General features: G+C 41.7%; 1 protein-coding gene across 1 annotated transcript; it reads left to right on the top strand.

Annotated features, from left to right (window-relative positions):
• The first annotated feature begins 47,205 nt into the window (after nucleotides 1-47,205).
• On the top strand, nucleotides 47,206-47,490 carry si:ch73-256g18.2 (small integral membrane protein 36). The gene has a single exon (XM_068058732.1). It carries the CDS (start codon nucleotides 47,206-47,208, stop codon nucleotides 47,485-47,487), a length of 282 nt encoding a protein of 93 aa, XP_067914833.1. The 3' UTR covers nucleotides 47,488-47,490.
• Nucleotides 47,491-72,089: the final 24,599 nt, after the last annotated feature.

The following is a 72,089-nucleotide window of genomic DNA, read 5'->3' as shown; positions in this document are numbered from 1 at the left end:
GGCCGCGCTGGGGACCGGAGCGATCCCCCACCTCGAGGGTGCAGTTAAAATCCCCCCCGAGGATGATGCACTCGCCGCTATCGATGGAGCTCAAGAGAGCGGACACTTCTTCAAAGAAGCGCGCTTGCAACGCGCCGGGCCTGGGCGCGTACACGTTCACAAAGTGGAGCGGCACGCTACCCAGGCGAACGGCGAGGTGGAGCAAGCGGCCCGGCACTAGCTCCTTGACCCCCAAGATCTCCGGCTGAAAAGTCGGGGCCAACAAGATAGCCACCCCACTAGAAATAGGGGTGAGGTGACTCATGTAGACCCCACCCTGCCACTCCAGGAGCCAGGTGGCTTCGTCTCCCGGAACGGTGTGGGTTTCCTGCAGAAAGCTCACCGCGTATCTCCCTTCCCTAAGGACTGAGAGATTGTGAAATCTGCGGTGAGCCCCTCTGCTGCCGTTGATGTTGAGGCTGGCTATGGTTATCTTCATGTCAAAGGTACGTAAAACCCGTCACCAACAGCTCACTGTGAGGATAGAGTGGAAGTGCACCTGGCCCTCCACTCCCCCAGCAACCCATTGAGGAACACATTAAAACGGCGCCTCTCAACCAATTTCACGTCCGCGCGCTTGCCCGCTATCTTAAGGGCGGCACGGACGGACTGGATGATCAGCGCCAGATTCGACCAACGGTCGAGGGCCAGCTGAACTTTATTGCGGCAACCTCTGCAAGCCGCGAGGAAATCCCGGAGTTCCGCCGTGGGGATGAGAGGAGATTCGGTGGGAGGCACGAGGGACTCCACCACCTCACTGGCGATGGAATCAAGATCATCCTCCGTGCCCCGCACCGAATCCCCATCCTCCTCCGGGTCGTCACCGCCAGCGGCCGACACATCCACCACACACTGTGGGGCGGACGTCCCGGCCGCGCCAGCTGGTCCCGCCTCCGTCACGATCCCACCCCCAGGATCGATGGCGGAGGAGTCCTCTCTGGGTTCTATTGTGAAACTGGAGCCTGTAGGCACCAGCGGTTCAGGACCCCCCTCCACCTCCATCCCCAGGCCAATGACTGGTCCAGGGGAGACAGAAGTTCCGGACTCCGGGAAACCAGCCGGAGCCGAGACTGGAGGCGGCGAGAGGAGGCCATCTCCCGCTCCGCCAGCACCCACTGGCCCAGCAGATGGGGCAGCATTCTCAGTTATAACTGGGTGGGGTGTCTCCTGGTTGGTGGTGGACTCCGGCTGGGAGGCCCGACCCTCTGGGGCCTCGCCCTCCCCTTCATTCAGGACACCCGACCCAGTAGCAGTGGCGGAATGGGCGGTTTCCCCAGGCTCCCCCACCACAAGCAGGGCCCCACTTACTCCTTCAGGAGGGGCCCCACGTACCGGGGCCATCCCCTCCCCTCCATCCTGAGGAATAGGGAGCACCTGCCCGGACTTTGCAGCCTTGGTGGTGGCGGTAGGGGGCACCTGAGGACCAGAAACAGGAGGCAGCTCCCCTCCAATAGATGGGCCCTGCACCTCAGGGCCCTGTGTTATTTCTGTGGAGGGGTGCCTTCTCCTCTTTTTCGCACTTGGGCGCGGAGACTCAGAGACCTCCATGTCATCAGAGGCCTCCGCCTCCGCACCCTTTTTTCCTTTTTTAGTCACCCTGGGCCTGAGCCCAGCCCTGGGACAGGTGGATTCCATGGGAATGGGCTTTGGGCTGAGCTCAGGCTCGGGTTGAGTCGAAGTGTCCAGGGGACGCGCCTCACGATGTTTCTTTTTTCCCCGCGTCTTCCTTTCGCTCGGACGGACGCTCCCCTCCCCGCCAGAGGCTGTGAAAACCACAGCCTCCGGAACCGACTGAGCGGTGTCTGTTGGATGTGCGGGGGGAGTGGGAGGAGGTGCTGTGGAACCACTCTGGGCCGCCGAGGTGGAGCTGGCGGCCGGGAGGTTGGGGCAGTTCTTCCGAACATGCCCCACCCCCTTGCAGACGTGGCACCGCGCCCCGTCCGAGGTCCAAAAGACGCGGTAGGCCGTCCCCTGGAACTCCACATTAAATTGGCCCTCCGTGTCCTCCTCCCGCGCCAGCTGCATAAATAACTGGCGGCGGAAGGAGTAGACATGTTGGAGGCTGTGCTCCCGAAGACCAAGCCGGACTGGGGTGATCCCCGACCTCACCTCCCCCAGATGGTGCAGGTGGGGGAGGAGGAGCTCACTGAGAATGAAGGGTGGGGCGTTGGACAACATTATCCGATGCGCAGTGGCCCCCAGAGGGTCCACTGGCAGGAAGGTCCCCCCCACAGTGAGCCCTTTACTCAGGGCCAGGGACACCGCCCGCTCGGTCTTCAAAAAGAACACAGCCTTCCCATACATCTTTGAGGCCGCAACAATGGCCGAGGGGCCGACAACCACGGCCATTGCCTTAACGCAGGCCTCAATAGACATGTTGGGGTGGGGATAGCTCTTCACCCCATGGCTGCATGTCAATAATTTAAAGGGTGACGGGGCCACGTGGGCAGCCACAGAAGCTGCAGCTGCGTAGGTAGTAGAGGGCCCCGCCACCGGTGATGAAGGGCTTGCCATGGGTCCAAGAGCTAAACCCACCCCAAATTGTGGACTTGCACACTAAATAACAGATTCACAGAAAAATTTGAAAAGACAAACAAACAAACAACAGGTTAGTGGAGAGGCTGAGGTAAGAGAGGAGAGGCAAAGGCAGGCTGGAAGGGATGATTTGCTTTCTGGAGGTGGTGCTCACAGTACACTTAAAACAAACAGTCTTTGAAGTTGGTCTTCCGGTCTTCTGGTTGGGGGAGTCGTCTTCACCTGGGTCAGCTGAAGCCGCCCAGGCACTATCTATCCCCTTCCGTCTGTTTAGCTGGGCAGCTTCAGCTGACCCAGGCTTGGCAATTGGGGTGGGGAGGGAGCTTTCCTGTGTGCTTGTGCAGCAGCACAGATTCCTGTTGAATTGGCAGCCCCACCCCTTGTTGTTCCAGCCACTTGTTCCTCCCCCAACAGTCCAAAGTAAATTACTGGTGTTCAGCACCCACCTCCAGACAAAGCCTTGTTTCCAACAAAAAAAGAAAGTCACTTTCTTCTCTTTTAAAGGTGATTGTTGTTGGAGTTTTCCTCTGCTTGTTTGTAGAAGCTCTCCCTTGCTCAGTGCAGCTCCTCTCTCCACCTCTGCAACCTCCAACTGCCACCAGCACTGTCAGCTGCACCTCGTTGATGCACTCAGGCTCCCAAATCAGTGGGCAGCCAATCCCAGTGCTGTACCTGTCCTGGGAGTGTTTGATGGGGACAGTGTAGAGGGAGCTTTACTCTGTATCTAACCCAGTGTTGTACCTGTCCTGGGAGTGTTTGATGGGGACAGTGTAGAGGGAGCTTTACTCTGTATCTAACCCCGTGTTGTACCTGTCCTGGGAGTATTTGATGGGGACAGTGTCGAGGGAGCTTTACTCTGCATCCAACCCAGTGCTATACCTGTCCTACGTGTTCATTCAGCTCAAATTGTTCAAATATGCTCTTTCCTGATAACTCCACAGTTTAACTTCTCTTCCTGAATTTAGCTTTCTAATTTTCTGTTTGTGCTTCCAAATTAGATTGCCTGTTTCGCCTTTATAAAATGACTCAAATCAACCCTCCATTTTCCGTCCCCTTTATAAGCTATTGTTATTGTGATTATCACTTCTGTTTGCCAATACTTGACAAGCATCACCCTGGAGATATAACGGATTTCCAGAATAATGGGAACAGATGACAAACCTTTGGGAAATAAAGGATTATCTCATTGACGTGAAACTAAAATGGCAGAGATTAAATTTAGCATTTCCGCTGAGTTAGAAGCAAATGGATTTTTCTACTGTTATTTTAGACAGTTTGGAGATAAGACTCCAGGCAGCTGGCCAACAACCTCCGTGCTTTTATTGTCAGCCTTGATAAACTCAGTTGTAAAGTCTCATACAGTTCTAGACAACTGACAATAATCTTCAACACCCTGCAGTGGTCATTAATAGTACATGTAGAAGTCCTGCAACTATCACATCTGTCACACCTCTAAGTACTATGTTTGAAAGTGTCACATATCCAATATCTGATTGGTTCAAATATCATATTCATAAAGCAGTAACAGATCGCACGTAAACTCTCAATAATGGGCGACACTTAAAAAATGTACAGAGAAAAGCAGATATTTCCTGCTGCTTTTCCTATCCTTGATCATTTGCTCTCTCCCTGGAGAAACTAGTGATTTACAATCAATCACCTATGTGGGAGTAAACAGAAGTTTATCAACCATAATCAGCCTTTACATAGAATTTAGATCACAGAAATCGGCCATTCAGGCCAATATATACATTCCACATGAGCCTCCTTCCACATGACTTCATCTCAGCCTAGCAGTATAGCCTATTCTTTTCTCCCTCGTGTACTTGTTTAACTTCCCGTTAAGTGCATCTATGCTTTTCGCTTCAACTACCCCACATGGTAGCAAGTTCCACATTCTCATTGGCCAGGACCCGGAACTCACTGCCAAAAGGCTGGTGGGAGCAGAGATAATCAATGATTTCAAAAGGGAATTGCATGGGCAATTAGAGGAAATAAACTTGAAGGGCTGTGGGGATAGAGTGAGGGGATGGGACTGATTAATTGCTCTATGGAGAGACAGCATTGACTTGATTTGCTGAATGACCTCCTTCTGTGCTGCAAATGAATCTATAACTCAATGACTCACCACTCTCTCAGAAAAGAAGTTTATCCTGAATGTTTTCTTGGATTTATTAATAACTATCTTATATTTATGACCCTTAACTCCAGACTGTTCATGAGTGGAAACATCTCTATATCTACCCTATCAAACCCTTTGTCATTTTTAAAGACCTCTATTAGGTTATCCCTTAGCCGGTCTTTCCTGATAATTATAACTTCTCAGTTCTACAACTTTTTCCAGTGACTCTATATCCTTTTTTGTAATATGAAGACCTGAATTACGCACAATACTCCAAGTGCCTTCCAACCAAGGTTCTTTACAAGTTTAGCATGACCTGTCTGCTTTTCTGTTCTATTCCTCTCGAAATGAGCCCAATGCTTTGTTTGCATTTTTTATTTTCTTGTTAAGCTATGTTGCTTTGTTTGATAATGCTCCTGTCAATTGCCTTGGCATGTTTTACTACATTAAATACTATATAAATGCACATTACTGTTGTCCTTGATACTTTTAATAATTTGTGAATCTGTACCCTGAGATCTTTGTTCTGTCACCCCATTCAGACTCTTATTTTCCAAGAGGTAGGAGGCTCTGCTTACTGCTTATCAAAATGTACCATCTCACTAACCTACATCAACACCTATATTTATATCGTGCCTTGAACACAATAAAATGTCCAAAGACACTTCACCAGAGTGCCATACAGCAAAATTAAACACTGAGCCACATAAGGTGATATTAGGTCAGGTGACCAAAAGTTTGCTCAAAGAGGTAGGTTTTAAGGAGTGTCTTAAAGGAAGAAAGAGAAGCGGAGAGTCGAAGAGCTTTAGTTAGGGAGAGAATGTCAGAGCTTCGGGCCCAGACAGTTGAAAGTACGGCCATCGACAGTGGAGCAAATAAAATCAGGGTGCGCGAGAGACAGGAATTGGAGGAGCTCAGATATCTCAGTGGGTGTGAAGATGGAGGCGATTACAGAGTCAGAGAGGGGTGAGGCCATGGAAGGATTTGAAAATAAGGTTGAGAATTTTATAATCCAGGCATTGCTTGACTGGGAGCTGATGTAGGTCAGTGAGCACAGGGTTACAGGTGAACTGAACTTGGTAGGAGTTAGGACATGGGCAGCAGAGTTTTGTATGACCTCAAGTTTACAGAGGATAGAATATGGGAGGCCAACCAGGAGAGTGTTGGAATCATCAAGTCAAGAGAACAAATGTATGGATGAGGGTTTCAGCAGCAGATAAGCTGAGGCAGGGGCGAAGTCAGGCAATGTTGATGGCAGATTCTTCACAGGCGAAGATCACGGGAAGCCTTGTCTCTGCGCTAGTTGGCATGTTTGCTGATGACAGAAGAGGCCAATTCTTGATCTTCAGGCTCTTGAGCAGTTGGGACACAAGAATCCCTGGTTTGGAGGGACTCTGGTAGAAGCAGATTCCTTCCATTGTCTGTGCCTTTCTTCAACAGCCTCACGTCTGATTGTTTCGAACTTGTAGTCTGCTTTCCTGGTTGTTGTGCGCCAGCTGTCTCTGTTGGCAGCATCTTGCTCCACGCCCGTTGATCAATGTCAGTCAGAGAGAGCTGTCTTTTCAGCTGGTCTTTGAAGTGTTTGTGAGGTGCACCTTGATCTCACTTACCAGAGTATAGTTCACCATAAAGCACTGCTTTTGGCACACTGGAATTCTCCATGCGCGACACATGTCCTGATGAGCACAATTCAATGCTGGGCAGATTGGTTCTGTTGAAGACTTTATTGTTTGTGATGTAGTCCTCCCATCTGATGTTCATGATAGATCGAAGACAGCTTTGATGGAAACGCTCCAACCGTTGCATTTGTTTTCTGTGCAGAACCCATGATTCTGATCATACAAGAAGGTGGTGATAACAACTGCTCTGTATACTTGAGGTTTGGTAGAGATACTTTGAGAGGCGGCCAAAGTTGCTGTTGGCCTTAGACAGTCGATTGTCCATGTCCTTGTTGATAGTGACATCATTTGAGATAATGCTACCTGGATGGGTAAAGTGTTCCACTGCATTGAGGTTCCTACTGTCAATGCTCATCTGCAGTGGATTGTAATTTCCTTGCGGCCATGGTTGGTTTCTTTAGGCTAATAGTAAGACCAAAGGCATTTGCAACCTCAGAGAAACAGTTTACAAGGAGCTGCGTTACCTCCTCGTGTGTGCCAGAAGGGTGCAATCATCAGCAAACAGAAGCTTCACAATAAGCTCTTCTGTGCCAGTAGTCGTCGCAGGTTGAAGAGACTGCCATCTGTTAGGAAGCAGATGTATATCCCCTCTGTAAAGCCTGACTTTGCCTCTTGAAGCATCCGACTGAAGAAAATAGAGAAAGGGGTCAGTGCCAGAACACACCCTTGCTTAACACCATTGGAGATAGGGAAGATGTCTGAGAGGGCTCCATTCTGCTTGACCTGACCTTTCTGTCCTTCGTGCAGTTGACGGAGAATAATGAGGAACCTTGGAGGGCACCCCAATCTAAATGTTAGAGGTAGAAATAGGCGGTCTTAGTGATGATATGGACATGGGCAGGTACTTTCCCATGAGGGGAAAAGGTAGGACAACCAAAGCCAGAGCTCCCTGGATGACAAAAGAGATAGAGAGTTAGATGAAGCAGAAAAAGGAAAAATGAACTCGATGGGTTGAATGGCCTCCTTCTGTGCCATAAATTACTCTTTGTAAATTACTCTATGTGACAGATGTCAGGTTTATAATACAAGTGAGAACCAAGCTTAATACAGAAAGTTCAGAGCAGGTGAAAGAAGAAATAAGAGCAGCAAAGAGAGAGTATAAGAAGATACTGGCAGCTAAAATAGAAGGAAATCTAAAAGTCTTTTATTGGCATATAAATAGTAAAAGCGTGATAAAAGGGGGAGTAGGGACAATTAGGGACCAAAAAGGGGATTTACACATGGAGGCAGAGGGCAAAGGTGAGCTATTAAATGAATACTTTGCTTCTGTCTTTACCAAGGAAGACGATGCTGCCAAAGTCATAGTGAAACAGGAGGGAGTTGAGACACTGGATGGGCTAAAAATTGAAAAAGAGGAGTTATTAGAAAGGCTGGCTGTACTTAAAGTTGATAAGTCACCAGGACCGGATGGGATACATCCGAGGATACTGAGGGAAGTAAGGGTGGAAATTGAGGAGGCACTGGCTATAATCTTCCAATCCGATACAGGGGTGTGGCCAGAGGACTGGAGAATTGTAAATGTTACACCCCTGTTCAAAAAAGGGTGTAAAGATAAGCCCAAAAACTACAGGCCAGTCAGTTTAACCTCAGTAGTGGGAAACAATAATTTGGGACAAGATTAACGGTCACTTGGACAAGTGTGGATTAATTAAGGAAAGCAGCATGGATTTGTTCAGAGCAAATCGTGTTTAACTAACATGACTGAGTTTTTTGATGAGGTAACAGAGAGGGTTGATGAGGACAATGCTGTTGATGTGGTGTACATGGACTTCCAAAAGGCATTTGATACAGTGTCACACAACAGACTTGTCGGCAGAGTTAAAGCCCATGGAATAAAAAGGACAGTAGCAACATGGATACGAAGCTGGCTGAGTTACAGGACTGGAGGAAGGTATACAGTGGGGTTCCCCAGGAGTCGGTACGAGGACCACTGGTTTTCTTGGTCTATATTAATAACTTAGACTTGAGTGTGCAGGACACAATTTCAAAATTTTCAAATGACATAAAACTTGGAAGTATTGTGAACTGTGAGGAGGATAGTGAGAGACTTCAAGAGGACATAGACAGGCTGGTGGAATGGATGGACACGTGGCAGATGAAACTTAATGCAGAGAAATGTGCAGTGATACATTTTGGTAGGAAGAACAAGGAGAGGCAATATAAAATAAAGGGCGTAATTCTAAAGTGGGTGAAGGAGCAGAGGGACCTGGGGGTATATGTACACAAACTGTTGAAGGTGGGAAGTTGAGAAAGTGGTTAATAAGGCTTACTGAATCATGGGTTTTATAAATAGAGGCACAGAGTACAAAAGCAAGGAAGTTATGGTGAACCTTTAAAACACTGGTTCAGCCTCAACTGGAGTATTGTGTCCAATTCTGAGCAACACACTTCAGGAAAAATGCGGAGGCATTAGAGAGGGTGCAGAAAAGATTCACGAGAATGGTTCCAGGGATGAGGAACTTCAGTTACATGGATAGATTGGAGAAGCTGGGACTGTTCTCCTTAGAGAAGAGAAGGTTGAGTGGTGATTTGATGGAAGTGTTGAAAAACATGAGGGATCCGGATAGGGTAGACAGGGAGAAACTGTTCCCATCGGCGAAAGGGTCAAGAACCAGAGGTCACCAATTTAAGGAGATTGGCAAAAGGTCATCATGAGGAAAATCTTTTTCACACAGCGAGTGGTTCGGATCTCGAATACACTGTCTGAGAGTGTGGTGGAGGCAGGTTCAATCGAGGCCTTCAAAAGAGAATTTGCTAATTATCCAAAGGGAAAAAATTTGCAGGGCTAATGGGAAAAGGAGGGGGAGTGGGATTAGTGAGTTGCTCTTACAGAGAGACAGCATGGACACGATGGGCCGAATGCCCTCCTTCTGTGCTGTAAACATTCCATGATTCTATGGCCAGAATTTTATGCAGTCTTTGGGGATGGGCTTGGATTCGGAGGTGGGAAGGGTAGCAAAATGGCATGAGAAGGCATCACCAGCATATACCAGTGGTAGGCGGGGTGCGCCCTCAGATGCGTGGGGAGACTGCCAGTAAACCCTGATGGCATCTGAGTGGGCTCCGGGGAGGGGACCCTCCTTTTTGGGTACTCTTTGGCCCACGAAGGGGCCCCAGGGAGCAATGGCGCAGCCCGCCCTCATCGATTTGCCCCCTACCCCCTTGCTGGGGCCTGCCTGACTAGCCCCAATTCTTCCAGAACAAACTGACCTGGTTATAAAGGCACATGTTCACCAGTGCACCCATGTCCTCCAGGTGCAGCCCCAGCAGTGGCCGCCACTCCAGGTGGTGTTGCTGATTGCTGCCAGGAGCTGCCGGCCCTCTGATTGGTGCAAGGAGCTGCCGGCCCTCTGATTGGTGCAAGGAGCTGCCGGCCCTCTGATTGGTGCAAGGAGCTGCCGGCAGTCAATTAATTGTCTGTCGTCCATAAAATGCGGCCCTGGGTCCCATCACCCACTGAATCGATGTCGCACCCCAGACCCCTGCTGGCTCTGAAAATTCCAAGCCTATGATTCTAAATATGACATCAAAGTTGCAGATAGTCTGGTTTAGTCTCAGACAGATTCCAGGGAAAGGTATGGAGTGGGTAGCTTGGGAACAGAGTTTGGTGAGGGACTGAAGACAATGGCTTCAGTCTATTGAAAATCATTTACCATTCAATGTCCATTGTGCATGTTTATTACTGTCTTCTTGTGTTTTATCACAATCTTTCTCGGAATCAACAGTGCCCCAATTTAGTGTCATCCATAATATCGATCTCAAAATGTGCAAACTTACAGAACCTCTCCACATAAAGAACCACATTTCTCGGCCTTTAAAGTGACAGGCAAGATGAAAGACAGCAACACCTTATTAGGAAGCAGCTGCCATTGAAGCTGTCAGCGCATTCTCTCAGTTATTTAAGCCAGTCGTTCACTTCCTTAAGAATATATCTTATAAAGGCATTTATAATGCCATGAAAAATCAACTCATAACAAACTAAGAATAAAACATCCATATGTATTATACGAAACACGCCATGTGTTACTGGGTATAATACTCCTGTTTATAATACATTGTGTTATATTGTATAATAAGGGTGGCGCAGTGGTTAGCACCACAGCCTCACAGCTCCAGGGACCCGGGTTCAGTTCTGGGTACTGCCTGTGCGGAGTTTGCAAGTTCTCCCTGTGACCATGTCGGTTTCCGCCGGGTGCTCCGGTTTCCTCCCACAGCCAGAGACTTGCAGGTTGATAGGTAAATTGGCCATGGTAAATTGCTCCTAGTGTAGGTAGGTGGTAGGAGAATTGAGGGAAGGTGGGGATGTGGTAGGGAATATGGGATTAATGTAGGATTAGTATAAATGGGTGGTTGAAGGTCAGCACAGACTCGGTGGGCTGAAGGGCCTGTTTCAGTGCTGTATGACTCTATGCTGTTACTGGGTGTAACACTCCTGTATATATGATATAACAGAAAGCACACTACAGGTTATTGGCTGTGACACAGCGGGTAACATTCTCACCTCTGAGTCATAAGGTTGTGGATTCAAGCCCCACTCTAAAGATGTGAACACAAAGCTTGAGACTAATACCCCAGTGCATTACTGAGGGAGTGCTGCACTGGCAGAGGAACCCTCTTTTGGATGAGACTCTCAGGTTGATATAAAAAAATCCCATGGCATTATTTTGAAGAGCATGGGAGTTCATCCCAGTGTCCCAGCCAATGTTTATCCCTCAATCAACATCATGAAAACAGATTATTGCTGTTTGTGGGATCTTTCTGTGCACAAATTGGCTACCATATTCCCTACATTACAACAGTGACTACACTTCAAAAGTACTTCATTGGCTGTAAAGTGCTTTGGGACATCCGGAGGTTGTGAAGGATGCTGCATAAATGCAAGGCTTTCTTTTTTCTTTCTTATGCTGGTATAACCCTCCTGGATAAGATAGCGTTACTGTGTTACTGGGTGTAACACTGTACATAATATATTATAACACATCGTACGTTACTAAGCATAACACTCTCTGTTGTTGTTGGCATCCATCCATCTATGAAAGATGATGGACATGCAGCAAACAATCCATTTAGGTGGGGTGTCCTCTCTTGATGCACCTTTGCCGATGGCTTTGAAGGTCAATCCTCGAGAGGCAGGTTCTGCCACAAGTGCCACATGTGAAGCTGCCAGGTTATATTTTGAGTTGTTGCTTTCGGCGTTGGCACCTTTTGCCAAGCTGCTGTAGTCCCTGGTCATGGTAGTGATGCATGATAGCCCACAAGAAGTGTCACCATTTCCCTCTTTTACCAGCTAGTAATTCCCTGGTCGGTGTGCTAGTTGATGTTTAGGACGTTCATGTCACATTTGTAAGTATCCTTGAAGTGGAGCTTTGTGGCCCCACTGGTCGTCTGGCCCCGGCCACCTCACCATACAGAAGGTCTGGGTATGTGACCCTCTTCCATCCTGCGGACATGTCTGATCCACCGAAGCCGCCTCTGTTTGATTAATACCAACACACATGAGAGCTCTGCCTTTGAGAGGACTGCTACATTGGTGATTTTGTCCTGCCAGGATATACACATAATGCATCACAGACAACGAAGATGGAAATTATTGAGCTTCTTTTCCTGATAGCTGTAAGTCACCCATGTTTCACATTCATACAGAAAGATGCTGAGAATACAGGCCTCATAAACCATCAGCTTGGTCCTCAGCTTCATGTTATTCCATGTGTGTTTCACGAGTCAGCCAAAGTTGGTAGCTTCTTTCCCTATGCGTGAATCGAGCTCTGCTTCGAGGGACAGATTGTCTGTCACCATAGACACAAGGTAGCCGAATTTGCTGACCATTTCCAATGGAGTGTTATTTAGTGTGATCAGGGGTGGAGATGCAACATCTTCTCCCATGACCATGATTTTCTTGATGCTTGGGAGAACAAATTATGGGCACGGGAGAGAAAGTCCATGAGTCTTTGCAGCTGAGTTCATCATTACTGTAGAGGCATTCTCTGATCAGGACATATACTATATAATAACACAGTGCAACACTGTATACAATATAATAACACAGTGTAACACTGTATACTATATAACACAGTGTAGCACTGTATACTATATAATAACAGTGTAACCCTATATACTATATGATAACACAGTGTAACACTGTATACAATATGATAACACAGTGTAACACTGTATACAATATAATAACAGTGTAACACTGTATACTATATAATAACACAGTGTAACACTGTATACTATATAATAACAGTGTAACCCTATATACTATATAATAACAGTGTAACACTGTATACTATATAATAACACAGTGTAACACTACATACTATATAATAACAGTGTAACACTGTATACAATATAATAACACAGTGTAACACTGTAGACAATATAATAACAGTGTAACCCTATATACTATATAATAACACAGTGTAACACTGTATACTATATAATAACAGTGTAACACTGTATACTATATAATAACACAGTGTAACACTGTATACTATATAATAACAGTGTAACACTGTATACTATATAATAACACAGTGTAACACTATATACTATATAATAACACAGTGTAACACTACATACTATATAATAACAGTGTAACACTGTATACAATATAACACAGTGTAACACTGTATACAATATAATAACAGTGTAACACTGTATACAATATAATAACACAGTGTAACACTGTATACTATATAATAACAGTGTAACCCTATATACTAAATAATAACACAGTGTAACACTGTATACTATATAATAACAGTGTAACACTACATACTATATAATAACAGTGTAACACTGTATACTATATAATAACAGTGTAACCCTATATACTATGTAATAACAGTGCAACACTGTATACTATATTATAACCCAATGTAACACTGTATACAATATAATAACACAGTGTAACACTGTATACTATATAATAACAGTGTAACACTATATACTATATAATGATACAGTGTAACACTGTATACTATATTATAACACAGTGTAACACTGTATACAATATAATAACACAGTGTAACACTGTATACTATATAATAACAGTGTAACACTATATACTTTTTAATAACACAATGTAACACCATATACTATATTCTTTTGGGCCTCCTTATCTCGAGAGACAATGGATACGCGCCTGGAGGTGGTCAGTGGTTTGTGAAGCAGCGCCTGGAGTGGCTATAAAGGCCAATTCTGGAGTGACAGGCTCTTCCACAGGTGCTGCAGAGAAATTTGTTTGTTGGGGCTGTTGCACAGTTGGCTCTCCCCTTGCGCCTCTGTCTTTTTTCCTGCCAACTACTAAGTCTCTTCGACTCGCCACAATTTAGCCCTGTCTTTATGGCTGCCCGCCAGCTCTGGCGAATGCTGGCAACTGACTCCCACGACTTGTGATCAATGTCACACGATTTCATGTCACGTTTGCAGACGTCTTTATAACGGAGACATGGACGGCCGGTGGGTCTGATACCAGTGGCGAGCTCGCTGTACAATGTGTCTTTGGGGATCCTGCCATCTTCCATGCGGCTCACATGGCCAAGCCATCTCAAGCGCCGCTGACTCAGTAGTGTGTATAAGCTGGGGATGTTGGCCGCTTCAAGGACTTCTGTGTTGGAGATATAGTCCTGCCACCTGATGCCAAGTATTCTCCGAAGGCAGCGAAGATGGAATGAATTGAGACGTCGCTCTTGGCTGGCATACGTTGTCTACGTATATATATACTATATAATAACACAGTAACACTGTATACTATATTATAACACAGTGTAACACTGGATACAACATAACACAGTGCAACACTGTATACTATATTATAACAGTGTAACACTGTATACAATATAATAACACAGTTTAACACTGTATACAATATAATAACACAGTGTAACACTGTATACTATATAACAGTGTAACACTATATACCATATAATAACACACTAACACTGTATACTATATAATAACAGTGTAACACTATATACTATATAATAACACCGTGTAACACTGTATACTATATAATAACAGTGTAACACTGTATACTATAAAATGACACACTGTAACACTGTATACTATATTATAACAGTGTAACACTGTATACAATATAATAACAGTGTAACACTGTATACAATATAATAAGACAGTGTAACACAATATACTATATAATAACACACTGTAACACTGTATACATTATAATAACAGTGTAACACTGTATACTATATAATAACAGTGTAACACTGTATACAATATAATAACACAGTGCAACACTGTATACTATATAATAACAGTGTAACACAATATACTATATGATAACACAGTGTAACACAATATACTATATAATAACACACTAACACTGTATACAATATAATAGCACCGTGTAACACTGTATACTATATAATAACACAGTGTAACACTGTATACTATATAATAACAGTGTAACCCTATATACTATATAATAACAGTGTAACACTGTATACTATATAATAACACAGTGTAACACTACATACTATATAATAACAGTGTAACACTGTATACTATATTATAACACAGTGTAACACTGTATACAATATAATAACACAGTGTAACACTGTAGACAATATAATAACAGTGTAACCCTATATACTATATAATAACACAGTGTAACACTGTATACTATATAATAACAGTGTAACACTGTATACTATATAATAACACAGTGTAACACTGTATACTATATAATAACAGTGTAACACTGTATACTATATAATAACACAGTGGAACACTACATACTATATAATAACAGTGTAACACTGTATACAATATAACACAGTGTAACACTGTATACAATATAATAACAGTGTAACACTGTATACAATATAATAACACAGTGTAACACTGTATACTATATAATAACAGTGTAACCCTATATACTATATAATAACACAGTGTAACACTGTATACTATATAATAACAGTGTAACACTACATACTATATAATAACAGTGTAACACTGTATACTATATAATAACAGTGTAACCCTATATACTATGTAATAACAGTGTAACACTGTATACTATATTATAACCCAGTGTAACACTGTATACAATATAATAACACAGTGTAACACTGTATACTATATAATAACAGTGTAACACTATATACTATATAATGATACAGTGTAACACTGTATACTATATTATAACACAGTGTAACACTGTATACAATATAATAACACAGTGTAACACTGTATACTATATAATAACAGTGTAACACTATATACTTTTTAATAACACAATGTAACACTATATACTATATAATAACACAGTAACACTGTATACTATATTATAACACAGTGTAACACTGGATACAACATAACACAGTGCAACACTGTATACTATATTATAACAGTGTAACACTGTATACAATATAATAACACAGTTTAACACTGTATACAATATAATAACAGAGTGTAACACTGTATACTATATAACAGTGTAACACTATATACCATATAATAACACACTAACACTGTATACTATATTATAACAGTGTAACACTATATACTATATAATAACACAGTGTAACACTGTATACTATATAATAACAGTGTAACACTGTATACTATAAAATGACACACTGTAACACTGTATACTATATTATAACAGTGTAACACTGTATACAATATAATAACAGTGTAACACTGTATACAATATAATAAGACAGTGTAACACAATATACTATATAATAACACACTGTAACACTGTATACATTATAATAACACAGTGTAACACTGTATACTATATAATAACAGTGTAACACTGTATACAATATAATAACACATTGCAACACTGTATACTATATAATAACAGTGTAACACAATATACTATATGATAACACAGTGTAACACAATATACTATATAATAACACACTGTAACACTGTATACAATATAATAGCACCGTGTAACACTGTATACTATATAATAACACCGTGTAACACTGTATACTATATAATAACACAGTGTAACACTGTATACTATATAATAACAGTGTAACACTGTATACTATATAATAACAGTGTAACCCTATATACTATATAATAACACCGTGTAACACTGTATACTATATAATAACACAGTGTAACACTACATACTATATAATAACAGTGTAACACTATATACAATATAATAACAGTGTAACCCTATATACTATATAATAACAGTGTAACCCTATATACTATATAATAACACAGTGTAACACTGTATACTATATAATAACAGTGTAACACTACATACTATATAATAACAGTGTAACACTACATACTATATAATAACCCAGTGTAACACTGTATACAATATAATAACACAGTGTAACACTGTATACTATATAATAACAGTGTAACACTATATACTATATAATGATACAGTGTAAGACTGTATATTATATTATAACACAGTGTAACACTGTATACAATATAATAACACAGTGTAACACTGTATACTATATAATAACAGTGTAACACTGGATACAACATAACACAGTGTAACACTGTATACAATATAATAACACAGTGTAACACTGTACACTATATAACAGTGTAACGCTATATACTATATAATAACACACTAACACTATATACTATATAATAACAGTGTAACACTGTATACTATATAATAACAGTGTAACACTACATACTATATAATAACCCAGTGTAACACTGTATACAAACACAATGTAACACTGTATACTATATAATGACACACTGTAACACTGTATACTATATTATAACAGTGTAACACTGTATACAATATAATAACAGTGTAACACTGTATACAATATAATAAGACAGTGTAACACTGTATACAATATAATAACACACTGTAACACTGTATACATTATAATAACACAGTGTAACACTGTATACATTATAATAACAGTGTAACACTGTATACCATATAATAACACAGTGTAACACTGTATACTATATAATAACAGTGTAACACTAAACTATATTATAACACAGTGTAACACAATATACTATATAATAACACAGTGTAACACTGTATACAATATAATAGCACCGTGTAACACTGTATACCATATAATAACACCGTGTAACACTGTATACTATATAATAACACAGTGTAACACTGTATACAATATAATAACAGTGTAACACTGTATACAATATAACAGTGTAACACTGTATACTATATAATAACAGAGTAACACTATATAATAACAGTGTAACACTATATACTTTATAATAACACAGTGTAACACTGTATACAATATAATAACAGTGCAACACTGTATACTATATAATAACAGTGTAACACTGTATACAGCATTCGCCAGAGCTGGCGGGCAGCCATAAAGACAGGGCTAAATTGTGGCGAGTCGAAGAGACTTAGTAGTTGGCAGGAAAAAAGACAGAGGCGCAAGGGGAGAGCCAACTGTGCAACAGCCCCAACAAACAAATTTCTCTGCAGCACCTGTGGAAGAGCCTGTCACTCCAGAATTGGCCTTTATAGCCACTCCAGGCGCTGCTTCACAAACCACTGACCACCTCCAGGCGCGTATCCATTGTCTCTCGAGATAAGGAGGCCCAAAGAACTGTATACTATACAATAACACAGTGTAACACTGTATACTATATTATAACAGTGGAACACTGTACACAATATAATAACAGTGAAACACTGTATACTATATAATAACAGTGTAACACTATATACTTTATAATAACACAATGTAACACTATATAGTATATAATAACACACTGTAACACTGTATACTATTTAATAAGACAGTGTAACACTGTATACAGTATAATAACAGTGTAACACTGTATACAATATAATAACACAGTGTAACACTGTATACTATATAACAGTGTATCACTATGTACTATATAATAACACAGTGTAACACTGTATACTATATTATAACAGTGTAACACTATATACTATATAATAACACACTAACACTGTATACTATATTATAACAGTGTAACACTGTATACTGTATAATAACAGTGTAACACTGTATACTATATAATAACAGTGTAACACTATATACTATATATTAACACAGTGTAACACTGTATACTATATAATAACAGTGTAACACAATATACTATATAATAACACAGTGTAACACTGTATACTATATAATAATAGTGTAACACTATATACTATATCAGAACACACTGTAACACTGTATACTATATAACAGTGTAACACTGTATACAATATAACAGTGTAAGACTGTATATTATATAATAACAGTGTAACACTGTATACTATATAATAACACAGTGTAACACTGTATACAATATAATAACAGTGTAACACTGTATACTATATAATAACAGTGTAACACTGTATACAATATAATAACATTGTAACACTGTATACTACATAATAACACAGTGTAACACTATATACTATATAATAACAGTGTAACACTATATACTATATAATAACACACTGTAACACTGTATACTATATTATAACACAGTGTAACACTGTATACTATATAATAACAGTGTAACACTGTATACTATATAATAACAGTGTAACACTGTATCCTATATGATAACAGTGTAACACTATATACTATATAATAACAGTGTAACACTGTATACGAAGTAATAACAGTGTAACACAATATACTATATAATAACACAGTGTAACACTATATACTATATAATAACAGTGCAACACTGTATACTATATAATAACACAGTGTAACACTGTATATTATATTATAACAGTGTAACACTATATACTATATAATAACACACTAACACTGTATACTATATTATAACAGTGTAACACTGTATACTATATTATAACACAGTGTAACACTGTATACTATATAATAACAGTGTAACACTATATACTATATAATAACACACTGTAACACTGTATACTATATTATAACACAGTGTAACACTGTATACTAAGTAATAACAGTGTAACACAATATACTATATAATAACAGTGTAACGCTGTATACAATATAATAACAGTGCAACACTGTATACTATATAATAACAGTGTAACACAATATACTATATGATAACACAGTGTAACACAATATACTATATAATAACACACTGTAACACTGTATACAATATAATAGCACCGTGTAACACTGTATACTATATAATAACACCGTGTAACACTGTATACTATATAATAACACAGTGTAACACTGTATACTATATAATAACAGTGTAACCCTATATACTATATAATAACACCGTGTAACACTGTATACTATATAATAACACAGTGTAACACTACATACTATATAATAACAGTGTAACACTATATACAATATAATAAGTGTAACCCTATATACTATATAATAACAGTGTAACCCTATATACTATATAATAACACAGTGTAACACTGTATACTATATAATAACAGTGTAACACTACATACTATATAATAACAGTGTAACACTACATACTATATAATAACCCAGTGTAACACTGTATACAATATAATAACACAGTGTAACACTGTATACTATATAATAACAGTGTAACACTATATACTATATAATGATACAGTGTAAGACTGTATATTATATTATAACACAGTGTAACACTGTATACTGTATAATAACAGTGTAACACTGGATACAACATAACACAGTGTAACACTGTATACAATATAATAACACAGTGTAACACTGTACACTATATAACAGTGTAACACTATATACTATATAATAACACACTAACACTATATACTATATAATAACAGTGTAACACTGTATACTATATAACAGTGTAACACTATATACTTTATAATAACACAATGTAACACTGTATACTATATAATGACACACTGTAACACTGTATACTATATTATAACAGTGTAACACTGTATACAATATAATAACAGTGTAACACTGTATACAATATAATAACACACTGTAACACTGTATACATTATAATAACACAGTGTAACACTGTATACATTATAATAACAGTGTAACACTGTATACAATATAATAACACAGTGTAACACAATATACTATATAATAACACACTGTAACACAATATACTATATAATAACACACTAACACTGTATACTATATAATAACAGTGTAACACTGTATACAATATAATAACACAGTGTAACACTGTATACTATATAATAACACAGTGTAACACTATATACTATATAATAACACACTGTAACACTGTATACAATATAATAACACAGTGTAACACTGTATACTATATAATAACAGTGTAACACTTTATACTATATTATAACACAGTGTAACACTGTATACTATATAATAACAGTGTAACACTATATACTATATAATGATACAGTGTAAGACTGTATATTATATTATAACACAGTGTAACACTGTATACAATATAATAACACAGTGTAACACTGTATACTATATAATAACAGTGTAACACTGGATACAACATAACACAGTGTAACACTGTATACAATATAATAACACAGTGTAACACTGTACACTATATAACAGTGTAACACTATATACTATATAATAACACACTAACACTATATACTATATAATAACAGTGTAACACTGTATACTATATAATAACAGTGTAACACTACATACTATATAATAACCCAGTGTAACACTGTATACAAACACAATGTAACACTGTATACTATATAATGACACACTGTAACACTGTATACTATATTATAACAGTGTAACACTGTATACAATATAATAACAGTGTAACACTGTATACAATATAATAAGACAGTGTAACACTGTATACAATATAATAACACACTGTAACACTGTATACATTATAATAACAGTGTAACACTGTATACATTATAATAACAGTGTAACACTGTATACCATATAATAACACAGTGTAACACTGTATACTATATAATAACAGTGTAACACTAAACTATATTATAACAGTGTAACACAATATACTATATAATAACACAGTGTAACACTGTATACAATATAATAGCACCGTGTAACACTGTATACTATATAATAACACAGTGTAACACTGTATACAATATAATAACAGTGTAACACTGTATACAATATAACAGTGTAACGCTGTATACTATATAATAACAGAGTAACACTATATAATAACAGTGTAACACTATATACTTTATAATAACACAGTGTAACACTGTATACAATATAATAACAGTGCAACACTGTATACTATATAATAACAGTGTAACACTGTATACAGCATTCGCCAGAGCTGGCGGGCAGCCATAAAGACAGGGCTAAATTGTGGCGAGTCGAAGAGACTTAGTAGTTGGCAGGAAAAAAGACAGAGGCGCAAGGGGAGAGCCAACTGTGCAACAGCCCCAACAAACAAATTTCTCTGCAGCACCTGTGGAAGAGCCTGTCACTCCAGAATTGGCCTTTATAGCCACTCCAGGCGCTGCTTCACAAACCACTGACCACCTCCAGGCGCGTATCCATTGTCTCTCGAGATAAGGAGGCCCAAAGAACTGTATACTATACAATAACACAGTGTAACACTGTATACTATATTATAACAGTGGAACACTGTACACAATATAATAACAGTGAAACACTGTATACTATATAATAACAGTGTAACACTATATACTATACAATAACAGTGTAACACTGTATACTATATAATAACAGTGTAACACTATATACTTTATAATAACACAATGTAACACTATATAGTATATAATAACACACTGTAACACTGTATACTATTTAATAAGACAGTGTAACACTGTATACAGTATAATAACAGTGTAACACTGTATACAATATAATAACACAGTGTAACACTGTATACTATATAACAGTGTATAACCATGTACTATATAATAACACAGTGTAACACTGTATACTATATTATAACAGTGTAACACTATATACTATATAATAACACACTAACACTGTATACTATATTATAACAGTGTAACACTGTATACTGTATAATAACAGTGTAACACTGTATACTATATAATAACAGTGTAACACTATATACTATATATTAACACAGTGTAACACTGTATACTATATAATAACAGTGTAACACAATATACTATATCATAACACAGTGTAACACTGTATACTATATAATAATAGTGTAACACTATATACTATATCAGAACACACTAACACTGTATACTATATAACAGTGTAACACTGTATACAATATAACAGTGTAAGACTGTATACTATATAATAAGTGTAACACTGTATACTATATAATAACACAGTGTAACACTGTATACAATATAATAACAGTGTAACACTGTATACTATATAATAACAGTGTAACACTGTATACAATATAATAACATTGTAACACTGTATACTACATAATAACACAGTGTAACACTATATACTATATAATAACAGTGTAACACTATATACTATATAATAACACACTGTAACACTGTATACTATATTATAACACAGTGTAACACTGTATACTATATAATAACAGTGTAACACTGTATACTAAGTAATAACAGTGTAACACAATATACTATATAATAACACAGTGTAACACTATATACTATATAATAACAGTGCAACACTGTATACTATATAATAACACAGTGTAACACTGTATATTATATTATAACAGTGTAACACTATATACTATATAATAACACACTAACACTGTATACTATATTATAACAGTGTAACACTGTATACTATATTATAACACAGTGTAACACTGTATACTATATAATAACAGTGTAACACTATATACTATATAATAACACACTGTAACACTGTATACTATATTATAACACAGTGTAACACTGTATACTAAGTAATAACAGTGTAACACAATATACTATATAATAACAGTGTAACACTGTGTACAATATAATAACAGTGCAACACTGTATACTATATAATAACACAGTGTAACACTATATATTATATAATAACAGTGTAACACTGTCTACTATATAATAAGTGTAACACTATATACTATACAATAACAGTGTAACACTGTATACTATATAATAACACACTGTAACACTGTATACTATATTATAACAGTGTAACAATGTATACTATATAATAACAGTGTAACACTATATACTTTATAATAACACAATGTAACACTATATACTACATAATAACTGTGTAACACTATATACTATATAATAACACACTAACACTGTATACAATATAATAACAGTGCAACACTGTATACTATATAATAACACAGTGTAACATTGTATACTATATAATAGTGTAACACTATATACTATACAATAACAGTGTAACACTGTATACAATATAATAACAGTGTAACACTGTATACTTTATAACACAATGTAACACTATATACTATATAATAACACACTAACACTGTATACAATATAATAACAGTGCAACACTGTATACTATATAATAACAGTGTAACACTATATACTATACAATAACAGTGTAACACTGTATACTATATAATAACAGTGTAACACTATATACTTTATAATAACACAATGTAACACTATATAGTATATAATAACACACTGTAACACTGTATACTATTTAATAAGACAGTGTAACACTGTATACAGTATAATAACAGTGTAACACTGTATACAATATAATAACACAGTGTAACACTGTATACTATATAACAGTGTATCACTATGTACTATATAATAACACAGTGTAACACTGTATACTATATTATAACAGTGTAACACTATATACTATATAATAACACACTAACACTGTATACTATATTATAACAGTGTAACACTGTATACTGTATAATAACAGTGTAACACTGTATACAATATAATAACACAGTGTAACACTATATACTATGTAATAACAGTGTAACACTATATACTATATAATAACACAGTGCAACACTGTATATTATATAATAACAGTGTAACACTGTATACTATATAATAACACAGTGTAACACAATATATATTATATAATAACACAGTGTGCGTTACTGGATGTAACACTGTATATACTATATAATAACACACTGTGCGTTACCAGGTGCAACACTGTATATATTATATAATAACACACCGTGCGTTACCGGGTGTAACACTGTATATATTGTATAATAACATACCGTGCGTTACTGGGTGTAACACTGTATATACTGTATAATAACATACCGTGCGTTACCGGGTGTAACACTGTATATATTGAATAATAACAGACTGTGTTACTGGGTGTAACACTGTATATATTGTATAATAACATACCATGCGTTACCGGGTGTAACACTGTATATATTGTATAATAACATACCATGCATTACCGGGTGTAACACTGTATATATTGTATAATAACATACCGTGCGTTACCGGGTGTAACACTGTATATATTGAATAATAACAGACTGTATATATTGAATAATAACAGACTGTGTTACTGGGTGTAACACTGTATATATTGGATAATAACATACCGTGCGTTACCGGGTGTAACACTGTATATATTGAATAATAACAGACTGTATATATTGAATAATAACAGACTGCGTTACTGGGTGTAACACTGTATATATTGTATAATAACATACCGTGCATTACCGGGTGTAACACTGTATATATTGAATAATAACAGACTGTGTTACTGGGTGTAACACTGTATATATTGTATAACAACACACTGTGCGTTACCAGGTGCAACACTGTATATATTATATAATAACACACCGTGCGTTACCGGGTGTAACACTGTATATATTGAATAATAACAGACTGTGTTACTGGGTGTAACACTGTATATATTGTATAATAACACACCGTGCGTTACCGGGTGTAACACTGTATATATTGTATAATAACAGACTGTGTTACTGGGTGTAACACTGTATATATTGTATAATAACAGACTGTGTTACTGGGTGTAACACTGTATATATTGTATAATAACAGACTGTGTTACTGGGTGTAACACTGTATATATTGAATAATAACAGACTGTGTTACTGGGTGTAACACTGTATATATTGTATAACAACACACTGTGCGTTACCGGGTGTAACACTGTATATATTGTATAACAACATACCGTGCGTTACCGGGTGTAACACTGTATATATTGTAGAACATACCGTGCGTTACCGGGTGTAACACTGTATATATTGTATAACAACACACTGTGCGTTACCAGGTGCAACACTGTATATATTATATAATAACACACCGTGCGTTACCGGGTGTAACACTGTATACATTGAATAATAACAGACTGTGTTACTGGGTGTAACACTGTATATATTGTATAATAACACACCGTGCGTTACCGGGTTTAACACTGTATATATTGTATAATAACATACCGTGCGTTACCGGGTGTAACACTGTATATATTGTATAATAACATACCGTGCGTTACCGGGTGTAACACTGTATATATTGTATAATAACAGACTGTGTTACTGGGTGTAACACTGTATATATTGAATAATAACAGACTGTGTTACTGGGTGTAACACTGTATATATTGTATAATAACATACCGTGCGTTACCGGGTGTAACACTGTATATATTGTATAATAACAGACTGTGTTACTGGGTGTAACACTGTATATATTGTATAATAACACACCGTGCGTTACCGGGTGTAACACTGTATATATTGAATAATAACAGACTGTGTTACTGGGTGTAACACTGTATATATTGTATAACAACATACCGTGCGTTACCGGGTGTAACACTGTATATATTGTATAATAACAGACTGTGTTACTGGATGTAACACTGTATATATTGTATAATAACACACCGTGCGTTACCGGGTGTAACACTGTATATATTGAATAATAACAGACTGTGTTACTGGGTGTAACACTGTATATATTGTATAACAACATACCGTGCGTTACCGGGTGTAACACTGTATATATTGTATAATAACAGACTGTGTTACTGGATGTAACACTGTATATATTGTATAACAACATACCGTGCGTTACCGGGTGTAACACTGTATATATTGTATAATAACAGACTGTGTTACTGGATGTAACACTGTATATATTGTATAACAACATACCGTGCGTTACCGGGTGTAACACTGTATATATTGAATAATAACAGACTGTGTTACTGGGTGTAACACTGTATATATTGTATAACAACATACCGTGCGTTACCGGGTGTAACACTGTATATATTGTATAGTAACAGACTGTGTTACTGGATGTAACACTGTATATATTGTATAATAACATACCGTGCGTTACCGGGTGTAACACTGTATATATTGAATAATAACAGACTGTGTTACTGGGTGTAACACTGTATATATTGTATAATAACAGACTGTGTTACTGGATGTAACACTGTATATATTGTATAATAACATACCGTGCGTTACCGGGTGTAACACTGTATATATTGAATAATAACAGACTGTGTTACTGGGTGTAACACTGTATATATTGTATAACAACATACCGTGCGTTACCGGGTGTAACACTGTATATATTGTAGAACATACCGTGCGTTACCGGGTGTAACACTGTATATATTGAATAATAACAGACTGTGTTACTGGGTGTAACACTGTATATATTGTATAACAACACACTGTGCGTTACCAGGTGTAACACTGTATATATTGTATAACAACATACCGTGCGTTACCGGGTGTAACACTGTATATATTGTATAATAACAGACTGTGTTACTGGGTGCAACACTGTATATATTGTATAACAACATACCGTGCGTTACCGGGTGTAACACTGTATATATTGTATAATAACAGACTGTGTTACTGGGTGTAACACTGTATATATTGTATAATAACATACCGTGCGTGACTGGGTGTAACACTGTATATATTGAATAATAACAGACTGTGTTACTGGGTGTAACACTGTATATATTGTATAATAACATACCATGCGTTAACGGGTGTAACACTGTATATATTGTATAATAACATACCGTGCGTTACCGGGTGTAACACTGTATATATTGTATAATAACACAGCATGTGTTACCGGGTGTAACACTGTATATATTGTATAATAACATACCGTGCGTCACTGGGTGTAACACTGTATATATTGAATAATAACAGACTGTGTTACTGGGTGTAACACTGTATATATTGTATAATAACATACCATGCGTTAACGGGTGTAACACTGTATATATTGTATAATAACATACCGTGCGTTACCGGGTGTAACACTGTATATATTGTATAATAACACAGCATGTGTTACCGGGTGTAACACTGTATATATTGTATAATAACATACCGTGCGTTAACGGGTGTAACACTGTATATATTGTATAATAACATACCGTGCGTTACTGGGTGTAACACTGTATATATTGAATAATAACAGACTGTGTTACTGGGTGTAACACTGTATATATTGTATAATAACATACCGTGCGTTACCGGGTGTAACACTGTATATATTGTATAATAACAGACTGTGTTACTGGGTGTAACACTGTATATATTGTATAACAACATACCGTGCGTTACCGGGTGTAACACTGTATATATTGTAGAACATACCGTGCGTTACCGGGTGTAACACTGTATATATTGAATAATAACAGACTGTGTTACTGGGTGTAACACTGTATATATTGTATAATAACACACTGTGCGTTACCGGGTGTAACACCGTATATATTGTATAATAACATACCGTACGTTACTGGGTGTAAAACGTTATATTATATAATAACACAGCATGCGTTACTGGGTGTAACACTGTATATATTGAATAATAACAGACTGTGTTACTGGGTGTAACACTGTATATATTGTATAATAACATACCGTGCGTTACTGGGTGTAACACTGTATATATTGTATAATAACAGACTGTGTTACTGGGTGTAACACTGTATATATTGAATAATAACAGACTGTGTTACTGGGTGTAACACTGTATATATTGTATAATAACAGACTGTGTTACTGGGTGTAACACTGTATATATTGAATAATAACAGACTGTGTTACTGGGTGTAACACTGTATATATTGTATAATAACAGACTGTGTTACTGGGTGTAACACTGTATATATTGAATAATAACAGACTGTGTTACTGGGTGTAACACTGTATATATTGTATAATAACAGACTGTGTTACTGGGTGTAACACTGTATATATTGAATAATAACAGACTGTGTTACTGGGTGTAACACTGTATATATTGTATAATAACAGACTGTGTTACTGGGTGTAACACTGTATATATTGAATAATAACAGACTGTGTTACTGGGTGTAACACTGTATATATTGTATAATAACAGACTGTGTTACTGGGTGTAACACTGTATATATTGAATAATAACAGACTGTGTTACCGGGTGTAACACTGTATATATTGTATAATAACAGACTGTGTTACTGGGTGTAACACTGTATATATTGAATAATAACAGACTGTGTTACTGGGTGTAACACTGTATATATTGTATAATAACAGACTGTGTTACTGGGTGTAACACTGTATATATTGTATAATAACATACCGTGCGTTACTGGGTGTAACACTGTATATATTGAATAATAACACACCGTGCGTTACCGGGTGTAACACTGTATATATTGAATAATAACAGACTGTGTTACTGGGTGTAACACTGTATATATTGTATAATAACACACTGTGCGTTACCGGGTGTAACACCGTATATATTGTATAATAACATACCGTACGTTACTGGGTGTAAAACTTTATATTATATAATAACACAGCATGCGTTACTGGGTGTAACACTGTATATATTGAATAATAACAGACTGTGTTACTGGGTGTAACACTGTATATATTGTATAATAACATACCGTGCGTTACTGGGTGTAACACTGTATATATTGAATAATAACAGACTGTGTTACTGGGTGTAACACTGTATATATTGTATAATAACACACTGTGCGTTACCGGGTGTAACACCGTATATATTGTATAATAACATACCGTACGTTACTGGGTGTAAAACTTTATATTATATAATAACACAGCATGCGTTACTGGGTGTAACACTGTATATATTGTATAATAACACACCGTACGTTACTGGGTGTAAAACTTTATATTATATAATAACACAGCATGCGTTACTGGGTGTAACACTGTATATATTGTATAATAACACACCGTGCGTTACCGGGTGTAACACCGTATATATTGTATAATAACAGACTGTGTTACTGGATGTAACACTGTATATATTGTATAACAACATACCGTGCGTTACCGGGTGTAACACTGTATATATTGAATAATAACAGACTGTGTTACTGGGTGTAACACTGTATATATTGTATAACAACATACCGTGCGTTACCGGGTGTAACACTGTATATATTGAATAATAACAGACTGTGTTACTGGGTGTAACACTGTATATATTGTATAACAACATACCGTGCGTTACCGGGTGTAACACTGTATATATTGTATAATAACAGACTGTGTTACTGGATGTAACACTGTATATATTGTATAATAACATACCGTGCGTTACCGGGTGTAACACTGTATATATTGAATAATAACAGACTGTGTTACTGGGTGTAACACTGTATATATTGTATAATAACAGACTGTGTTACTGGATGTAACACTGTATATATTGTATAATAACATACCGTGCGTTACCGGGTGTAACACTGTATATATTGAATAATAACAGACTGTGTTACTGGGTGTAACACTGTATATATTGTATAACAACATACCGTGCGTTACCGGGTGTAACACTGTATATATTGTAGAACATACCGTGCGTTACCGGGTGTAACACTGTATATATTGAATAATAACAGACTGTGTTACTGGGTGTAACACTGTATATATTGTATAACAACACACTGTGCGTTACCAGGTGTAACACTGTATATATTGTATAACAACATACCGTGCGTTACCGGGTGTAACACTGTATATATTGTATAATAACAGACTGTGTTACTGGGTGCAACACTGTATATATTGTATAACAACATACCGTGCGTTACCGGGTGTAACACTGTATATATTGTATAATAACAGACTGTGTTACTGGGTGTAACACTGTATATATTGTATAATAACATACCGTGCGTGACTGGGTGTAACACTGTATATATTGAATAATAACAGACTGTGTTACTGGGTGTAACACTGTATATATTGTATAATAACATACCATGCGTTAACGGGTGTAACACTGTATATATTGTATAATAACATACCGTGCGTTACCGGGTGTAACACTGTATATATTGTATAATAACACAGCATGTGTTACCGGGTGTAACACTGTATATATTGTATAATAACATACCGTGCGTCACTGGGTGTAACACTGTATATATTGAATAATAACAGACTGTGTTACTGGGTGTAACACTGTATATATTGTATAATAACATACCATGCGTTAACGGGTGTAACACTGTATATATTGTATAATAACATACCGTGCGTTACCGGGTGTAACACTGTATATATTGTATAATAACACAGCATGTGTTACCGGGTGTAACACTGTATATATTGTATAATAACATACCGTGCGTTAACGGGTGTAACACTGTATATATTGTATAATAACATACCGTGCGTTACTGGGTGTAACACTGTATATATTGAATAATAACAGACTGTGTTACTGGGTGTAACACTGTATATATTGTATAATAACATACCGTGCGTTACCGGGTGTAACACTGTATATATTGTATAATAACAGACTGTGTTACTGGGTGTAACACTGTATATATTGTATAACAACATACCGTGCGTTACCGGGTGTAACACTGTATATATTGTAGAACATACCGTGCGTTACCGGGTGTAACACTGTATATATTGAATAATAACAGACTGTGTTACTGGGTGTAACACTGTATATATTGTATAATAACACACTGTGCGTTACCGGGTGTAACACCGTATATATTGTATAATAACATACCGTACGTTACTGGGTGTAAAACGTTATATTATATAATAACACAGCATGCGTTACTGGGTGTAACACTGTATATATTGAATAATAACAGACTGTGTTACTGGGTGTAACACTGTATATATTGTATAATAACATACCGTGCGTTACTGGGTGTAACACTGTATATATTGTATAATAACAGACTGTGTTACTGGGTGTAACACTGTATATATTGAATAATAACAGACTGTGTTACTGGGTGTAACACTGTATATATTGTATAATAACAGACTGTGTTACTGGGTGTAACACTGTATATATTGAATAATAACAGACTGTGTTACTGGGTGTAACACTGTATATATTGTATAATAACAGACTGTGTTACTGGGTGTAACACTGTATATATTGAATAATAACAGACTGTGTTACTGGGTGTAACACTGTATATATTGTATAATAACAGACTGTGTTACTGGGTGTAACACTGTATATATTGAATAATAACAGACTGTGTTACTGGGTGTAACACTGTATATATTGTATAATAACAGACTGTGTTACTGGGTGTAACACTGTATATATTGAATAATAACAGACTGTGTTACTGGGTGTAACACTGTATATATTGTATAATAACAGACTGTGTTACTGGGTGTAACACTGTATATATTGAATAATAACAGACTGTGTTACCGGGTGTAACACTGTATATATTGTATAATAACAGACTGTGTTACTGGGTGTAACACTGTATATATTGAATAATAACAGACTGTGTTACTGGGTGTAACACTGTATATATTGTATAATAACAGACTGTGTTACTGGGTGTAACACTGTATATATTGTATAATAACATACCGTGCGTTACTGGGTGTAACACTGTATATATTGAATAATAACACACCGTGCGTTACCGGGTGTAACACTGTATATATTGAATAATAACAGACTGTGTTACTGGGTGTAACACTGTATATATTGTATAATAACACACTGTGCGTTACCGGGTGTAACACCGTATATATTGTATAATAACATACCGTACGTTACTGGGTGTAAAACTTTATATTATATAATAACACAGCATGCGTTACTGGGTGTAACACTGTATATATTGAATAATAACAGACTGTGTTACTGGGTGTAACACTGTATATATTGTATAATAACATACCGTGCGTTACTGGGTGTAACACTGTATATATTGAATAATAACAGACTGTGTTACTGGGTGTAACACTGTATATATTGTATAATAACACACTGTGCGTTACCGGGTGTAACACCGTATATATTGTATAATAACATACCGTACGTTACTGGGTGTAAAACTTTATATTATATAATAACACAGCATGCGTTACTGGGTGTAACACTGTATATATTGTATAATAACACACCGTACGTTACTGGGTGTAAAACTTTATATTATATAATAACACAGCATGCGTTACTGGGTGTAACACTGTATATATTGTATAATAACACACCGTGCGTTACCGGGTGTAACACCGTATATATTGTATAATAACAGACTGTGTTACTGGATGTAACACTGTATATATTGTATAACAACATACCGTGCGTTACCGGGTGTAACACTGTATATATTGAATAATAACAGACTGTGTTACTGGGTGTAACACTGTATATATTGTATAACAACATACCGTGCGTTACCGGGTGTAACACTGTATATATTGAATAATAACAGACTGTGTTACTGGGTGTAACACTGTATATATTGTATAACAACATACCGTGCGTTACCGGGTGTAACACTGTATATATTGTATAATAACAGACTGTGTTACTGGATGTAACACTGTATATATTGTATAATAACATACCGTGCGTTACCGGGTGTAACACTGTATATATTGAATAATAACAGACTGTGTTACTGGGTGTAACACTGTATATATTGTATAATAACAGACTGTGTTACTGGATGTAACACTGTATATATTGTATAATAACATACCGTGCGTTACCGGGTGTAACACTGTATATATTGAATAATAACAGACTGTGTTACTGGGTGTAACACTGTATATATTGTATAACAACATACCGTGCGTTACCGGGTGTAACACTGTATATATTGTAGAACATACCGTGCGTTACCGGGTGTAACACTGTATATATTGAATAATAACAGACTGTGTTACTGGGTGTAACACTGTATATATTGTATAACAACACACTGTGCGTTACCAGGTGTAACACTGTATATATTGTATAACAACATACCGTGCGTTACCGGGTGTAACACTGTATATATTGTATAATAACAGACTGTGTTACTGGGTGCAACACTGTATATATTGTATAACAACATACCGTGCGTTACCGGGTGTAACACTGTATATATTGTATAATAACAGACTGTGTTACTGGGTGTAACACTGTATATATTGTATAATAACATACCGTGCGTGACTGGGTGTAACACTGTATATATTGAATAATAACAGACTGTGTTACTGGGTGTAACACTGTATATATTGTATAATAACATACCATGCGTTAACGGGTGTAACACTGTATATATTGTATAATAACATACCGTGCGTTACCGGGTGTAACACTGTATATATTGTATAATAACACAGCATGTGTTACCGGGTGTAACACTGTATATATTGTATAATAACATACCGTGCGTCACTGGGTGTAACACTGTATATATTGAATAATAACAGACTGTGTTACTGGGTGTAACACTGTATATATTGTATAATAACATACCATGCGTTAACGGGTGTAACACTGTATATATTGTATAATAACATACCGTGCGTTACCGGGTGTAACACTGTATATATTGTATAATAACACAGCATGTGTTACCGGGTGTAACACTGTATATATTGTATAATAACATACCGTGCGTTAACGGGTGTAACACTGTATATATTGTATAATAACATACCGTGCGTTACTGGGTGTAACACTGTATATATTGAATAATAACAGACTGTGTTACTGGGTGTAACACTGTATATATTGTATAATAACATACCGTGCGTTACCGGGTGTAACACTGTATATATTGTATAATAACAGACTGTGTTACTGGGTGTAACACTGTATATATTGTATAACAACATACCGTGCGTTACCGGGTGTAACACTGTATATATTGTAGAACATACCGTGCGTTACCGGGTGTAACACTGTATATATTGAATAATAACAGACTGTGTTACTGGGTGTAACACTGTATATATTGTATAATAACACACTGTGCGTTACCGGGTGTAACACCGTATATATTGTATAATAACATACCGTACGTTACTGGGTGTAAAACGTTATATTATATAATAACACAGCATGCGTTACTGGGTGTAACACTGTATATATTGAATAATAACAGACTGTGTTACTGGGTGTAACACTGTATATATTGTATAATAACATACCGTGCGTTACTGGGTGTAACACTGTATATATTGTATAATAACAGACTGTGTTACTGGGTGTAACACTGTATATATTGAATAATAACAGACTGTGTTACTGGGTGTAACACTGTATATATTGTATAATAACAGACTGTGTTACTGGGTGTAACACTGTATATATTGAATAATAACAGACTGTGTTACTGGGTGTAACACTGTATATATTGTATAATAACAGACTGTGTTACTGGGTGTAACACTGTATATATTGAATAATAACAGACTGTGTTACTGGGTGTAACACTGTATATATTGTATAATAACAGACTGTGTTACTGGGTGTAACACTGTATATATTGAATAATAACAGACTGTGTTACTGGGTGTAACACTGTATATATTGTATAATAACAGACTGTGTTACTGGGTGTAACACTGTATATATTGAATAATAACAGACTGTGTTACTGGGTGTAACACTGTATATATTGTATAATAACAGACTGTGTTACTGGGTGTAACACTGTATATATTGAATAATAACAGACTGTGTTACCGGGTGTAACACTGTATATATTGTATAATAACAGACTGTGTTACTGGGTGTAACACTGTATATATTGAATAATAACAGACTGTGTTACTGGGTGTAACACTGTATATATTGTATAATAACAGACTGTGTTACTGGGTGTAACACTGTATATATTGTATAATAACATACCGTGCGTTACTGGGTGTAACACTGTATATATTGAATAATAACACACCGTGCGTTACCGGGTGTAACACTGTATATATTGAATAATAACAGACTGTGTTACTGGGTGTAACACTGTATATATTGTATAATAACACACTGTGCGTTACCGGGTGTAACACCGTATATATTGTATAATAACATACCGTACGTTACTGGGTGTAAAACTTTATATTATATAATAACACAGCATGCGTTACTGGGTGTAACACTGTATATATTGAATAATAACAGACTGTGTTACTGGGTGTAACACTGTATATATTGTATAATAACATACCGTGCGTTACTGGGTGTAACACTGTATATATTGAATAATAACAGACTGTGTTACTGGGTGTAACACTGTATATATTGTATAATAACACACTGTGCGTTACTGGGTGTAACACCGTATATATTGTATAATAACATACCGTACGTTACTGGGTGTAAAACTTTATATTATATAATAACACAGCATGCGTTACTGGGTGTAACACTGTATATATTGTATAATAACACACCGTACGTTACTGGGTGTAAAACTTTATATTATATAATAACACAGCATGCGTTACTGGGTGTAACACTGTATATATTGTATAATAACACACCGTGCGTTACCGGGTGTAACACCGTATATATTGTATAATAACATACCGAGCGTTACCGGGTGTAACACTGTATATATTGTATAATAACATACCGTGCGTTACTGGGTGGAACACTGTATATATTGTATAATAACAGACTGTGTTACTGGGTGTAACACTGTATATATTGAATAATAACACACTGTGTGTTACCGGGTGTAACACCGTATATATTGTATAATAACACACCGTGCGTTACCGGGTGTAACACCATATATATTGTATAATAACATACCGAGCGTTACCGGGTGTAACACTGTATATATTGTGTAATAACATACCGTGCGTTACTGGGTGGAACACTGTATATATTGTATAATAACAGACTGTGTTACTGGGTGTAACACTGTATATATTGTATAATAACACACTGTGCGTTACCGGGTGTAACACCGTATATATTGTATAATAACACACCGTACGTTACTGGGTGTAAAACTTTATATTATATAATAACACAGCATGCGTTACTGGGTGTAACACTGTATATATTGTATAATAACACACCGTGCGTTACCGGGTGTAACACTGTATATATTGTATAATAACACACCGTGCGTTACCGGGTGTAACACTGTATATTTTGTATAATAACACACCGTGCGTTACTGGGTATAACACTGGGTATATTATATAATAACACACCGTGCGTTACCGGGTGTAACACTGTATATATTGTATAATAACACACCGTGCGTTACCGGGTGTAACACTGTATATATTGTATAATAACACACCGTGCGTTACTGGGTGTAACACTGTATATATTGTATAATAACACACCGTGCGTTACCGGGTGTAACACTGTGTATATTGTATAATAACACACCGTGCGTTACCGGGTGTAACACTGTATATATTGAATAATAACACACCGTGCGTTACCGGGTGTAACACTGTGTATATTGTATAATAACACACCCTGCGTTACCGGGTGTAACACTGTGTATATTGTATAATAACACACTGTGCGTTACCGGGTGTAACACTGTATATATTGTATAATAACACACCGTGCGTTACCGGGTGTAACACTGTATATATTGTATAATAACACACCGTACGTTACTGGGTGTAAAACTTTTTATTATATAATAACACAGCATGCGTTACTGGGTGTAACACTGTATATATTGTGTAATAACACAGCATGCGTTACTGGGTGTAACACTGTATATATTGTATAATAACACAGCATGCGTTACTGGGTGTAACACTGTATATATTGTATAATAACACACCGTGCGTTACCGGGTGTAACACCGCGTATATTGTCTCACACACCCTGCGTTACTTGGTTTAACACTGTATATATTATATAATAACACACCCTGCATTGCTGGGTGTAACACTGTATGTATTGTCTAATAACACACTGTGCGTTACTGGGTATATAACACTATATATATTTTATAATAACATACCTTGCATTACTGGGTATAACACTGTATATATTATCTACTAACTTACCCTGTGTTACTGGTTATATCACTGTATATATTGTAAAACACACCATGAGTTGCTGGGTATATTGCCCCTCTCATTTATATATTACACTGTCGTCTCAATGTTTGAAAGCACCCAAAAATCTCCACGCAGATAGCACTGGGATCCACCTCTGCACCTGAATGTCCAACCTTACAGTAGTGATCACACTTCAGAAGTTCTTCATTGGCTGTAAAACACTATGGCATGTCCCATGGTCCTGAAAGGCGCTATAAAAATGCAAGTCTTCCTTTCTTTCTGAATGGATAAGTGCAAAGCACAGGTGTTATTGGGCTTCAGGCCTCATTTTCATGAACTATGATGTTATTGCTATTACAGAGACTTGGTTGAGGGAAGGACAGGATTGGCAGCTAAATATTCCGGGATTTAGAAGCTTCAGGCGGGATAGAGGGGGATGTAAAAGGGGTGGGGGAGTTGCATTACTTGTTAAGGAGAATATCACAGCTGTATTGCGGGAAGACACCTCGGAGGGGTCATGCAGCGAGGCAATATGGGTGGAGCTCAGGAATAGGAAGGGTGCAGTCATGATGTTGGGGGTTTACTACAGGCCTCCCAACAGCCAGCGGGAGGTAGAGGAGCAGATATGTGGACAGATTTTGGAAAGATGTAAAGGTAACAGGGTTGTAGTGGTGGGTGATTTTAACTTCCCCGATATTGACTGGGACTCACTTAGTGCTAGGGGCTTGGATGGGGCAGAATTTGTAAGGACCATCCAGGAGGGCTTCTTGAAACAATATGTAGACAGTCCAACTAGGGAAGGGGCCGTACTGGACCTGGTATTGGGGAATGAGTCCGGCCAAGTGGTCGAAGTCTCAGTAGGGGAGCATTTCGGGAACAGTGACCATAATTCCGTAAGTTTTAAGGTACTTGTGGATAAGGATAAGAGTAGTCCTCGGGTGAAGGTGCTAAATTGGGGGAAGGCTAATTATAACAATATTAGGCAGGAACTGAAGAATTTAGATTGGGGGCGGCTGTTTGAGGGTAAATCAACATCTGACATGTGGGAGTCTTTCAAACGTCAGTTGATTAGAATCCAGGACCAGCATGTTCCTGTGAGAAAGACAGACAAGTTTGGCAAGTTTTGGGAACCTTGGTAACGAGGGATATTGTGAGCCTAGTCAAAAAGAAAAAGGAAGCATTTGTAAGGGCTGGAAGGCTGGGAACAGTCGAAGCCCTTGAGGAATATAAAGACAGTAGGAAGGAACTTAAGCAAGGAGTCAGGAGGGCTAAAAGGGGTCATGAAAAGTCATTGGCAAACAGGATTAAGGAGAATCCCAAGGCTTTTTATACGTATATAAAGAGCAAGAGGGTAACCAGGGAAAGGGTTGGCCCACTCAAGGACAGAGGAGGGAATCTATGTGTGGAGCCAGAGGAAATGGGCGAGGTACTAAATGAGTACTTTGCATTAGTATTCACCAAAGAGAAGGACTTGGTGGATGATGAGCCTAGGGAAGGGAGTGTAGATAGTCTCGGTCATGTTGTTATCAAAAAGGAGGTGGTGTTGGGCGTCTTGCAAAGCATTAAGGTAGATAAGTCCCCAGGGCCTGATGGGATCTACCCCAGAATACTGAGGGAGGCAAGGGAAGAAATTGCTGGGGCCTTGTCAGAAATCTTTGTATCCTCATTGGCTACAGGTGAGGTCCCAGAGGACTGGAGAATAGCCAATGTTGTTCCTTTGTTTAAGAAGGGTAGCAAGGATAATCCAGGAAATTATAGGCCGGTGAGCCTTACATCAGTGGTAGGGAAATTATTAGAGAGGATGCTTCGGGACAGGATTTACTCCCATTTGGAAACAAATGAACTTATTAGCGAGAGGCAGCATGGTTTTGTGAAGGGGAGGTCGTGTCTCACTAACTTGATTGAGTTTTTTGAGGAAGTGACAAAGATGATTGATGAAGGAAGGGCAGTGGATGTTGTCTATATGGACTTCAGTAAAGCCTGTGACAAGGGTCCCTCATGGCAGACTGATACAAAAGGTGAAGTCACACGGGATCAGAGGTGAGCTGGCAAGATGGATACAGAACTGGCTCTGTCATAGAAGACAGAGGGTAGCAGTGGAAGGGTGCTTTTCTGAATGGAGGGCTGTGACTAGTGGTGTTCCGCAGGGATCAGTGCTGGGACCTTCGCTGTTTGTAGTATATATAAATGATTTGGAGGAAAATGTAGCTGGTCTGATTAGTAAGTTTGCGGACGACACAAAGGTTGGTGGAGTTGCGGATAGTGATGAGGATTGTCAGAGGATACAGCAGGATATAGATCGGTTGGAGACTTGGGCGGAGAAATGACAGATGGAGTTTAATCCGGACAAATGTGAGGTAATGCATTTTGGAAGGTCTAATGCAGGTGGGAAGTATACAGTAAATGACAGAACCCTTAGGAGTATTGACAGGCAGAGAGATCTGGACGTACAGGTCCACAGGTCACTGAAAGTGGCAACGCAGGTGGATAAGGTAGTCAAGAAGGCATACGGCATGCTTGCCTTCATCGGTCAGGGCATAGAGTATAAAAATTGGCAAGTCATGCTGCAGCTGTACAGAACTTTAGTTAGGCCATACTTAGAATATTGCGTGCAATTCTGGTCGCTACACTACCAGAAGGACGTGGAGGCTTTGGAGAGGGTACAGAAGAGGTTTACCAGGATGTTGCCTGGTCTGGAGGGCATTAGCTATGAGGAGAGGTTGGATAAACTCGGATTGTTTTCACTGGAATGACGGAGGTGGAGGGGCGACATGATAGAGGTTTACAAAGATGTGAGTGGCATGGACAGAGTGGATAGTCAGAAGCTTTTTTCCAGGGTGGAAGAGTTAGTTACTAGGGGACATAGGTTTAAGGTGCGAGGGGCAAAGTTTAGAGGGGATGTGCGAGGCAAGTTCTTTACAGAGGGTGGTGAGTGCCTGGAACTTGCTTCTGGGGGAGGTGGTGGAAGCAGGTACGATAGCGACATTTAAGAGACATCTTGACAAATACATGAAGGGAATAGAGGGATACGGTCCCCGGAAGTGCAGAAGGTTTTAGTTTAGGCAGGCATCAAGATCGGCGCAGGCTTGGAGGGCCGAATGGCCTGTTCCTTTGCTGTACTGTTCTTTGTTCTTTGTTTGTCATCAAGTCAGCAATCTGCAGCTTATAGCTAGCCCCAGGTAGCTCACCAGCGAAATGGAGTTAAAGGTTGGGCCAGTGCAACGTCAAGGGTGACCCTTAGACAGGCCGTTAGGTGGGGAGGGGAGAGCGGCAGGGTTGCAAGTTGGGAGTGTGGGTGGTCGACAGCAGTCAGACTGATTCCAATGTGGGGTCAGGAGGAGCTCTCCAACCCCTGTCAGCTCCACATTCTTGTAAGTTTATTTTAAATACTTACATTGTTTGTTGTGGCCTGAAGGGGACCCTTTCAGGACCAGCTGTTAGGCCACATGTAGAGCTGATATTCCTGATTCACAGCCCATTTTGCACTGCTGGTGAAGATCAATTTCACCCACAAGATTTCCATGAGAAACCACTCATCTTTGAGGAAGAAAGAGACACAGAAAGCTCACAGCGAAATAATAAAGTCACAAATATCAGGTGAGCAGAGAACTCGCTGTGAGGAATATGATTTGCCTACTGGTATTATATTAAAATTTTTGTGCGTGCAGATATTTTCTGTCAACGCGCTTCACTTTCTACTGCAATGAAAGTTCACTATTCCAATGGCTTGTGGATGCTGGTATTGTAGGCTGTGGCTACTTGGAGCTCCGAAAACTCTCTCCAAATTTGGTCTGACCATAGACAATGTCACGGGGCAATTTACTGGCATTAATTAACAATATGCAGTATGTTATTGGGTCTCGTGTGTCTGTGTTCAAGCAGATGATCAACATATAAATCACTGCAAATGAGCCATTCAGTTTCATTTATCTTCACTGCTATTTAATATCTGACCAGTAGATGGAACTTTCAAATAACAAACCTAACACCTTCTAACACAGCACTGGCATGTGCTGGTTGAATAGCTCAACAATTTAGATTTTTTAAATGCACATTTTCCTGTAAATGTAATGAACCGTCCTTTCACATGGGAGTAGATTTAAAAGCAAGTATTGTTTTTGATTTGACAAGCAAATTGTCTCGGCTGATCTGACCATTTTTCTGTCTCCATGCACTGTCTGTGGATCAACAGTTATGATATCAAGCCATTTATGTGACTTTGTGCTTATAGACTGGCAACTGAAATGGTGTTAGGGATGGCGGGGATGAGTTTTCATCCCAAACTATCAGGCATCGCTCGGGGGTAGCCAATCGTGACTCGGAAGGTCACGGGTTCAAGCCCTACTCCAGAGACTTGAGTACAATATATAGGTTAAGAATTCAGTGCAATACTGAGAGAGTGCTGCACAGTTGGAGGTGCCATCTTTCCGATAAGATGTTAAACCAAAGTCCCATTTGCCCTCTCAGGTGAACCTAAAGGTTCCAGTAGCTTTATTCAAGGAAGAGTGGGGGCACTCTCCCTGATGAAAAGACACTGACCTGAAACATTAACTCTGTTTCTCTCTCCACAGATGCTGCCTGACCTGCTGAGTATTTCCAGCACTTTCTGTTTCTATTCTTCTTTTCTCTGGGTGTCCTGACCAATATTTATCCCTCGACAAACACCGAAACAACAGATGACCTGGTCATTTATTTCATTGCTGTCTGTGGGATCTTGCTGTGTGCTAATTGGCTGTCATATTTCCTACATTACAACAGTGACTACACTTCAAAGTTTTCCATTGGTTGTAAAGTACTTTGGGATGTCCTGTGATCTTGAAAGGCACCACAGAAATACAAGACTTTCTTTTGATTCGTCTCCTCAGTGCCAGGAATGGCTGAGATCCAATCTGAGCAGTAAGGGGTTAAGAAATTCATCACCAGCAACTTTCCCTGTCTTTTCCTTCTAAATCTCACAAACAGGGGGAAGGGACACAAGTTCCTCACATCATCCTGGTCAAACAAATCGACACAAGCCGACAGCAATTTTTTTCTACCGGCTCATGGGATATGGGTGATATTGGCAAGGCTGCCAAATATTGTCCATCCTCCTTGCCCTGAGAAGATGGTGGTGGGTAGAACCTCTGCAGTCCTTGTGGTGAAAGCACTCCGAACATTTTGTGCGGGACAGTGCTCTTGATTTTACCCAGCCCGTGATGGGAGAAGGCCAGGGCAAATCATCAGATGACAACAGTACTGAGCTGGGTAGAGGTAGTTGGACCTGCTGACCAAGATCAAATAGCACATAAGCAGTGTCCTTGAATAGATCATCCTAGCACTTTCACCAAGGGAGCAGGGTGTAGCACTGGGGTCAACCTAAATCTAAAATGTATGTGAGGCACAGAAACATAAAAAAGTTAGAAGCCATTGCTGCATCACTGATATGGCAGCGACTGGGAGATTGTGAGGATCTCTGTGCGTGTGTGTGTCACATGTTGAAGGATCCACTCCTTTATCCTAAGGCTTAACCCATACAGGACGGAAGCAGTTTCCGCCCAGTACGTCACTGAAGTCTTCAATCTGGCTCTGCATTTCCTGCACTCTCCCATATCCTGCCTTGCATGCAAATCTTTCCCATGAACTTCCTCCCTGGCCCATTGCCCGTTGTATCAAACCTGCCAGGGTCACTTTTGGTAATCAGACATGTCCTTCCTAGTTCCTCCCTCATGGTTCACTGGACAAATACCCGAGCTGTACAATATGGTACTAAACCACAGATCCCAGGGTCCATCTCGATCACATCTCAGCCTGGGTGCTGATTGAGAATTGTGAATGGCCTCAATGCTCAATGGCTTTGGGAAGGGACAAATCAGCCAGGATTTCTGAACCTGAACTCGCACTCCTAAATGTGTCAGGCTGGATTCAAGATCAGACTTAGCTGTGATGGTCCACAGTCTACCAGCCTGTCAGTATGCTCGATCAATGCTAACACACAAAGACAATCACTTGAGTAAGATAGTGAACCAAGGGCAGCACCTGTGAACCTTTTGTGTGCGAAAGGTCAGTTACTTTAGGAGACGAGGAGAGATAATTGAGGGGCAAATATTCTCTTTCTCGAATAGATTGTAAACTTCACTCTGTGTGCATGTGCTTAAGAGGCTGATAGCAACAGATTAAAGGTTATAATTCAGTTCCACGTAGCATCCGTCACTGCTATTAAATTCCATTTTATCTCGACATTATGTTGTTCATCTTCATGGCACCAATTCCCATAACTGATAAGAGTGTGAGTCACAAGGAAGTGCATGTTCACTCTCGACCATACTGCCACTGAAGGAGAACCAGGCAAATAAAACATTAAGCTGTTGCTATGAAGAGGCCACTGTCCCTTTTACACCTTCGTCATGTCAGTGCCCTGTTTTACTGACTGTATCTCTACTGATGTTAATCCACCTCCCTCACACTGTCACTCAGTAACCCCTCTCCCCCCAGCGCCCTGTGTTACTGAGACTATCTCTACCGATGTTAATCCAGCTCCCACACACAGTCACTCAGTAGCCCCTCTCCCCCCAGCGCCCTGTGTTACTGACTGTAACTCTACTGAAGTTAATCCAGCTCCCTCACACTGTCACTCAGTAATCCCTCTCCCCCCAGCGCCCTGTGTTACTGACTGTAACTCTACTGAAGTTAATCCAGCTCCCTCACACTGTCACTCAGGAACCCCTCTCCCCCTGCACCCTGTGTTACTGACTGTATCTCTACTGATGTTAATCCAGCTCCCTCACACTGTCACTCAGTAACCCCTCTCCCCCTGCACCCTGTGTTACTGACTGTAACTCTACTGAAGTTAATCCAGCTCCCTCACACTGTCACTCAGGAACCCCTCTCCCCCTGCACCCTGTGTTACTGACTGTATCTCCATTGATGTTAATCCAGCTCCCTCACACTGTCACTCAGTAACCCCTCTCTCCCAGCACCCTGTGTTACTGACTGTATCTCTACTGATGTTAATCCAGCTCCCACACACTGTCACTCAGTAACCCCTCTCTCCCCCAGCACCCTGTGTTACTGACTGTATCTCTACTGATGTTAATCCAGCTCCCTCACACTGTCACTCAGTAACCCCTCACCCCCAGCACCCTGTGTTACTGACTGTATCTCTACTGATGTTAATCCAGCTCCCTCACACTGTCACTCAGTAACCCCTCTCCCCCAGCTCCCTGTGTTACTGACTGTATCTCTACTGATGTTAATCCAGCTCCCTCACACTGTCACTCAGTAACCCCTCTCCCCCTGCACCCTGTGTTACTGACTGTAACTCTACTGATGTTAATCCAGCTCCCTCACACTGTCACCCAGTCACCCCTCTCCCCCAGCGCCCTGTGTTACTGACTGTATCTCTACTGATGTTAATCCAGCTCCCTCACACTGTCACCCAGTCACCCCTCTCCCCCAGCGCCCTGTGTTACTGACTGTATCTCTACTGATGTTAATCCAGCTCCCTCACACTGTCACTCAGTAACCCCTTTCCCCCTGCACCCTGTGTTACTGACTGTAACTCTACTGATGTTAATCCAGCTCCCTCACACTGTCACCCAGTCCACCCCTCTCCCCCCAGCGCCCTGTTACTGACTGTATCTCTACTCATGTTAATCCAGCTCCCTCACATTGTCACTCAGTAACCTCTCTCCCCCCAGCGCCCTGTGTTACTGACTGTATCTCTACTCATGTTAATCCAGCTCCCTCACACTCTCACTCAGTAACCCCTCTCCCCCCAGCACCCTGTGTTACTGACTGTATCTCTACTCATGTTAATCCAGCTCCCTCACATTGTCACTCAGTAACCTCTCTCCCCCCAGCGCCCTGTGTTACTGACTGTATCTCTACTCATGTTAATCTAGCTCCCTCACATTGTCACTCAGTAACCCCTCTCCCCGTCAGCACCCTGTGTTCCTGAATGCATTTCTATTGAAATTAATCCAGTTTCACTATCATGCTTATTTGGGTCTGTGGGAACTTAACTTTGCATCAAGCTTGTACTGTACCTGTCCTGGGAGTTTTTGCTGGGGACAGTGTAGAGGGTGCTTTACCTGGACCAAATAGTAATCATTATTACCGTAAAACAACTAATATTACCATTAAACAACTAGCATTACTGTTTCACTGCCAGAAACAATCCTATCTTCAAAAGGGAATTGGACAAATGCTTGAAGTCGAAAAAAAGTTGCAAGAATATAGTTCAAGAGCAGGGTTGTGGGACTACCTGGAATGCTCTTCAAAAGAGATAGTGCAAACACGATGGGCAAATGGCCGCGTCCGTGCTGTATCTTTCCTACCATTCAAACGGCTACTGCAAAATGAATAAATAAACCAACGGCAGCAAAGAACCATGACATTTTAAAATTGAAATGACTTAGAAAATGTGAAATAAGCAAATCCTTCAAGTTATTACGGGAAATAAAGTGCAGTGAATCTATGATTCACTCCAGGAAACAGCAGCTGAGAGATGAGGAGAAATGCTGCTAAATGAATCCTGTTATCAGAGTTATGCAAGGAATGAATTATCAAAAGTAAGAATTATTCTGAATGCATGGGCGCCTCGTTACTGCAACAAGGGAATATCTTGTTTTATAGTCTAGAGCCTACAATTGATATCCTGGCTAATTATCTCCCTGGTGTACTTTAAAATCCCCCTCTTGGAGTCATCTTCCTCACTTGTGACATCTGCTGTGTCTCAACCCTCACCTGACAGACAAACACAAATAGCTGTTCTCTGTTTCCTGTGATTCTTGGATGAAATTGGGGAGTCTGAATATTTTCTGCTCATTCTCTACACACTCTCCCCATGAGTGAATGGAAACAAAATAAAAACTCACTTGGATCCTGGATCGTGGGACAGGACACTCCTGCGGGAGGAGGTGTTTCTTTCTAATTATCACAGATTGGTTTGAGAATCTTGTGCCATTCTTCAGCTCTCTTCCCCGTGGGATCCATTAACATGTTGACTGTGTGCTGAATGTGGAGACATTGGGAGGACTAAATTAATTTATAAGCTTGCCCAGTAACCGAGGGAGCTTTCCCAATGAATACCTGAAATATACAGTACATTAACCTGTCAGTGCTCACTATTCAGGCTCACATGGGAATTGTGGTCATCAAGATCCATGGAAAAATGCTTGAGCAAGACTATAAATCCTTTTACTTCAGCTTTTTCTGTTTCTATCACTCCTACTCCTTATACAAGTCATCAAAACCTAACATTCCCACTGTAAGCTGTTAGTAGCTAGAAGATCGGAGGACGAGCGCCTCCCATTTGTTCAGCAGTAATACATCCCCTAAAACACTATCAAACAAATGGCCACAATCTCCTTAATGATGGTTGATGTACTTTCTCTGTATGACACGAATGTTTGAAATCCATCTATCCTGACTTTTCAGCCCACATCAATCAGATTGCTGTTTGTTGATGATATCCTAGATTGAAGGGACTTAAGTTATTAAAGTGAGCAGTTTTAAACCCTTCTGTTCAAGCTCTGACTCAGAGATTAATGATATTTTTATCACAAAGCCAGCCTGCTCACTTCAGCTCTTGAAAACGCAATGACTTCTCAGACTTACCATGTTCTCGTATGGAGCACTGAAACACAGGGGGAATAAATGGAGTTTTATCTGGAGATTGACCCTGTAACTTTGAACCTGATTATACTCGTGGCAAGTTACGTGATTCTGCTCTTGGTTTTCCTTATTTCGTGTGTTTTGTATGATTGCAGAGGTAAGGACCCCAGTAAGGAATATGATCCAGAGATGGACCAACCCATCCAGTCTCCAATCCAGTTGGTGGTGATGCAAAACACAGTGGATGCTCGCTGCATTAACAACGAACCCACCAACGCAGAGCAGAAGAAAGAGCTACCAGGGTCACGAAGCACTTTGGTCTAGAAGAGGGCTGTCGGGAGACTCAGAGTTGCCACTCTGCTTCGTACTGTGATGATGATCAACTTCTATTTTAACACCCCATGGCTGTCCAGGTGAGTCTGTGATGCAGTCTGAAGTTTTGAAAGAAAGATTTACCTTCATACACCAACTTTTTGCACTTCAAAGCACTTCACATAAAATTAATTACTTTGAAATGCAAATTTGGCAGCCATTTGTACAGAGCAAGAGCTCACAAACAACATTGAAATTTATGTACAGTTAATGGTTTTTCTGTTGAGTTGACCGAGGGAGGGACGGTGATCAGGGTCCAGGAGAATTCTGCACTCTTCTTTGAATACTGTCATAGATTTTCAATTCATTTGATTCACAGTAACAGGCAAATCAGGCTATGGTTTAACATTTCCTCCAAAAGACAGAACCTTTGACAATGCAACACAGTCCCAGTACTACTTAAATATCAGGCTATATTATTTACTCAAGCCCATGAAAGCACAACCATCTCAGATGTGAGTGTTGCCAATTAAATCAAGATGACAAAGGTTCTTGTGATACCTTAAAGTTAATATCATTCTTTTAACTTTTTTCCCAACACCCCTTTAACATAAAAGAGCGGGTCAAGGAACTGCACAGAGCTTTAAGGAAAAACAAGTGCAAAGCCAAATGAACAAAAGATTGGAAAGGGGCAACCAAAAACTTAGTAAAGAGATTGGTTTGAAGGAAATTCTTAAAGGAGGAGAGGAAGGTGAAATGGTTGAAGGGTTTAAAGTAGGAATTCTCAAGTGTTGGACACAGGTGGCTGAAGCCTTGGAACAACAGAAGGGGCAGATGAAGGGGAGGCCAAAGGAATGGAGAGGTCGGTTGGGGGTTTGCCGATAGGGAAGAGACAGATAGGGAAGAGACAGATAGGGAAGAGACAGCCAATAAAAGGGATTGAAACACAGAGTTGGAATTTAAAATTTGAAGCCTCGGTGGACTGAGAGCCAATGTACCTGAGAAATGTCATGACTGATGGGCAAGCAGAACTTGGTGTAGGATATAATACAGGGAGCAGAGTTTTGGAGGACCTTAAGTTTACAGAGGTTTGAGGATGGGAGACCAGCCAAGAAAGTACTGGAATAATCAAGTCTGAGGATGGCATGGATGAAGGATTCACCAACAGATGGGCTGAGATAAGAGAAAAACATGTAATGCACAGAGATGAAAGTAGGCAGGCATTTTGATGAAGAGGATCTGCAATCTCAAGTTCAGTTCAGGAGTAAATGGGATGCTGAGGTTACAAACATTCAGGTTCAACCTCAGAGTGGTTGGGAAAAGGGATGAAGTCAGTGGCAAGGATGATGAGGTGAAGATGATGGTTTTAGACTAGGATTAGCTGCAGGAAATTGAGGCTCATCTGGCACTGATAGCACAAATGCAGTGGGGCTGTTGATGGAGGCAATGGAGAAGCAAAGCTGAATGTCAACAGTGTGAATGTGCAAGCTAGCCCTGTGTCTGCTGGTGAGGTCACAGACAGGCAGCATATACAGGAGGAAGCTGAGGGAACCAAGAATGGATCCTTTGAGGACTCTGACGGTGAGGGAAGCAGTAGAAAGAGAAGCCATTGGTAGAGATACTCTGGTTACAATTGTATAGGTAAGTATGTAACCAAACAGCCCGACAGTGCTGGTGAATAGAGGAGAATAGTTGGAGCAGAATGGTTGGAGGAGGATGGTGTGGTCAACTGTGTCAAAAACCACAGCAAATTCAAGAAGAATGGTGAGGAATAATGCAGCACAGCCATAGGGAATGTCATTTACAATTTTAGTTCAGTGTATTTTGGCACTCTAAGAGGAGTTGAAACTTGATTGAATGGATACAGACAGGGAGTTGCACAGCCAAAGGACTTTGGAAAGGAAAGGGAATTTGCGTTCAGACATGGTCGCAGGTGGATTTTTAAGCATGGGAGGAGGCATGATGAAAGAAGTTTCAAAATGGAAGGGGACAATGCCTGAAAGGAAATCATTTACACTGTTAGCGAGAATGGGAGCCAGAAAGGGAAGCAGGGTGATCAGGAGTTTGGTGGGAATAGCCCACTGCTCCCCATCCAGTTTCCTCACAACCATTCCTGAATCTACTGACTGTTTCCAGGTTCACAGAGGCAAGGTGCCCTCTGTATTTTAGTGTGAGAGTCAAATCAGTGATTGATGGGACAGTGTAGAGGGAGATTTACTCTGTATCTAACCCCGTGCTGTACCTGTCCTGGGAGTGTTTGATGGGACAGTGTAGAGGGAGCTTTACTCTGTATCTAACCCCCGTGCTGTGCCTGTCCTGGGAGTGTTTGATGGGGACAGTGTAGAGGGAGCTTTACTCTGTATCTAACCCCAGTTTTTTTTATACCCCAGGCCCCTTTTATATTTTTCACATCGAGGGGGCCTTTATTCCTAAGGCCCCCTTTATATACATTTTAAATAAGTAACTTTATTAATATCGAACCAGTTTCACGTCCGCACCCTTCCCCACCTTCTAGAGGGCAGCGCGGATGGACTGGATGACCAGCGCCATCGGCCGAGCGCCAGCTGAACTTTATTGTGGCAACCCCTGCATGCTGTGAGGGAAGTCCCGGAGTTCTGCAGTGGGGATGAGAGGAGACTCGGTGGGAGGCAAGAGGGAGTCCACTACCTCACTGGCAATGGATTCAAGGTCATCCACCGTGCCCCACACCAGTCGCCATCCTCCTCCATCACCGCCAGCGATCGACACACCCACTGCACACTTTGGGGTAGACGTCCCAGCCACGCCAGCTTGTTCCGCCTCCGTCACGATCCCACCCCTAGGATCAGTGGCGGTGGAGTTCTGTCTGGGTTCAACTATTGGGCAGGAGCCTATGGGCGCCAGCGGTTCAGGAACCCCCTCCAGCTCTGTCCCAGGCCAGTGAGTGGCCTAGGGGAGATGGTAGTTCCTGACTCCGGAAATCCAGCTGGAGCTGGGGCCGGAGGCAGAGAGAGGAGGCCATCTCCTGCTCCACCAGCGCCCACAGACCCAGCAGATGGGTAATTACGCAAATTGCATTCTGGGTCGGGCACATCCTGGGCGACAGCACCAGGCTGCTGGTCGGGTTGACCCTCACAGGTCTCGTCTCCATCCAGGACACCCAACCCAGTGGCAGATGGAATATTTTCTCCCGGTGGGTCCACAGGCTCCCCCACCATTGGTGGGTCCCCCACGTTGGGAGTTGCTGACATTACAGGTGCATCTCCCCCACTTCCGTTCTAAGGGGCAGAGGATTCCCGCCCAGGGCTTTTGACCCTCATGGTGCTGGCAGTGGGGGGAGCCCGAGGACCCATGCCAGGAAATGGGCCCTGCAGCTCATGGCCCTCTTCCGAGGAGGGACATCTCCTCCTCTTATTGCGGGAAGGGCGCGGAGGCTCAGAGACCTCCAGGTCGGTAGAGGCCTCTGCTTCTCCCTCCACCACCACTGCCCAGATGTCTTGGGCCCGAGCTCAGCCGCGGAGCAGGTGGGCTCCCCTAGATCAGCCGTAGGGCTGAGCTCAGGCTCAGGACTTTTTTCCGTATGTAGGGAGCACGCCTTCAGGTGTTTTCCTTTGCCCCACGTCTTCCTTCCACCCGGACAGGTCCCCATCAAAGGCCGTGAAAACCACAGCCTCTGGAACTGCCTGAGCAGCAGTTGTTGCAGGTGTCGGAGGAGTAGGGGGAGGTGCAGCATCACCACCCTGAGCCACCAAAGTGGAGTTGGCGGCCCGGAGGCTGGGGCTGCTCTTATGAACATGCCCCACCCTCTTACAGGCAGGGCACCGCGCCCCATCTGAGGTCCAGAGAGGCGGTAGGCTGCCCCCTGGAACTCCACATCAAATTGGCCTTCCGTGACCTCCTCCCACACCAGCTGCATAAAGAGCTGGCAGTGGAAGGAGTATACGTGCTGGAGGCTGTTCTCCGGAAGACCGAGCGGGACTGGGGTAAGCCCTGTCTTTACCTCCCCAAGATGGTGCAGGTGGAGGAGGAGGAGCTCACCAGCAATGAAGGGCAGGACATTTGATAGCATGATCTGATGCGCATTGGCCCCCAGAGGGTCCACCAGCAGGAAAGCACCCCCCACAGGGAGCCCCTTACTCAGGGCCAGGGACACCGCCTGCCCGGTCTTCAGGAAGAATACAGCCTTCCCATACATCTTCGAGAATGCAACAATGGCCAAGGGGCCAACAACCTCAGCCATTGCCTTTACGCAGGCCTCAATGAACATTATAGGGTGGGGATAACTCTTTCCCCCATGGCTGGATGTTATTAATTTAAAAAGGTGACGGACCACATAGACAGCCACATAGGCTGCAGCTGCATCGACAGGACGAGTCCCAGAATCACTCGTCCTCCAGCAGCCGGTTGTTAAAGTGCCAGTACGTGGACCCCGCCCAGTGCGGAGCGGAGTGAACTCCGCCCACACCACGTGGTGGTTCGAGCACAGCACCAGCTGTATAGAGGCCGCTGAGACGCGGGAGACATACACCTGCGAAATGTAGAGGCGGTCAATTTGGAACCCTCCTCCTCCAGGCCTCCAGGTGAAGGTGCTGGAGTCGGGTTGGAGATTCCGCCAGACGTCCACCAAGTCGAGTGAGCTGATCAGTTCCCTCAACTTCTCCACCGAGGCTTGCCGGGCTGGGGACCGGAGCGATCCCCCACCTCGAGGGTACAGTTAAAAGCTCCCCCCAGGGATGATGCACTCACCGCTATTGATAGAGCTCAAAAGAGCGGACACTTCTTTAAAGCACACTTGCAACGCGCCGGGTCTGGGCGCGTACTCGTTCACAAAGTAGAGAAGCACGCTACCCAGGTAAATGGCGAGGTGGAGCAAGTGGCCCGGCACTAGCTCCTTGACCCTCAAAATCTCTGGCTGAAACGTCGGGGCCAACAAGATAGCTACCCCTCTGGAAATAGGGGTGAGGTGACACATGTAGACCCCACCCTGCCACTCCAGGAGCCAGGTGGCTTCGTCTCCTGGAACGGTGTGGGTTTCCTGCAGAAAGCTCACCGCGTATCTCCCTTCCCTGAGGACTGAGAGATTGTGAAATCTGTGGAGAGACCCCCTGCTGCCGTTGATGCTGAGGCTGGCTATGGTTATCCATGTTTTTTTTATTTATTCATGGGATGTCGGCGTTGCTGGCCAGGCCAGTATTTATTTCCCATCCCTAATTGCCCTTGAGAAGGTGGTGGTGAGCTGCCTTCTTGAACCGCTGAGGTCAGTATGGGGTAGGTACACCCACAGTGCTGTTAGGAAGGGAGTTCCAGGATATTGACCCAGCGACAGTGAAGGAATGGCAATATAGTTCCAAGTCAGGATGGTGTGTGACTTGGAGGGGAACTTGCAGGTGGTGGTGTTCCCATGTATTTGCTGCCCTTGTCCTTCTAGTTGGTAGAGGTCGTGGGTTTGGAAGGTGCTGTCTAAGGAGCCTTGGTGCATTGCTGCAGTGCATCTTGTAGATGGTACACACTGCTGCCACTGTGCATCAGTGGTGGAGGGAGTGAATGTTTGTGGATGGGGTGCCAATCAAGCGGGCTGCTTTGTCCTGGATGGTGTCGAGCTTCTTGAGTGATGTTGGAGCTGCACCCATCCAGGAAAGTGGAGAGTATTCCATCACACTCCTGACTTGTGCCTTGTAGATGGTGGACAGGCTTTGGGGAGTCAGGAGGTGAGTTACTCGCCGCAGGACTCCTAGCCTCTGACCTGTTCTTGTAGCCACGGTATTTATATGGCTACTCCAGTTCAGTTTCTGGCCAATGGTAGCCCCTCGGATGTTGATAGTGGGAGATTCAGCGATGGTAATGCCATTGAATGTCATGGGGAGATGGTTAGATTCTCTCTTGTTGGAGATGGTCATTGTCTGGCACTTGTGTGGCGCGAATGTTACTTGCCACTTATCAGACCAAGCCTGAATATTGTCCAGGTCTTACTGCATTTCTACACGGACTGCTTCAGTATCTGAGGAGTTGCGAACGGTGCTGAACATTGTACAATCATCAGTGAACATCCCCATTTCTGACCTTATGATTGAAGGAAGGTCATTGATGAAGCAGCTGAAGATGATTGGGCCTAGGACCTTTGTCAAAAGTACTTTGATCCCATCACCGACACCTTACTGTGAGGAGGGAGTGAAAGTGCACCTCGCCTTCCACTCTCCCAGAAAACCATTGAGGAACACTTTAAACCGGCGCCTCTCAATCATTTTCCCACCCGCACCCTCCCCCACCTTCTTGAGGGCGGCACGGATGGACTGGATGATCAGCACCAGATTTGACCACTGGCCAAGGGCCAGCTGAACTTTATTGTGGCAACCCCTGCATGCCGTGAGGGAGTCCCAGAGTTCCGCCGTGGGGATGAGAGGAGACCCGGTGGGAGGCATGAGGGAGTCCACCGCCTCATTGGCGATGGATTCAAGCTCGTCCTTTGTGCCCCACACTGAGTCCCCATCCTTCTCCGGGTTGTCACCGCCAGTGGCCGACACACTCACCACACACTGTGGGTCGGACGTCAAGGCTACACCAGCTGGTCCTGCCTCCGTCACCATCTCACCCCCAGGATCGATGGCGGAGGAGTCCTCACTGGGTTCTTCTGTGGAACTGCAGCCTATGGGCGCCAGCGGCTCAGGATTCCCCTCCACCTCCATCCCCAGGCCAATGAGTGGCCCATGGGAGATGGAAGTTCCTGACTCCGAAATCCAGCCAGAGCCAAGACCAGAGGCGGAGAGAGGAGGCCATCTCCCACTCCGCCAGTGCCAATAGACCCAGCAGATGGGGAATTATGCAATTTGGCCTCAGGGTCGGATACATCCTGGGCGGCAGCATCAAGACACCTGACCCCTCGGCCAAAGGAGAGACTTCTCCCATGGGGTCCACAGGTTCCCCCACAACAGGCAAGCCCTCTCCCTCCTCATTTGGAGTTGCCAAATTTACAAGGGCTTTCCCCACTCCATCCTGAGGGATAGAGAGCTTCCGCTTCGGGCTTGAAGCCCTGATGGTGTTGGTGGTGGGGGAAGCCTGAGGACCCGTGCCAGGAGTTGGCCCCTGCAACTCCTGGCACTCTTCAGAGGAGGGGCGCCTCCTCCTCTTATTTCAGGAGGGGCGTGGAGGCTCAGAGACTTCTATATCAATAGAAGCCTCTGCTTCAGCCCCCAAAGCCCCCGGCCCAGATTCCTTGGGCCCATGCTCAGCCGCGGGGCACATGGGCTCCCCTGGATTGGGCCTAGAGCTAAGCTCAGGTTGTCCTGTTACATCCAGGGGGGTGTACCTTTGGGTGTTTTGCTTTGTGCTGCATCTTCTTTTCACCTGGATGGGTCTCCCCCTCCCCACCGGAGGCCATGAAAACCATGGCCTCCAGAACCACCTGAGCGGTAGTTGTTACTGGAGTCGCAGAGTAGAGGGAGGTGCAGTGGCGCCACCCAGGGCCACCAAGGTGGAGTTGGCGGCTGGGAGGTTGGGGCAATTTTTACGAACGTTCCCCACCCCCTTGCAGGCAGGGCACCACGCCCCGTCCAAGGTCCAGTAGACGAGGCAGGCCACCCCGGAACTCCACATTGAAGTGGCCCTCCAAGACCTCCTCCTGTGCCAGCTGCATAAAGAGCTGGTGGCGGAAGGAGTACACATGTGGAGGCTGTTCTCCTAAAGACTGAGCGAGACTGGGGTGATCCCCGACCTTACATTGCCCAGTTGGTGCAGATGGGGAAGCAGGAGCTCACTGGGAATAAAGGGCGGGGCGTTTGAAAGCATGATCCGATGCGCAGTGGCCCCCAGAGGGTCCACCGGCAGGAAGGTCCCTCCCATAGTGAGCCCCTTACTCAGGGCCAGGGACACAGCCTGCTTGGTCTCCAGGAAGAATACAGCCTTTCCATACAGCTTTGAGGCTGCAACAATGGTCGAGGGGCCGACAACCTCAGCTATTGCCTTTACGCAGGCCTCAATGGACATGTTGGGGTGGGGATAGCTCTTCACCCCATGGCTGGATGTTATTCAGTTAAAAGGTGACGGGACCACATGGGCAGCCACAGAGGCTGCAACTGCATAGGTAGTAGAGGGCCCCGCCACTGGTGACGAAGGACTTGTCATGGGTCCAAGAGCTAAACCCACCCCAAATTCTAGGCTTACAAATCGAACAAAATGAAAGGTTTACAAGAGATACTGAAAACAAACAAATAACAGGTTAGGGGAGGGGTTGAGGGTATAGAGGAGAGGGAACAACAGGCTGCAAGGGATAACTTACTTTCCGGAGGTGGTGCACTTTAAACAGTCTTTGTCGGCACTCTTGGTCTTCCAGTCTCCTGGTTGGGGGAGGTGTCTTCACCTGAGTCAGCTGAAGCTGCCCAGGCGCTAGCTATCCCCTTCTGTCTCTTTAGCCGGGCAGTTTCAGCTGACCCAGGCTGGGCAATTGGGGTGGGGAGGGAGCTTCCCTGTGTGCTTGTTGCAGCAGCAGATTCCTACAGAATTGTCAGCCTCACCCCTTATTGTTCCGGCCACTTGTTCCTCCCCCAACAGTCCAAAGCCATGCAAACCTCTGGTGTTCAGCACCCACCTCCAAACAAAGCCTTGTTTCCAAAATAAAGTCTCTTTCTTCACTGTAAAGGTAATTGTTTTCCAAGCTTTCCCTCTGCTCAGTGTAGCTCCTCTCTCCACCTCTGCAACCTCCAGCTGCTACCAGCACTGTCAGCTGAGGCTTGTTGCTGCAATCAGCACTCAGCACCTACAATCAAGCAACAGCCAATCCCATGTTGTAGCTGCCGTGGTAGTGTTTGATGGGACAGTGTAGAGGGAGCTTTACTCTGTATCTAATCCCCTTGCTGTCCCTGTCCTGGGAGTGTTTGATGGGGACAGTGTAGAGGGAGCTTTACTCTGTAGCTGACTAGTGCTGCCCCTGACCTGGAAGGTATTGAGTAAATACCATGAAGAAACATTTACATTGTATATATTCCATGTTGTGACTTAACCAAGGGTGCTATACATTGAGACCTAATGCATGAGGTGAAACGTGCTCCATTTGCAGCTGTGTCAGCCACCTTCTCACTCAGTGCAAAATTTTTGCCAAAAATTCAAAAGTAACAAGGACAAATAAAGGTGTCAGCATAAACTGCTCCTGTTTAATATCTTAAGGCACTCTTGAAATATAACAGCAGAATGGCCTGCAGCAAGTACAAGTACTGAATTTCTAAATGATGAAGCAATCTATACACTTTAATTAAATAAATTCAAATAACTCTGACTCACTAAAAAAAAAATCAAAAGGGGCATTTGTTACATTAAAGGGGAGTGTGAGAACACAAGAGCATAAGAAATAGTCATCAGGAGTAGGCCATACAGCCCATATCTCTGCTTTAAGCATGCTCAATGACTGAGCTTCCACAGCCCTCTGGAGTAGAGAATTCCAAAGATTCACAATCCTGAGTAAAGAAATTTCTCCTCATCTCTGTCCTAAGTGGCTTCCTCCTTAGTCATAGCATCACAGAATTGTTACAGTGCAGGAGGAGGCCATTCAGCCCATCGTCTCTGCACTGGCTCTCTGAAAGAGCAACTCCCTCAGTTCCACTCCCCTGCCTTCTCCCCATAACCCTGCACATTCTTCCTTTTCAAAAAGCAATCCAATTCCCTTTTGAATGCTTCAATTGAACCTGCTTCCACCACGTTCTCAGGCAGCGCATTCCAGACCTTAACCACTCGCTGTGTGAAAAAGTTTTTCATGTCACTTTTTTTTCTTTTGCCAATTACCTTAATTCTGTGCCCTCTCGTTCTCCATCCTTTCACGAGTGGGAACAGTTTCTCTCTATCTACTCTGTCCAGACCCCTCATGATTTTGAATACCTCTATCAAATCACCTCTCAGCCTTCTCTTCTCCAAGGAAAACAGTCCTAACTTTTCCAATCTATCTTCATAACTGAAATTCCTCATCCCTGGAACCGTTCTCGTGAATCTTTTCTGTACTCTCTCCAATGCCTTCACATCTTTCCTAAAGTGCGGCGCCCAGAACTGGACACAATACTCCAGCTGAGGCTGAACTAGTGTCTTATACAAGTTCAACATAATGTCCTCACTCTTGTACTCTGTACCTCTATTAATAAAGCCCAGGATGCTTTATTAACTGCTCTCTCAACCTGTCCTGCCACCTTTAATGACTTATGCACATATACACCCAGGTCCCTCTTCTCCTGCACCCCCTTTAGAATTGTACCCTTTATTCTATATTGTCTCTCCATGTTCTTCCTACCAAAATGAATCACTTCACATTCTCTGCATTGAATTTCATCTGCCACCTGTCTGCCCATTCCACCAACTTGTCTATGTCCTTCTGAAGTTCTCCACTATCCTCCTCACAGTTCAGAACTTATTTTGAAATTGTGTACCCTGGTTCTAGACTCCCCAACCCGGAGAAACATCTTACCTGCATCTACCCTTCTATCCCTTTAAGTATTTTGTAGGTTTCAATGAGATCATCTCTCATTCTTAGAAACTCTAGAGAATACAGACCCAGTTTCCCCAATCTTTCTTCATAGGACAGTCCTGTCATCCTGGGAACAAGTCTGGTGAACTTTCATTGCATTCCCTCTATGGCAATAATATCCTTCCTAAGGTAAGGGGACCAAAACTGCACACAGTACTCCAGGTGCAGTCTAACCAAGGTTCTATACAATTGAAGCAAGACTTCACTACTCCTGTACTCAAATCCTCTTGTGATAAAGGCTAACATACCATTAGCCTTCCTAATTGCTTGCTGCACCTGCATGTTAGCTTTCAGTGACTTATTGACAAGGGCACCCAGGTCCCTTTGTATACTTTCTAATCTCTTACCATTTAAGAAATACTCTGCACATCTATTCCTCCTACCAAAGTGGATAACCTCACATTTTTTCCACATTATATTCCATCTGCCATGTTCTTGCCCACTCACTAAGTCTGTCCAAATCCCCCTGAAGCCACTTTGCATCTTCCTCACAAAACACATTCCCACCTAGTTTTGTGTTATCCGCGAGCTTGGAAATATTACATTTGATCCCCACATCCAAATCATTGATATATATTGTGAACAGCTGGGGCCAAGTACTGATCCTTGTGGTACCCCACTACTCACAACCTGCCAACATGAGAATGACCCGTTTATTCCTACTGTTTTTGGCATGTTAACCAATCTTTAATCCATGCCAGTATATTACCTCCTATCCTATGTGCTTTAATTTTGCTAACCAACCTCCTGTGGGGGATTTTATCAAAAGACTTCTGAAACTCCAAGTGTACTACGTCCATTGACTCCCCTTTATCAATTTTGTTAGTAACATCTCAAAAAACCCCAAACAGGTCCGTCAAACATGATTTCCCATTCATAAATCCACGTTGACTATGTCCAATCAGATCATTATTATCCAAGTGTCCATTTATCACATCCTTTAGAATAGATTCTATAATTTTCCCTACTGATGTAGGGCTAAGAGGTCTGTAATTCCCTGTTTTCTCTCTCCCTCCCTTCTTAAATAGTGGGGTGACATTTGCTACCTTCCAATCTGCAGGAACCATTCCAGAATGAATAGAATTTTGGAAGATGATCACCAATGCATCCCAGTGGATCTTTTACAATGAGATTACTAACTAATCCTGCTAATCATTGTGTTAATCATTGCACAATACCACGTCTAAAATAGCTTTATCCCAAGTTGGTTCCACAATATATTATTCCAGGAAACAGTCATGAAAACATTCTACAAACTCATCTTCCAGACTACCTTTGCCAATTTGAAGATTAAAGTCCCCCACAATTATTACATTGCCTTTATTACAAGCTCCAATTATTTCCTACTTAATGCTCTGTCCAATGGTATAACTACTCTTTTAGGGGGCCTAGAAACAACTCCCACCACTGTTTTCTGACCCTGGTTATTCCTAATTTCCACCCATACTGATTCTACTTCATGATCTTCTGAGCCAGGTTCCTTTCTCACTGCTGTCCTTATCTCATTCTTTACTATCAGGGCTACTCTTCATCCTATTCCATTCTGTCTGTCTTTTTGATGTGTACCCTAGAATTTTTTTTCCCAACCCTGGTCATCTTGTAACCTTGGGTTGAATTTTACCAGCCATCTAGGCACGGGCTGGGAGGCAGGGCTTAAAATGCTGAGGCAAGGCATGGGTGGGGGTGGGGGGGGGGGAAGGGGCTGAATACCTGTCACCTTCCAAACACCATGGAATTTTACTGGGATGAGGAAGGTCGAGGATGGCCTTCCCTCCGTTTTAGTGGCCATTTCAGGGTCTCTCCCGCTGCCACTAGCATTTTACCATCCAAGACAAGGCGCAAATACCTTCCCCTTTTATGGCATCCCCATCATTGAGACTCCACGTATAAACATTTCGGGGTTAGCAGTGACTAGATGATGAACCAGACAAGCTATATCAACCATGGTTAAAAGAGCAGTGCAATGATTGTGTTATTGGTGACAGGTTGCTCACCTCCTGACCCCTCTAAGGCTTTCTACTACTATAATGCATATGATGGAATACTTGCCCGAGGATTCAAGGAACAACACTCATCTAGGACAAAGCAGTTACCTGATAAACACCCCTGCCTCTCAACTCCTTACCCACCCTTCCACCAGTCCTGCTCTGTGGTTACACTAATGACAGGTACAGCCCACCAAGCTTACATTGACAATACCTCCCAGCTCACAACCCACAACCTCTACAGTGAGCAGGACAAGAGCAGCAATGTCATAGAACACATTCAAAGTCACACATCACCCTTATATATATCATTGTTCCCTCCTCATTGGATCAAGATTCTGAAATTTCCTACCATCACCACACGACTGCAACTCTACAAGAAGAAGGCCCACCAAAAATTTCAGTTGGTAATTAGTAATAGGTAATAAATGTGCCTTAAATAAAAACAAGAAATGCTGCAAATACTCAGCAGGTCTGGCAGCATCTGTGGAGAGAGAAGCAGAGTTAACATTTCAGGTCAGTGACCTTTCACCCGAAACGTTAACTCTGTTTCTCTCTCCACAGATGCTGCCAGACCTGCTGAGTATTTGCAGCATTTCTTGTTTTTATTTCAGATTTCCAGCATCTGCAGTATTTTGCTTGTATATTAATAAATGTGCCTTGTCAGCAATGCCAACCTCTCAAAAACAAATATGAAAAGAAATTAAAGAGATAATGCTGCAACAGTAAAGGGATAATATATTACATTAAAGGGGTGGTGTCACTGTTTTAATATTGCAATATTACTGTATTAAAGGGCAGTATACTAAGTAGAAATGTTAAATGAGCAGTGTTACTATGGTATCGAGGTATTTTCATTGTTATAAAGGGGCAGCATCATTGTATGTCAGGGGTGGATGCTGTCATTTTGTGGGATCATGTATTTGGTTCATTTCCTGCGAATTCCATATTCAGTGCCACAGCAGTTATGTTTATTGTTACACAAACCTTTCCAGGTGCACTTTTATCACATCTTTACTTTTGTCTCTGTTAATAAAAGGAAAATCAAAAATTATCATTGGATAACTATTACGTACGAGCAAGACAAACCTACAGTATCCTGGCGCCTTTGGCATCTCCTGTCTCCAGCTTGGTCATGGTACAAGGCCAGAGAATTGAGAGGGAAGCTGTTGCTGTGACTGACAAATCCCATCCTGTTTTGTCGGTGCCTCGGTGGATGTGCTTAATATTTATGAGGAAAGAGAGTGGAAGATACTGAGACTGAGACAATGCCCTCCCTGCTTTTCCTCCTGGTTCTCCAAAGCTCTTGGGATATCTCTGATGATGGAAGAATTCAGTTCTCCTCTCCTAAATCTTCCAAAGTGATCTCACTTCTCATCCTCTTCTTTGTGTGAATATGAGGCTATGATTGAGGACATGATTGAAAATATGGAGATCAGATTTATGAACCTCTGACCTTGAAGTACACACCCTCTGAAGAAGATATCTACTTCGCAGATTGCTGCATAAGACAGTGATCTATGTCATATATAATATAAAAACAGAAAATGCTGGAAATACTCAGCAGGTCTGGCAGCATCTGTGGAGACAGAAACAGAGTTAATGTTTCAGGTCAACGTCCTTTCATCATGTTCTGATGAAAGGTCACATTATATTAATGACCTATGTCTTTAGCTTTTGAAACTCTATAGACCGCAGATAAAATTGAGCAAGATACATTGGCCTTGGATTTCCAAGGGTTACTCTTGCAGAAAGCAGGCAAGGGCATGAGGGGCCGAATGGCCTCCTTCTGTTATGTAACCATTTTTGATTCTATGAGGTTCTGCCAGACTCCCACTGTAACTCTAGCAGGAGTTCAGTGCTCCCAACCGGAAAGTGGCAGTTGCAATGAGTTCCCAGCATTTCTGAGATTTTCTGGTTGGTGTTGTAAGAGACTGGACCTCCATCCATCCCTTACAAGCCCCAAGAACAGAGTCCCTGCTTCCTCAGCTCAGTCAGGAGTGGAGGCTGATACTCTGAGTAAGATGAGGCGTACTGATCTCCAGAAGGGCAAAAGGAGGCCCCACTTGGACGTATAAAGTGGTCCAAGCAAGGGGAGTGGCCTGGACCCCCAAGGATTATGTTTTTTTTTAATTTAAATCTAGATCAGTCCCCTTATACAGGGAGCTAAGGAGAGAATTCTGAGGTCTTAACTGGGCCTCCCTGCTTCTCCGATTGCAGGTGGGCACATGTGGCAGGCTGGTGTTTAAGATGCACCCATATGACCCATGATCCTGCTGACTCTATGCCAACTAAGCACTCTCCTAATGACATCACAGAGCCTACAGGGTCAGCGCTGAATGGTGTCAGTGGGTACCATTCTACATACTTCCCAGAATCTTGGTCCACAGGTTTTTGAGGACATTATATCCATGTTGTAATAACTGTGACAACATATCAACTGGGGTTACACAACTGATATTTTTCTACACCAAATGATGTCATGTGGCATATAATATTCAAAATATAACTTGGCAGTGATGGAAGAAAGAAAGAACTTGCATTTATATAGCACCTTTCACCATCTCAGGATGTCCAAAGATACTTCAAAGTCAATGAAGTACACTTAAAGTGTGGTTTCACTGTTGTAATGGCGGGAACGCAGCAGCTAATGTTACAGCAAAATCCCAAAACAGCAACAAGGTGAATGGCCACATAATCCGTTTTTGTTGATATTGGTTGAGGGATAAATGTTAATCAGGATTGGGAGAACTCCTCTACTCTTCTTTAAATTGTGCCTCGGGACCTGTTAAATGTTACCTGCTACTTGTCTTTCAGGTCCAACATCAAACTGAGGCTCTCTGCCTGCCCATGATACTGTTTGAAGAGCAGGGAACATCTCCCAAGCACTCACATTTATTTATCCTCCAAATAACACATAAAACAGATAACCAAGTCATTTATTTTATTGATGTTTGTGGGACCTTTGTACAAATAGGCTGCCACATGTCCTACATTATAACAGTGACTGCATCAATAAATACTTCATTAGCTGCAAAGGTCTTTGGCACATCCTTTGAGTGAACTATACAGTAAATGGAAAAGTCCTGGGGAAAATTGATGTCCAGAGAGATTTGGGTGTTCAGGTCCACTGTTCCCTGAAGGTGGCAACGCAGGTAAATAGAGTGGTCAAGAAGGCATACGGCATGCTTTCCTTCATCGGACGGGGCATTGAGTACAAGAGTTGGCAGGTCATGTTACAGTTGTATAGGACTTTGGTTCGGCCACATTTGGAATACTGCGTACAGTTCTGGTCGCCACATTATCAAAAGGATGTGGATGCTTTGGAAAGGGTGCAGAGGAGGTTCACCAGGATGTTGCCTGGTATGGAGGGCGCTAGCTATGAAGAGAGGTTGAGTAGATTAGGATTATTTTCATTAGAAAGACGGAGGTTGAGGGGGGACCTGATTGAGGTGTACAAAATCATGAGAGGTATAGACAGGGTGGATAGCAAGAAGCTTTTTCCCAGAGTGGGGGTTTCAATTACTAGAGGACACGAGTTCAAAGTGAAAGGGGAAAAGTTTAGGGGGGATATGCGTGGAAAGTTCTTTACGCAGAGGGTGGTGGGCACCTGGAACGCATTGCCAGCGGAGGTGGTAGATGCGGGCACGATGGAGTCTTTTAAGATGTATCTAGACAGATACATGAATGGGCAGGAAGAAAAGAGATACAGAAGCTTAGAAAATAGGCGACATGTTTAGAGAGAGGATCTGGATCGGCGCAGGCTTGGAGGGCCGAAGGGCCTGTTCCTGTGCTGTAATTATCTTTGTTCTTTGTTCTTTGTTCTATCCTGAGCTTGTGAAAGGTGCTTTATAAATGGAACTTCTTTCATTCACAATCAAAAAAATCTGAGCACGTTGGAAAATTCATTGGGATGAATGGTAAACAGATGGACTTTGTGTCCATGACCTCAGTCTTGTAGCGACAATGTTTGTTCATGTCACTTGTGTATCTTACTTGGACAAATCCGGGGAGAACTGAGGCCTGCCCTATCAGATAAACACTGAGCTGTTCTGTGTATGTCACTCGACCGATAAGGACCAATGAAAACTTTAGGAAACTTTGTTTACTCAGTGATAAGCCAAGCGACTGTGTGTTATAATAATATGACCCTGGCCATGATAAGAATGTTACTGCACTTTACCTGCTTTATACAGTCTCTCTGCATCACTCTGACAGGCATCAGCTCGGACTGATTGAGCAGAACCTCTGCATCCAAAGCCTCTACTAACTCTTTCTTATCAATTTCCCAGAAGCCGCAAGCAGTATGTACTGCTCAGGCTGATGGTGAGCTGCACAAAGAGGGATAGTTTCTTTGATCTGGTGAAGTCTCCTGACACTGCGACCTTTATATAACTGTGGCAATTCTTCTCAGTTCGGTACATCCATCTCCATAGTGAATTTATTTTTAATGTCGGTAAGCTTTTCATACAAAGCTCCCACAATCTCAATGCCTACACGTTGTTTTTCACCCTCCAATTTGGATCCAAGAAAGATAAATCAGAATATTTCCTGAGACTAGAAGCTGTAGAGGAACAAATGAATTTGGGTGTCCATGTACAGAGATCACTAAAAGCAGCTGCACAGGAGCAAAAAGTAATCCAAAAGGTTAATGGAATGCTGACTTTTATCTCAAGGGGCTGGAATACAAATGTGAGGAAGTTATGCTTCAGTTGTGCAAACCATTTGGAGTACTGCGTTTAGTTTGTACACAATTCCGTGGAAGGATATACTGGTCTTGGAGGGGGTACAGCACAGTGCCACCAGAACGATACCACAGCTTAAAGGGTTAAATTATGACAACAGGTTGCATAAACTTGGCTTGTATTCGCTTGAGTTTAGGCAGTTGAAAGATGAACTAATCGAGCTGCTTCAAATTACAAAGAAGTAAATGATAAAATAGATACAGAGAAAGAATTTCCTCTGGAGGAGGAATCAAGAACAAGAAAACACGGGGCATACAATTCAATCACCTCGATTTCTGGGTGCGGTACCAGTGCCCCTTCAGACTGCAGTGGGTAAGACACATAATTGGTTTCCCCCACCTCATCTGCATGATAGTGGCACAAGTTCCTGCCCAGCACTGTCTCCTCTTCGCAACACTGCCGGCGAGGCTGTGTACATAACTAGTGACACCAACAGCATTGTTTGCCAATCACATGGTTCAAGCAGCCTGCTTTTCTTAAAGTCAAGATGCCTCTTAAAAGGAAGGTGGGAAAAAAGATTGGTTTAATGGAAATTCTTGAAAAATGAACACCAGGGCTCACAGAGGGCTCTAGACAGACAGATGCAATGCAGGAGGCATTAGTGGTATAAGTGGGCAGGAGGAAAGATATCATGGTCCCAGAAGACCTTTAAATGGCACCGTCAGTATGGAGTGGGGGCAGGTGGCCAGGAAAGTCAACTCCCGGACTCTAGACCCAAGGACCTGACACATGGATGGTCAAGGTCGGTGAATGCATCTTCACCACAACACCAGTCTCTTACGCTGCTGAATGCACCACTGCCCCATCACTCACCCAGCAGCACATCCTGGCACTCAGGACTGACACCTATCATCCAGATACTCCAACTCACCCTCATACACCTACCAATGCTGCCAACCTCACACCTACCTCTCGCTGCTTTCACATACCTCCAGCTATTTAGCTATTAGGCACATCACTGAAACAGTCTTACACAAGCACTGACATTCTGCCCTCTCTCTTGCAGGACAAGACGACGCACAATAGAAGGGAACAGAACAGTGCCGGCGGGGGACAGGAACGCCTGTATCGCTTGAGCCCGACAGCAGAGATGATTCATTGTGTCATGGGGCCAGACGGAAGCAGCAAAACACGACATTGCTGAGAATATTGAAGATGATGGCATCTTCCTCCCTTAAGCCCCTTCTCCACTCCCAGTTCACCCTCATTATACTATCTGGTATGATGAGCAAGCTACTAATGGTGTGACCTCTTGCTTCCTACCCCCATCGCCCTTCCCTCACACCAATCTTCTCCTTCTGAGTTCCTGCTTTCAGACACCCAAGGACTGCTGCCTGCACAGCCACAGCAGCCCCAGCTGAATGGAAGACAGCAACATCACAGCAGTGATGAAGAGAACACAGCGGTGATGAAGAGAACAACAGCGGTGATGAAGAGAACAACAGCGGTGATGAAGAGAACACAGCAGTGATGAAGAGAACACAGCGGTGATGAAGAGGACACAGCAGTGATAAGGAAAACACAGCAGTGATAAAGAGAACACAGCGGTGATGAAGAGAACACAGCGATGATGAGGAGAGAACACAGCAGTGATGAAGAGAACACAGCGGTGATGAAGAGAACACAGCAGTGATAAGGAGAACACAGCAGTGATAAAGAGAACACAGCGGTGATGAAGAGAACACAGCGATGATGAGGAGAGAACACAGCAGTGATGAAGAGAACACAGCGGTGATGAAGAGAACACAGCAGTGATAAGGAGAACACAGCAGTGATAAGGAGAACACAGCGGTGATGAAGAGTACACAGCGGTGATGAAGAGAACACAGCAGTGATAAAGAGAACACAGCGGTAATAAAGAGAACACAGCAGTGATGAATAGAGCACAGCAATGATGAAGTGAGTACAGCAATGATGAAGTGAGTACATCGGTGATGAAAAGAACACAGCGGTGATGAAGAGAACACAGCAGTGATGAAGAGAACACAGCAGTGATGAAGAGAACACAGCGGTGATGAAGAGAACACAGCAGTGATGAAGAGAGCACAGCAATGATGAAGTGAGTACAGCAATGATGAAGTGAGTACAGCGGTGATGAAAAGAACACAGCGGTGATGAAGAGAACACAGCAGTGATGAAGAGAACACAGCAGTGATGAAGAGAGCACAGAGGTGATGAAGAGAACACAGCAGTGATGAAGAGAACACAGCAGTGATGAAGAGAACACAGCGGTGATGAAGAGAACACAGCGGTGATGAAGAGAGTACAGCAGTGATGAAGAGAACACAGCGGTGATGAAGAGAACACTGCAGAGATGAAGACAACACAGCGGTGATGAAAAGAACACAGCGGTGATGAAAAGAACACAGCGGTGATGAAAAGAACACAGCGGTGATGAAAAGAACACAGCGGTGATGAAGAGAACACAGCAGCGATGAAGAGAGCACAGAGGTGATGAAGAGAACACAGCAGTGATGAAGAGAACACAGCAGTGATGAAGAGAACACAGCAGTGATGAAGAGAACACAGCGGTGATGAAGAGAACACAGCGGTGATGAAGAGAGTACAGCAGTGATGAAGAGAACACAGCGGTGATGAAGAGAACACTGCAGAGATGAAGACAACACAGCGGTGGTGAAGAGAACACAGCGGTGGTGAAGAGAACACAGCGGTGGTGAGGACAACACAGCGGTGGTGAAGAGAGCACAGTGGTGATGAAGAGAACACAGCAGTGATGAAGAGAACACAGCGGTGATGAAGAGAACATAGCGGTGATGAAGAGAACACAGCGGTGATGAAGAGAACACAGCAGTGATGAAGAGAACACAGCAATGATGAAGAGAGCACAGTGGTGATGAAGAGAACACAGCAGTGATGAAGAGAACACAGCGGTGGTGAAGAGAGCAGAGCAATGATGAAGAGAGCACAGCGGTGATGAAGAGAACACTGCAGTGATGAAAAGAACACAGCGGTGATGGAGAAAACAGCGGTGATGAAGACAACACAGCGGTGGTGAAGAGAGCACAGCAATGATGAAGAGAACACAGCAGTGATGAAGAGAACACAGCAGTGATGAAGAGAACACAGCAGTGATGAAGAGAGCACAGAGGTGGTGAAGAGAACACTGCAGTGATGAAGAGAACACAGTGGTGAACAAGAGAACACAGCGGTGATGAAGAGAACACAGCAGTGATGAAGACAACACAGCGGTGGTGAAAAGAGCACAGCAATGATGAAGAGAGCACAGCGGTGATGAAAAGAACACAGCGGTGATGAAGAGAGCACAGCGGTGATGAAGAGAACACAGCAGTGATGAAGAGAACACAGCGGTGGTGAAGAGAGCACAGCAATGATGAAGAGAGCACAGCGGTGATGAAGAGAACACAGCAGTGATGAAGAGAACACAGCGGTGGTGAAGAGAGCACAGCAATGATGAAGAGAGCACAGCGGTGATGAAGAGAACACAGCAGTGATGAAGAGAGCACAGCGGTGATGAAGAGAACACAGCAGTGATGAAGAGAACACAGCAGTGATGAAGAGAACACAGCGGTGGTGAAGAGAGCACAGCAATGATGAAGAGAGCACAGCGGTGATGAAGAGAACACTGCAGTGATGAAAAGAACACAGCGGTGATGAAAAGAACACAGCGGTGATGGAGAAAACAGCGGTGATGAAGACAACACAGCGGTGGTGAAGAGAGCACAGCAATGATGAAGAGAACACAGCAGTGATGAAGAGAACACAGCAGTGATGAAGAGAGCACAGAGGTTGTGAAGAGAACACTGCAGTGATGAAGAGAACACAGTGGTGAACAAGAGAACACAGCGGTGATGAAGAGAACACGGCGGTGATGAAGACAACACAGTGGTGGTGAAAAGAGCACAGCAATGATGAAGAGAGCACAGCGGTGATGAAAAGAACACAGCGGTGATGAAGAGAACACAGCGGTGATGAAGAGAACACAGCAGTGATGAAGAGAACACAGCAGTGATGAAGAGAGCACAGAGGTGATAAAGAGAACACTGCGGTGATGAGGAGAACACGGCGGTGATAAAGAGAACACAACAGTGATGAAGAGAACACAGCAGTGATGAAGATAACACAGCGGTGATGAAGATAACACAGCGGTGATAAAGAGAACACAGCAGTGATGAAGAGAGTATAGCGGTGATGAAGAGAACACAGCGGTGATGAAGAGAACACAGCGGTGATGGAAAAACACAGCGGTGATGGAAAAACACAGCGGTGATGAAGAGAATATAGCGGTGGTGAAGAGAACACAGCAGTGACGAAGAGAACACAGCAGTGATTAAGAGAACACAGCAGTGGTGAAGACAACACAGCGGTGGTGAACAGAGCACAGCAGTGATGAAGAGAGCACAGCGGTGATAAAGAGAACACAGCGGTGATAAAGAGAACACAGCGGTGATGAAGAGAACACAGCGGTGATGAAGAGAACACAGCGGTGATGAAGAGAACACAGCGGTGGTGAAGAGAGCACAGCAGTGATAAAGAGAGCAGAGCGGTGATAAAGAGAACACAGCGGTGATGAAGAGAACACAGCGGTGGTGAAGAGAGCACAGCAGTGATAAAGAGAGCACAGCGGTGATAAAGAGAACACAGCAGTGATGAAGAGAACACAGCGGTGATGAAGAGAACACAGCGGTGGTGAAGAGAACACAGCGGTGATAAAGAGAACACAGCGGTGATGAAGAGAGCACAGCAGTGATGAAGAGAACACAGTGGTGATGAAGAGAATACAGCGGTGGTGAAGAGAGCACAGCAGTAATGAAGAGAGCACAGCGGTGATAAAGAGAACACAGCGGTGATGAAGAGAACACAGAGGTGATGAAGAGAACACAGCACTGATGAAGAGAGTACAGCAGTGATGAAAAGATCCCATCACTTGATGTGATACTTGCAGCCATGAGCTCAGAAACTGGCACTATACTTACCTTGGAGGCTAATATCAAGTTGAGATCGGAACATGGTGAGTCACTGGGCACAAGTTTCCTGCCTGCAGGCCAGGAGTAAAGGATAAAGACAGAAAATGCTGGAAACACTCAGCAGGTCTCGCAGCATCTGTGGTGGGAGAAACAGGGCTAACATTTGAGGTTAATGAACTTTCTTCAGAACTGGGAAAACAATATAATTTCTAATACCTCCAAAAACACTCCAGAGTACTTTCAGACACTTTCCAGTAAAATATAAATCATAAATTTTACTTCCCTGCAATCAGGGTGCCTGGCCCTTTAAATAATGTTACTGCTGGGTCCGTCTTGCTGCTTCGTGCTTTTTTATTTCATTTCTGTACAATGCAGGCATTGTTAGGACCTGAGTTGCTCAGCTTGAGTATCCTGGTGTCACATCAGCCACACAGGTAGCAGCCCACACTGCTGCTGTCCTGGGGAAACAAGGCAAATCTGCATAGCACCACTAGAAATGGAACAAATGGATTTCTCGCCCTAAATCTTAAAATTAGGGATAGTCCTTTTAGGAGTGAAATCAGGAGGCACCTCTTCACAGAAACGTAGTGGAAATCTGGAACTTTCCCCCAAAAAGGCTGTTGGGTCAATTCAAATTTCCAAGGCTGTGAGGGATAGATTTTTATTAGGTTAGAGTGGCAATAAATATGCAGCAAAGGCAGGTAAATGGAGTTGAGGTGCAGATCAGCCCTGATCTAATTTAACAGCAGTACAGGCTGGAGGGAATGATTGCTCTATGTATGACTCTAACGTACTGTTTCTCCAGCTGCATGTAATGGTATGGTCATGTCGATGTTATGTTACTTGAGTAATTTAGAGAATGAGTTCAAATTCCATCAAGGTAATTTGAGAATTTGATTTCAGCTTTTAAAAGATCTTGAAATATAAAGCTGGGATCAGTAAAAGTGACTGTGAAGCTGTCAAATTGTTGTAAAAGCCCAACTGGTTCACAAATGTCCTTGAGGGAAGGAAACCTGCCGTCCTTACCTGGCTTGGCCTTTATGTGACTCTGGTCTCACAGCAATGTGGTTGATTTTTAACTGCCCTCTGAAGTGACGTAGCAAGCAACTCAGTCAGATCAAAAACTGCTACACTGGAATGGTTCAAGAGGGCGATCCAACATCACCTTCTCAGGGCAACTAGGTATGGGAAATAAATGCAGTTTTGCCAGTCATGTCACATACTAAAAATGCCCCAGTCTACCCTCTGCTCTATCATCAGGCCCTATGGTTCAATCATCAGATGATTCCTCTCGACAGATCTCTCACAAAACCACTTCCTTCAAAAGCCTGCTGAAAACCTATCTGATATTCTTTTCAGAGCTCACTACCTTAATCAGTCTAGCTCATGCCAGTTGTCCTCCCTCTCCCAGGTAAGGAGTTCTTCTATAAGGAGCACTGTAAAAATGCAATTGTTGTTCTGTACAGCAAATAAAGTAACTAAAGACAAGATTGATGTCACATGAATTGCAGTGTTATCCAATCACACAGAGTATAGATTGTGTTCTATTTACTGTGTAAGGAGCTGGAGATGATGATTACCCAGCATCTTTCATACAGATTCCCTCTGCTCAACATCTGTGTACCAGCCTATGAAGCTTCCAGTTCTAAATGACAGGGAGACATGTTCTGAAAGCACAATGTCACAACTTAGAAACAAACCATTCAATCAGACACTGCTGGCCTTTCTCATTTTAAGCTACTCAAGATCTTGTTTTCATGTGCAGTGTGTGGTAGCATCCTGTCATCTCAGGGTTATCAGGGAGGTCATCCCTGGCACTGTAACCTGATGATAAAGGCTGAGTATTATAAGCCTTTAATCTGAGCCCTGCACACTATAAATACCCTTAGCAACATCAGAGCCAGTTTGCAACTCACCTTCAATAACATAAAGTGATAGCAGGAGGCGATTTAAAGCTCCATCAAGATTATTAGTTCTTTCTATTTCTACGTGTGCCAACATTTTCCTACATACTCCTGATAACACTGCATGTGTATAATACAGAATACATACATTACCCCTTTACTCCTGATAACACTGCATGTGTATAATACAGAATACATACATTACCCCTTTACTCCTGATAACACTGCATGTGTATAATACAGAATACATACATTACTCCTTTACTCCTGATAACACTGCATGTGTATAATACAGAATACATACATTACCCCTTTACTCCTGATAACACTGCATGTGTATAATACAGAATACATACATTACCCCTTTACTCCTGATAACACTGCATGTGTATAATACAGAATACATACATTACTCCTTTACTCCTGATAACACTGCATGTGTATAATACAGAATACATACATTACCCCTTTACTCCTGATAACACTGCATGTGTATAATACAGAATACATACATTACCCCTTTACTCCTGATAACACTGCATGTGTATAATACAGAA

Source organism: Heterodontus francisci, chromosome 26 (assembly GCF_036365525.1).
Source record: "Heterodontus francisci isolate sHetFra1 chromosome 26, sHetFra1.hap1, whole genome shotgun sequence".
Classification (NCBI taxonomy): domain Eukaryota; kingdom Metazoa; phylum Chordata; class Chondrichthyes; order Heterodontiformes; family Heterodontidae; genus Heterodontus; species Heterodontus francisci.
This window is presented reverse-complemented; position numbering and strand designations above follow the sequence as displayed.

What these genes read in the sequence shown, in the direction of transcription:
- si:ch73-256g18.2 (XM_068058732.1), top strand. Translation starts at nt 47,206, where the DNA reads ATGGAGTTTTATCTGGAGATTGACCCTGTAACTTTGAACCTGATTATA.